Below are 72,089 nucleotides of genomic sequence, written 5' to 3' on the forward strand. Positions count from 1 at the left end.
TAGCGAATAATATGAGCTTGTGTTCACAGAGGAATCTAGTGTGTCCCTGGGACTATAATCCATCTTCTATATACATTGTCTCATTTAATCTTTCACTGAACTCTGTGAAGTTCTTACCATTTTGTAGGTATACAGACTGAGACCTGGAGAGTTTATTACTTAAATAAAAATTAATTTACATAGTAGTGGCATCAGGATTTGAAATCAGATTTATTCTTTCCTGTCTGACACACCACACTACTTCTCATTACAGTGGACACTTAATTATACTCTTAACTGATGGACTAGTCCTATGAGTTAATTATTACTTGAAGTAGAATTGAATTAGAGACTATTTTGACTTTGTTTTATCCCCTTTTATGGTGGGAATCTCTGGATTAGGAATCAGCTGGAGAGTTTCAGGGAAGGATTCTGATATAACTGCAGTCCGCCTTCCATTTATGTTCCAGTCAGTTTCTTGCACTGGGACAGCTTTCGGGCTGGCAATGCCATGAACTTTTTGAAGCTATCTGAAGGGTTGGTGGCTCTGACAAGGCCATTGTCTAATCCTCACCTTCACTTGTTTACTTCATTGACTTTATGTCTGGCTTTCTGTCCTCTCAAAATGAAGAAGACTGACGTGGTAGTTGTATATTTATTCTACAGACATACCAGTTGATATGGAGGTAGTTGTTTTATAATTCAACATGGCTTTTGTGACTCTCAGCCTGTTGTATGTCAACTTCATCCATAAGAGGAAGCATCTAGCCAGACTGCAATACGTTCTATGTTTGCTGGTGCTTATTAGTCCATTATTTTAAAGTAAAATATAGAAATGGATCACTTAACTAAAATTTTAGGAGAAAAAAATACCTGCTTTCTCTTGCTAACTTACTCTGTTTTTCTGGAGGTTCATAAATAATAAATTGGGTATATGAGGAGTGTCCTGGCTTCCTATTGCTCTTCTTCTAGCATCTCCCACTCCTGCAGGCCTCTTATTACACACCTTTTTCAATGAAGACAAACAGTAAGAATTTTGCATGCACAGTGGGAGTTTATCTATACAAAAATACTCAAACTTCGTTAGATCATTTCTGATAAATTTATAATCCCCAAACCAGAATATTTCTTAAGCTAGCTGTTGTTCTGGAAGAATACTATAGAATGAAGCTGCTCTCAGGGTGGCAGTCAAGGATAGTGACTTCTGGGCATGGGTTCTGGAGAAGATAGACTGGGCCCACAGTTTACTATCTGAATGGACCTGGAGAGTTTACTTATGTATCGCAAACCTTTTTTTCCATCATCCTCAAAATGGTGATGACAGTAGTTCTTATGAGGACAAAATTAGATAGCTCAGATAAAGCATTTAGCAAAAACTCAGTAAATTTTAATTTTTTTTATTTCACTTTTCTCTTGACTCACTTCCAGAAGTGAAATTCTGGAAGGCTGTAGGTATTAAAGTGCTAATTGATTGGTTAATCGTTAAGAGTTTGGTAAAAGAGATTATTTGGGAAAAAAATGCTTAATAGTTTAGAGCTAGTGTCTGATCTGTGAATACATCCGTATTTCATTTTTCAATTTTGATGTCTGTTTTTAATATGAGTCATTGTGTTTTGGCTGTATTTTCCCTCATGAACAGTTATTTAATTATGGCCATAGAACTAACTTCATTGCATTCTGACTTTTAGAATATTTTAGGACTTGATGTTCTCACTAGGGAGAGGATTTTGAATTATTTAACTGCTTTCTTTTTGAGCTTCTAATCCACAGAAGTACAGTTAAAAAAAAAAAACTAGGAATACACTGGCATGAAGGGGCTAGAATAATGACATTATGTATAAGAAACTAGCAGTAATACTTGGTAGTGTTTTATACTTTTCTTCTGAATAGATTTGGAGTGTCTTATGATACACTATATTTGCTTGGAAGCTTAATAAATAACCACCTCAAGAAATTTATATCTTTTCGGCATATATATTTTTTCTTGGACCCAAGATTACATATATGGCACTTAAGTTAAACTCTGTCTCTTTATGTGCATACTTAGACATTGAAGCATAGACCATTTATTCTTATGGGTCAAGACCCTGTAAAAATTAATGAGATGTGTCAGAATAGTGCCTCTGGGGATGACAAAACTGGTGATGCTATTCCAGATGGAAGACAAGGCACATTCTGCTAGTGGGGGGGGGCATTACCTCCCTGGTTCAGTAAGAAAAGCTGAGTCCTGGAGAACTCTTGTTACGGTCTGTCCATAAGAGCAAACTCAGTACATTTTAAACTATAAGCTGGAATCGATAAAGGTACAAGATTATGTTAAAATATTTTTACACCTTTTCTACGTTGTTCTAAGTCTCTTTCCTAGGTGAGTTCTGCTTTTGGGAGGGACCTATAAGAGAGTAAAGTGGGCTGGATGGAGATCTAGAGAGTTCAAGCCACTGACTGGAACTAGTTTTTAAATTCATCCACGTAAATCTGTAGCTGATGTAGTAAAAATGACAATGGGCTCAGAGTCTGCAACTCTGAGTTTTAGTCTGGGCTCTTCGCTTATTGATTCTGTAACCTTGGACGTCAGTATCTTCATCAGCAAAACAGGGGCTTGAAATAATGATCTCTAGAGTGAGTTCCAGCTTGAGTGGTAGAAGCTTATGGATACCAGTCACTGTAGCCTTTCATCCCATAAAGTTCTAAGTCATAGAGAAGAGTCACAGGGAGCCAGATGGGAACAAAATATCAGTTTTATTCAGAACTCTCCTATAATGGCTACATTGGAGAGCACTGAAGGGCTTTCCTCCTCTCTCTCCTAATAAAGGTTCTAAGAACCATTCCCTTAGACTTAGTCCCCAACCCCCCTTTTTCTCCCCCCCCCCAAAAAAAACCAGGCTAAAGTTGATAAAGTAAGGAAGCCCTGCATGGAGACTGTAGGTACAAATTCTATAAAACTCGAATAGAGGCAGGTAGAAGAAAAAGCCAAAAAATGAAATTATGCTATGCTTGAAGAATGATCTTTTATTTGTAACCTTACCCAGAAGTGGAATATCAGCCACTTAATACATGTTGGGTTCACATTAGTCTCTTAAATTAGACATAATATTTTCCAATATTAATTGAAACATTTGAACCCTACTCCCCACCATTCACACACATACTAGTCAGGATTCTTGGTTGTGTAAAATAGAATCTGGGCCACCTAGTTTAAGCACAAATAATTTAAGTGTGAAGATAGCTTAAAAAATTGTGGGGAAGAGTGAATCAGTGCCCAAGAATGATTTCAAAAGCCCCAGGCTGCTCAGGAAGCTGCCTACATGGTTAGGAAGCTCCCACCAGCCTGGCTGCCTGCTCCAAAACTTTACCACGTCTGGTCATTTAGCATCAACAAAAATCAGAGAGCCACTTCAACAACTGTCAGCTCCAGAACACACTTTCTTTGCTGTGATTCTGCTCAGCCTTGCACTCAACCTCTCTCCCCATGTAGCTCAGTGTGAAACAGAGTTGTGAGCTAGTGCCTTCATTGGGCAGAACCTCGATCTCACCCAGAATCCTAGCTACAGGGGAGTCTGGGAAATGCAGATTTTAGTTTTGAACACCTAATTTGTTAGAAGGCAGTGGGAATGAGGCTTGCCTGAGTCATCCATCTTCCAGTAAATCATATTGCCCTGCAGCCTTCTGCCTCAGAAGGATACAGGAAACTTAACACCACAGACAGGGCAGGAGGGAAGCTGGTACTTGATGTGTTTAGCAAACAGTAGGCTCAAAGCCAGCTTTAGAAGTTCTCGAAAATTTTAGTGTATTAAGAACCAAGACAAGAAGACAGATGATACAGTTTCTCTCAAGTCTGGAGAAGATTAAAGCCTATTAAAACTTGGCCAAAATGCTTGCTGCCCAGCATAGGAGGCAGTTACAATGGAAAGGCAGGGATGAGACACAGAGAGGCAGAGGAAGGCAGATGTCAGAATTCTTTTCTTTTCCCTCCACCAATAGAACCATCCAGATAAATAGGAGGAAGCCTGAGGACAGAAGTGGTCTTTTGCCCCCCTCTTGATTAGGAATCTGATGTCAGTTCCCTGCCAGGTTCCTCTATCACCCAGTGAACTCTGGGGCGGCGTGGATAAACAGAGGGACTGTTGGCATTGAACGTTTCTAAGACACTGAGTTTCTGTGATCCAGAGTGGAGAGGATGTGGAAGGCAGGTGAGCTCAGTATCAGCAGACATGCCATGGTGACCAGGGTTTTAGGGATGAGTGACCCTTCAGCAGAGCTGAGGACTGATAACCCACGTCATGGTGGAAACTGTGATGATATTCAGAGGGGTCCAGGTCAGATAGGCCCTCCTGTACTAATTCTTCTCCAACCACCTCCTCCCCCATCATCACCTGGCACTTCAAGGACAACTAATTCTCCCGCTGTCAAGTTTCCATAGCGCATTGTGCATACTTCTGTAATGCTACTTCATTTGATATTGTGATTGTTTGTTTGCATTTTTCACTAGATTGGGAACTCTCTAAGAGGTGAGGCTTTTAATATATGTATCACTAAGTCTCTGCGTATTTCCTTTCAGCAGGCGCTCAATTAACATTTTAATGCATTAAGACATATTCTTTATCCTAGGTATAGTTATACTTGGCCTAATTATACCACACTCTGAATGGGGAGGATATGAAATGTGATTATGAACCTTGTAACATGGGCATGAAATCTTGTAATGTAGGTTCAGAACCAGGAAATAAGAGTATAGAAGGGGAAGGAATAGAAATTTGGAGGGGTAAGAAAAAAATAAAAACAAGAAATAAATATCTCAAGGAGGTGTGATCTTTTTCTTCTCTTCCAATTACCTGCAAACATTTTTACAAGTGAGAAATGAAATTATTTCTTGTTTTTATTTTAAATTATGGTAAAAGGCACTTGGTTGAAGATTTTGGGATGGGGAGATAATCTTGGATTATCTAGATGGGCCCAAGGTGATGACAAGGATCCTTATGGGAGGGAGGTAGGAGAATCAAAGTCAGTAATAGATCTGATGATGGAAGCAAGAGGCTGGATTGATTCAAGGATGAGGCCACAAGCCAAGGAATGCAGGTGGCCTCTAGAAGCTGAAAAAGGTAAGGAAACAGATTCTCCTTAGAGACCGCAGAAAGAACCAGCCCTTCCAACACCTTGACTTTAGTCCAGTGAGACTGATTTTGGACTTCTGACCTCTTGGACTGCAAGATAGTAAATTCATGTATTTTTTAAAGCCATTAAGTTTGTGGTGATTTGTTACAGTGGCAATAGGAAATCAATCCAGCCTCTTAATCTCACTCTCTCTACCAAAGGTAACCAGTGTTATCAGTATGTGTATCCATCCAGATCTTCTTTTATTTATGTATCAACGTACATATCACTGTGCACGTGTAAACAGTGTGGTTTTGAGTGTTATTAACATTTCACTGCATATATTATTCTATAGTTTGCTTTTTAAAAAACTTTGCTGTGTCTTAGAACCCTTTTTTTTTTTATCAGTTTATGTTAATACACTTCCCTTCTTTCAACTACTCTCTGATTTTTCCATTCTGTGGTCTTTCATAATTTACATTATCATTCTACTAAATTACTTTATACACTAAAGTGTTGAAGTTTACCTTTCTGGATATAGAGGGGAAGCATAGCTAGTTGAAAATCACAGTCAAGTTCTTGCTTTAGGATATTAAAAAACCCTCAAATGTAACTATATATGATCATCATTGGAAATACTTTATTTCTCCCAAGTGAGTGATTATAGCTGAATGTGTCTTGGAGAAAGTGGTGTTAATAAATCCTGTCTTATCCAAGATTCTTTGTGATTTTTTTCTTTTTAAGTCTTAGAGTTTTGTGAATAACTTTGTGTTTCATTCTCAGATAGATTATAGGTTTAACAGATTAAAAGTGATAGTGAAAAATAATCCCACCTTGCAAAGCAGTCTTTTTTTGATGCAGACTTGTCAGAGCAGGTTACAACACATAATGAGATGTCACAGCCTGGTGAGACATGCAAAGCAAGTTAAAAAAACTGCCAATACTGCTTAGTGACTTTAATACTAAGGTTGGTAAATACGTGGAAGAAGAAATCCATTTGCTGCCATTCTGTTGAAATGTCTGGAAATATGTAGTTATCAGAACACCAATAAATGTCTCCTGTAGGTCAAGTTATTTAAAAAAAAAAAGCACTATGGTTTTATAGAATCTCTTTGGAAACTGAATGCACTTTGCTACCCAAGACCTGCTTAAAGCACTTGCTGTCAATCAGTAGAAAAGATTTGGCTACCACCTTGGTGTAAAATATAAAGGTACTCTAAAGGTTTAATGGATTGAAACTGTGCTATTTAATTTGAAATGGAATTTCCTACCCTCCTAGCTTAGATACTTAGGATTCTGTGAGTTTGCTGTTCATTCCAGCCTGGTTTATAGATCTAATAAAGAAAAGGCAGCAATGGGTTCAGAATGCAAGTGTGTAGAATTGAGGAGACAGGGCTCCTTTCTGTGGAAGGAGAGGGGAAAAAACACCCTATTAACTCCAACTTGTTAACATTTACTACGTCTCTAGTTCATTAGCCTCCCCACCCCACCCCCCGCCATCAAAAGAGTAGATAAAAGGTAAGCAGCAGCAACAGAAGACATTATATGCAGAGGTGAGCACACTACGACAAGGTCTTCTTTTAATAACAAACAGTGTAAGTTTTCCAGGAGGCAGACAGTATGAAGTACACCAAAAACTGTAATTATGCTCTCAGCAGGAAACCTGTATTTAGAGTGACAGTAAGAGTGTCTCTAAAAACCTGTTAGGTTAAGTCTGCTAGTCATAATTATATGTATTAAGAGTTTGTGTCTTCACTTTTTTCCTTTTAAAATTCAAAGGAGAAACCTAATTATAACTTGGACCCCAGTAAATTGGGCCATATTCAAACAATGAACATTTGGCAATCTCATCATGTGCCATGATATGTCCTACTGGTGCAGCTGCTATGGAAGCCAAGCTGACTCCCCCAAATAATTTGTTTTTGCTGCCTCCATTGACAGAGGAAAAACAAACAATAACTAAACAAGGGACATAATGAAATTGTGCTTTTTTTCAGTCAATGACACCCATGCCTTCTAGAGGAGATCATTCCTTGGGTAGATTCTTACATGTAGAATTACAGATTGTTTGTATGTTCTTAACATGTTTTTTAGCTAGACCATGGTTGGAAGAATCTTGGTTTCATTTTTGCCTCTCATTTGTCCATAGAGGCCCTAGAAGGTTACAACTGCCTTTAGTTCACTTCTGTTAAATTGTATGAGGCTCAAAAGTTTAGGTTCTGCCTGGTGTGCAGCAGAAGGTGTTGTAGCTGAACAATACACTTCTGAGTTATAGGGACTGGTCCTGCTGTATTCATCATAAAGGTGGCCCCCAAACATGTATATGACTACATTTGACTTTTCCATGTATGATTTACACTTCACTTAGTATATTCCACACCAATTTTCCAGTTTCTTGTTTTAATGCATAATATTTGCTGAACTTCAAGAAAGAAGAGCTTAATTATTTTGTTAGGATTAGATTATAATCATACAAATACATGTATAAATGTGAGGATTGTAACCTACTATTTAAATTATTGGGATCACTTATCATTAAGATGACATTTTATAATTTGGCTAGCATTCCAAAGTTATATGGTGAACTGAACGAGATTGATTTGTTGTGTTTAATGGCAAAAGTCATGCTGATACGACTGAGGCAATGAATCAAGCTGTATAAAAGTGAACTTAAAATATTTGGTACTCTTCCTCTCTATGGTTCTAATTCCTTGAAAGTGCTCATGGGTTCTATGGCCCAAGCAATTTTAAGATGGTCTGCACAAAATAATGATGACTGAATGAATTGATCCTGATCATTTGTTTTTCTCTATGGTCCTAGGCAGAAATGGAACTCAGAGCTAAGACATTTCATTCTCTTTGGAATTTATATCTAATTCAATTTAAATTTCTATCATCTGCCTTCAAATAGCCACCAAAGTAAAATCAGAGTGGTTCTAAGAAGATTTAAATAAATGCTGAAAATTTTGGAAACCATTTGCTTATGTATTGGTACCCCCATTGAAATTTGTATCTTGGGCAACCCAACTTTTAATTTTATTGAAATACTAATTTGGTCTTCATTATTGTTAGCTTTAGACCCTTTCAGTGGGCCTAAAGTTAATAATAGTTTTATGTAGGGTCTCATGGATTTTTATAGTGATAGGGATCTGTAGTCTGAGTAATGGCATTTCTCTAATTAAGCAGCAATTGAATAAACATAATACAAATCAAGGGTGAACTATTCATTAATTTTGACATTTAGCACAACTTAGATTATACTTTGTAGAGTTTTTGTTACTTATGTGTTGAGTAATTTGTGAAAGTAGTGAGTAACATGAATCATTGGACAGTTTTCTGTATTTTATTAAAATAAATTATTTGTGGAAAAATAGATCAAGCTTTACAGAGGAGGCATGAATAGTAGTGAATGTTACTAAGAACAAACATTAGGTAGTGAGCAGTGATCATTCCTATGCTCCATCCTGAAAGTGTGATCAGTTCAAGCAAAAACCAGTTCAAGTGAGCATCATTAGATGACCAGTTACCATGGTAGTAGAAATGGTAGCAAAAATACAAAAGAACAAGGTCCCAATGAATTAAATATGACTTTTAGAAATGTCGCTAAAAGGAGTTAGAATCTTTGAGCATATGGTAACCACACAAAGTAGTAAATTATCTTAAGTATTCCAAAATTGGGCCATGAAATGGTGAAAGTCAATCCTCAGATCTGGGTACCAGGTTTCCCCCTTTTTGTATAAATGAAATGGTAGAAAAGATAGTATCTGGAAAACCTAAATAAACAATTTGTATAGTAATATCAAGGAGACTTTAGAAGTGAAATTCAATGCATTTGAATTTTCCACTTCCTATATATATCCATTCTTGAAGGAGCTGAATGACCAGTCATTCTGTGCAATCTCAAAGAATATGTTACGGTATATTTTCAGAGTTAAAAGGAAACCTGAATGACTGTCTCATCAGTTTCCCATCCTTCAAGCAGAGTCACATGTAAGTTTGTTCATACTAGTGAGCTATTACCCAATTTTGACCTTTCTTTAGCAAAACCTTTCCTTCTCTCACCTGATTTCTTATGAATTTAGCAAACTGCACAGTCAGGAAAACCTTCCTAAATAACATCCTTTTCAACCAGGTCCACTTTTTTTGTTCTGTCCTCTATAGAAATGAATGATAACTGGTCCAAGTATGTCTGAGATTCTTGACTTTCTTTTGACCATTTTAACATCTATATTCATTTTAGAGATTTTGTTTTATCCTCCTTTTTTCTTCCTTTTTATCAAAAGCATTGTGTCATCTGGTTTTTAACTTTTCTTTCAGTTAAATTCATTAATCTTGGTTGGAGAATGTTAGGATAGTATTTGAGATAAGTAGAGACCCACTGGGGTGTGTTATATTTGAGCTTGGGATCCATTGTTTTATGTGTATTAATATTTTCAGTTTTTGAAAGTTGCCAGTGATACTTATTTATATCTTACTCTTTTTTTAGATAACTTGATCTTCCCTAATATTTCTCATAACTACAAATATGTATATAGTTATGATAGTTTTATCAATATCGGTAGAACATGTATTATCAATGAGTGAAAATAGACTGTTTATCCCTAAAGAACTGTTTAAACTAAATATATTCATAGATTCAAGTGCTTAAAGGCAGGAGTATTAATCTTTGATATGTAAATAGGTTATATTTTATAACAGTAAGTAATCAGCAAATATTATTTTATGTAATTTTACTCAGTTTTAGAATATAAATGATGCCAAGGAATTCAATCTTAAAATGGTGCAATTCATCTAGTTGAGGAAAAAACATTTTTATGCTATATAAGAAAATCAAACTTCTTAAAAAAATTGTTGTTATACTGTGTCCCATATCTAGTAGTATTTTATTTTATTTTATCATTTTTTTTTATAAGAGAACAACATTTTGCCATAAAATGGAGTTGTTTAGCCTGGTACTTTGGTTTAGAGTGATAGGCAGTACTGTGCCTTTCTCTCTTTACTGTGAGAAGTTTATCTGATGTTTTTTCTGTTTTATCTAGCAGTAAAAAGATCCAATCTATCCAATTTGTTAATTTTTTGAAGACTGTATTATGGCAGCCCATTTACTTGAGTCTTAACCTATAGCTTAAGCAATCAATTCAGTTTGCATGGAAAGGGCATAAGGACAGAGAAAGGTTGTGAAAATTCTCACTGAAGGAAGAATAGTGAAGCTGGAATCTTTGGTCCTGATTTATCTCAGTCTTCTTTAATATGGGGATATTACTGCTCTTTTTTTTTTTCTGTTCACTCCAAAATAATGTTTTAAGCATAAATCCAAATCTAGATTTAGGATTTTTTTTAAAGTTTTAAAGAGCAGATCTGTTTTTGTTTTTTAGATTCCACATATGAGCGATCTCATATGGTATTTTTCTTTCTCTTTCTGGCTTACTTCACTTAGAATGACATTCTCCAGGAGCATCCATGTTGCTGCAAATGGCATTATGTTGTCGGTTTTTATGGCTGAGTAGTATTCCATTGTATAAATATACCACCTCTTCTTTATCCAGTCATCTGTTGATGGACATTTAGGCTGTCTCCATGTCTTGGCTAATGTAAATAGTGCTGCTATGAACATTGGGGTGCAGGTGTCATCCTGAAGTAGGGTTCCTTCTGGATACAAGCCCAGGAGTGGGATTCCTGGGTCATATGGTAAGTCTATTCCTAGTCTTTTGAGGAATCTCCACACTGTTTTCCATAGTGGCTGCACCAAACTGCATTCCCACCAGCAGTGTAGGAAGGTTCCCCTTTCTCCACAGCCTCTCCAGCATTTGTCATTTGTGGATTTTTGAATGACGGCCATTCTGACTGGTGTGAGGTGATACCTCATGGTAGTTTTGATTTGCATTTCTCTGATAATTAGTGATATTGAGCATTTTTTCATGTGCCTTTTGATCATTTGTATGTCTTCCTTGGAGAATTGCTTGTTTAGGTCTTCTGCCCATTTTTGATTGGGTTGTTTATTTTTTTCTTATTGAGTCGTATGAGCTGAGCTGCTTATATATTCTGGAGATCAAGCCTTTGTCGGTATCATTTGCAAAAATTTTCTCCCATTCCGTAGGTTTTCTTCTTGTTTTACTTCTGGTTTCCTTTGCTGTGCAGAAGCTTGTAAGTTTCATTAGGTCCCATTTGTTTATTCTTGCTTTTATTTCTTCTAGGAGAAAATTTTTGAAATGTATGTCAGATAATGTTTTGCCTATGTTTTCCTCTAGGAGGTTTATTGTATCTTGTCTTATGTTTAAGTCTTTGATCCATTTTGAGTTGATTTTTGTATATGGTGTAAGGGGGTGTTCTAGCTTCATTGTTTTACATGCTGCTGTGCAGTTTTCCCAACACCATTTGCTGAAGAGACTGTCTTTATTCCATTGTATATTCTTGCCTCCTTTGTCGAAGATGAGTTGACCAAAAGTTTGTGGGTTCATTTCTGGGCTCTCTATTCTGTTCCATTGGTCTATATGTCTGTTCTTGTACCAATACCATGCTGTCTTGATGACTGTAGCTCTATAGTATTGTCTGAAGTCTGGGAGAGTTACTCCTCCAGCCTCTTTCTTTCTCTTCAGTAATGCTTTGGCAAACAACAAACAAACAAACAAACAAAAACAAAGCTTAAATACAGGACAGAAATAGACTCATAGACAGAGAATACAGACTTGTGGTTGCCAGGGGGGCGGAGGGTGGGAAGGGATAGACTGGGATTTCAAAATTGTAGAATAGATAAACAAGATTATACTGGATAGCACAGGGAAATATACACAAAATGTTACGGTAGCTCACAGAGAAAAAAATGTGACAATGAGTGTGTATATGTCCATGTATGAGTGAAAAATTGTGCTGAACACTGGAATTTGACACAACATTGTAAAATGATTATAAATCAATAAAAAATGTTAAAAAAAATTAAAAGCCAAAAAAAAAAAAAAAGAGCAGATCTGCGTCTTCCATTAGAAATCTAGGCAGTGCCGCTTGAATAGAAGAATTTCTTAACTCCAAAAAATTTATGAAGTTTCTGTCTGTTAGGAGAAAAATATGGGATTTTCTTTCCTTAAGACATGTTTTTATTGGGACAGCCTGTTTGCCGTTGCTGCTTAAAACTGATCCCCAAAGAGTAAAACCTCAATGAATCACTGGATTGCTTGCCTTGGAGCAAGGCCAGAAGCAGTACGTTTTCAAGATAAACAGTGCTCAGGCTGAAAGAATGGCACAGATTTCTCAGGTGGAGTGTTCTCACTTCCCTTCCGGCATGTACCGTATTACACAATGTCTTACAGATAAGGCTTGAGGGAAAGCCAGTGTGAAATAACTTTATTTCATGATACTTTTTCCTGGCAGTTTAATTAAAATGTTTCTTGAGAAGTCCAAAGAACATGACTTTGAGTTCACTGGCGCTCACTGATTGAAGCCTGCTTTTATGTTCATCTCCACATTTTAAGCGGGGGCTCTGATACCTGTTTTGTTCCCTGCCGTACCCTGACTCCTAGCATAGAGCCTTGCTCAGACCAGGTGCTCAGTAAATATTGATTGAATACATGTTGAATAAATGAATTCAGGTTCACAACGATTGAAATTTGATTATAATCATAAGTCTGGGATGCTGTAAGTACAGCTAAATTACACTGGAATGGTCTTTATAATTGGACATGTTTATACCAAACATATTCTGCAGTCTACTCATTCTTGTTCATTTGCTCTTTCATTCGTCCAAAAGATATTTATTGACTACTTTGTCCATGATTGGCATTATGCAGTTAAGATACAGCGATGAGCTATATCAGGTCTCTGGGTTATATCAGGATGCATGAGGCACTTGCCCTGCCTTCTTTTGGTCTTGCCATTCTATACTTGGTTTTAGGCAAACACAAAAATATTTGCAAAATAAGGTCAATAATGTGGAGACTGAAATGGTCAGAGTAGGGGAGAAATTATACATTGCCAAGGGATACAAGAGGCTTTACAGAGGGAGCCAGGACTCAGGTACAGGTGGGATTTCAGAAGGTAAAACTGGTGACAGAGAGCTCCCCAGTGCTGCATGAATAGTGTGTATGTGTGTGTGAGTGTGTGTGTGTGTGTGTGTGTGTGTATATACATTTGAACACTTGACTAGAGAGAAGAGGAATGGGGTAAAAAAAAAGAGGGATATGTGGTCCAAGAGAAATTTGCACTACCCCTCTATTCCTATGTCTGCTGAGATTGGAGACCCCTGAGGTAAGTAATTTGGTCTTTGCAATCTACATTGTCCTTTGTCAGTCTGTGCTTGTGGTCAGGTGTCCAGAACTTACAGTGGCAGACTTGTTTTTGTTGAGACTGCAGATAACTGGTATAATAATGTATTGTTTGGGAGACCAAGGTTAAAGGCATTTAGTTGTTTCTGCTTTCTCGTAACACCAGTCAACTATTAATCAGAACCTAGTTCAGTTTTCCTAAATGAGAATGTTATACCTGGGGATTATTTGTGGACATTTTCTTAGAGCACGGAAGTATCTTTTAAAGCACTGAGCAGAAATTAACAGAATATTTGTGACTTTAGAGTTAATATAGTAACAAGCAAACGTCATATGTTCCCTGAACTTTCATTTGAATAAAATTAAAAAAATTTTTTTTAATTTTTTTATTGAAATATAATCAGTTACAATGTGTCAGTTTCTGATGTACAGCATAATGTCCCAGGCATGCATATATGTACATATATTCATATAAACATAAAGTTTATTTGTTCATTTTATTTTTTCAAATCAATTTTACTAATATGTATTCATGGATCACTTGTTTTAGGAATCTTGTTGACATTTTCTTTGTTATTCAAAACTATAGCTCGTTTTCATGCTCAAGTGCTCTCCCAATATTTGGGAACCGATGTGTGCAGTGAGTTGATCTAGAGCAGGCATTTAAAAAGAGATGATGGGTAGATTTGGTGCAGTCCCTCTAGCCTGTGGAATTATACAAAACCTTACATACACACAGTCCTCATTATTCATGGATTCTGTATATTTGCCTACTCAGTAAAATTTTTGTAACCCTCAAATCAATACTCACAGTGCTCTTGCAGTCATTAGCAGACATGCACAGAGCAGTAAAAATTTGAAGTCATTCAACACATACTCCGAGCTGAGGTCCATCAAGGCAACACTCCACCTTCTTGTTTCTTTTTTATTTTTACCTTTTGTGAGGGGAGGCAATTAGGTTTATTTTTTAAAATTTATTTATTTATTAATGGAGGTACTGGGGATTGAACCCAGGACCTTGTGAGTGCTAAGCATGCTCTCTACCACTGAACTATATCTTCCCCTGTGGCCTTCTTGTTTTAGTGCTCATACTGTAAGCGTGTCGTTCTCGCAGTCTACTTGATGGCATGTTTTTCACATTTTTGTGCTTTCTATTGGTGATTTTCCTGTTTGAAATAGCCCCCAAGCATACTGTTAAAGTTTTGTCAGTGTTCCTAAGAGCAAGGAGGCTGTGCTGTGCCTTACGGAGAAAATATATGTACCAGGTCAGCTTTACTCTTGCATGAGTTATACTGCTGTGGCTGTGAGTTCAATGTTAATGAATCAACAGCATATATTAAATAAGGTGTCTTTAAAACAGAAATACACATAAAACAAGGTTATGTGTTGATTGGTTGATGAAAATATTGTGTCCAGAGACTCATGGGAACCTAGCCCTGTATTTCCCATAGTAATGCTTTAGTTGTCACTGATTCAGTGTTCCTGGTGACTTTATAGAATGTAGCTCCAGCAAATAACAAGAATTGAGGTACATATGTCTTCCTGGGGCAAAAGACTGTAATACTCCATCAGATTATCAGTGGGGACCATGACCCCCTCAAAGGCTAAGAACCCTTGTTTCTCTTCAGGAGTTCTTCCCATTCTAGTATTCTTGGACTCCAAGGCTGGCTCTGTAGAAACTTGAGCCAGTGTGCTGGTACTGAAGTGTTAAAGAGAGCAACACAGAGACCCGAAAACCAGAGACTGACGGCGCCACCTTGCCACTTACTGAGTAATCTCACCACTACTGGCTTTTGCAGTCAGACAGAGCTGGTTTGAATGCTAATTTTTCAGTTTACTAGCCATGTGATGATCCTGGGCAAAAGTGTTAACCTATCTGAGTTTCACATTTCCTCTATGTCACGCGGATACAGTAATACCTAACTTGGAGGGTTATTTTAAATATTAAATTCAATGATGGGTTTAGTTTAAAGAAACATGCCAAATGTCTGGGAACAGTCAAAACTGTTATTATAAATGTCATTATGGTATACACTCAATAGATCACTGGTAATTTCTGCCTTTTCCTCCTTCCCATTTGGGAACAGTATTGAGATCCATATTCTAATAGGTGGATGAACTAGTAAATTTACTATGGAAAGGCCTCTTTCCTGCAGTAACTAGTGTAGAAGGTAGGACATGCTGTCTAGGCCCTGGTTTTCTTCCTGCTGATTTCTGTGGTCTGAGCTCCACTGCGGTGTTGATGGATGGCTGGAGCTCCAGGTGGCACTGGTGGGGAGCAGTCAGCTGTGTTTTGGTTACAAGGGGAGTAACTGTCTCCAACTGCTGACCAAGAATGGAGGGCTCATGCTTCAGCGCCCACGCAGCTGCCTGTCTCCCGAAGGGAAGGTCAGGTTGGCTACAGCCGTTCAGAGGCTTGTGAATGACACCCAAGGGCCCTGTTCATATCCACGTGAAGGGGACTCCGAGGATTTCCCTTCCCTGATTTGAGAACCTGAAACCCCATTTGTCCTCAAGAATTTCTTAGGCTAATCGTTTCCCTTAGCATTTCAGAATTCCCCCGACTTATCTTAAATATGTAAAACAATGTAAGTCTGATGACACATCATTGAAGAATGAGGTGTTCTGCACTAATGGATTTTCCAGTTGAAACTGGCCCCTGGCTGTGTTTTGGTTTAATAACTTCATAGAAATGGTCATAAGTTGTATTAGACACTTTTTTGACTTCTTGTGTTTAAATAAAGTGGATAAGTAAACTTTTCTTGATTACCCATGAGTCAACTGCTGTACTATGTTATAGAACATAGCATCTCCCTCAGAGCCTGCTAATGCTGGTAGACGGATTGTCCACATATATTAGTAACCCTGTTTGCTTTCTTTGTTTTTTTTTAATGTTGTTGGATTTGTGTGACTAGGTGACATAAGTAGGTGAGGCCTGTCATTGCAGCTCACATTCTATAATGTTATGTTATAAAAGATAAGCCAAGTTCTCATTATTTGTGTACCAACAAATTCCAGCCATTTACATCATGTTTGTTTACTAAATATATGGACATTATGATACTATTTATGAACATGCACAGCAGCATTAGAAGAGTACATTTGATATTTATATTTAATGTATTAATATAACACATTTGAATGGATTAAATGCACAAGACTTCCATATATATATATATCTATATCTATATCTATATCTATCTCCCTCTTTCCTATGAATTGTTGCTCTGGATGAAAATGAAGTAGACCTAGGATATTTTGTGGCTTGGGATAAAGCTGGTTACTGAGGAGTTTGAAACTCCAAGATAGCCCCACATTTTACTATTAATTGGATGCTTTGGTCACAGTTATGTTTGCTCAGAATGCAGGGTTTATGTACCAATTCCTGTTTGGTTCTAGGCCTCTGAAGTTGACCCTCAGGTACCACCATCTCCTGTCTAGAGGTGATACTATACCCAAAGGCTCATAGAATGACCTCACTTCTTTTTGCACTGGCCTAATTAACTTTCTGTCTGCAACATAATCTCACTCAATTAAAAAAAAATAGCCAGAATGTAAATAAAAATGACAGCAGGCTTTATACTCCAGTGTGTCTGTCTTGCCCTGGATGGAAATGACCCACCTCAAAGCCCCTGTGCTGATTTACTTACTTTGGTGCTGGTTGAGGGGGTGGGTGAAGCTGGGCCTGGCAGGCAACCTCTCAGTTTCTCTCTGTTCAAAACAGCCAAAATGGTCATCTCTGCAGAATTTGAAAACTGCACGTTCAGTAAAATAGAGACAAAGAAATGCAGTTGCTGTGAAATAAAATGACTGTCAAAAAGGGAGAGATCAAATGTGAGAGAAGGTGCATTTAATGTAGAAAACACAACTGGGTATCATTCCATTTCAAGGCAACCTAAGTGGAGAGTGCAAATATAATGCACGATAATGAGGTGCCCAATTTTGGAAAGTGGCTTTTAAAATGCTGCAGCAGAATGCTATCTAGAGTCTCTTAGGAAAAAGCAAAATCTCATCAGGGACCTTTTCAAGCATCATTTTCTCCTGTTTTAAATGATCTCACGTGAACTGGCTGTTAGTCGGCTTGGCATAACATTCTATCACTCATTATTTTTGACCGCTTGCACAAGGAACAAAAGGCCCATTATTAGTGATTTGCCAATTGTTGTGAGACTTAATCCAGGTACTTACAGAGCTCTTTGCCTCTTGCTTATTTTGTTGTATGAAGTTGTATGATCTAAGGGAATTCACAGCCCCCTCAAGCTCAACTCAGACACTCTCTTCTCTAGTGATTAGTTTGGAAGATGCGATTACTCCAAACACCAGGCCTCTGAGCATAAAGAAGAAGCCTTTTCTCCTCATGCAGGAGATTCTGGATTTGGGGTAAAAAAGGCTTTTCCCTTTATTTGTGTATAGATTCCTTTCTTCCATTGGGTGAAAACACAACCTTCTAAGGGTACAATGAAGAAGACTGCGTTTTTAACAATGTCATTTGTGACCCCCTGAGCACTTCACTGCCGGATGTGCTGTGGCCTATATGGTCCATGCTATGGTATTGCCTTTCAAAAGTCTCAAAATTTTCCTCTAAAGGATTGTAGACCTATTGGGCAAGTAGAATACAAGTGACGTAAGAGAGAAATTTCTACATGGGTGCAGAGGAAGAAGAAATCTGGGTCACAGGACAGGCTCCATGAAAGAAATGCCATGTGCAAAGAGGATGTCTATTATTTTGACATGTGGAAATAGTAAGGGAATTGTAGGATGGGGTTTATAGATGGCATAAAGGGCGTGAGTAAAGTAGCAGAGGTATTCTAGTATAGCCTAGAAAGCAACCTATTCAGAGTGTCCTAAAAGGGTTTTAGTTGATCTTCTTTATAATAATGCACACTGCTGTGGTTCATGTGATGGCGGGTTTGTGGGCTAGGAGGAACTGTTGGATGGCATCATGTTGACCTGATGAATTCTTGTAACTTATGCAGTGGCTTTGAGCCTAATGTAACACTCATATTTCATGGTTCATGCTAGTTGTGATTGTGCTTGATCATTTGTCTGATGTATAACAACCCTTTTGAAGCATGACTTATGATTATGCATATACATATATACATGCTGTTTATAATAAAAAGAAAAAATTGATGGATTATATACAGAATACTTTGGGTCTGAATCAAGTCTTTTACTTTAAATCATGTTATTTTGGAGTTAAGATTTCTATATACTAGAAATATCATTTCCAAACAGATTTTAGGTAAAAAGTATTCCAGTGTAATATAATACAGGTTGAGCTGAAAGAGAAAACAACACAAGAAAAACCAGAAAGTTACCCTTTTGGACTGTATTAGAGAACATTTATATGGAAATATAGTAGATGTTTGGGGATCAGGATTGGATTAAATTTACAATGAAAAATAAAACACATAAAAATAAACATCAGAAAGGGACGTTTATACAAGATAAACAACATATATTGTCTTTCAGCTGTCTTTCCTCTGGGCTTAAATGTTTTGAAGACTGGCGTGTAGAACAAAATGAGTTTTATGGAGAATTCAAACAACTCAGCATTTTTCAGGATACGGTTTGAGTTTAAGTGATCTGCTTTTCTCTTTTTGGAGAGAGGAAATGGGGGAGTAGGGAGGGAGGGAAGGAGAGACCGAGGGCATGGTTTGTCACTGTCTAATATGGAGCCTCTATTTTGGGTAGTTTCATGCCAATCCCCATTGGTCTCTTTCCAGTTCTCTGGCTTTGTGCAAGTTTCTTAAATTCCCTACAGCTCTTATTTCCTCATCTGCAAAATGGAGATAAAATGCCTGTGTGATAGGTTTGTTTTGACAGTCAAATGTAATATTGTACATAAAGTGCATAGCTCTGTGTCCAGGATATATTACCCGCTCACTGTAGGAATTTTATCACATACCCTTTTTGAGCAAGGCACTTTGACTTAACGCCTCTTATTTCATCCTCATAAAAGTCTGTGAATATTATTACAACTCTCAATTTACAGATAAAAATCTTGAAACTTAAGGGACTAAAGTGGTTTTTACAAGTTTAAACACATCCAAGGGTAGTAGTTAGGCGTTCAACTTAGACCTGACTGTTTCAAACCTACAAAGCGTTGTTGCATAAAATTCAGTCATTTCCTTCCTCTCCTCTTCTCTCCATTCACCATTCCTTCTCTCTGTAGTTCTACCTTCTCCAAGGTAGAGTCCTTGTTTTAAAAAGTTCCTAATGATAACTGGATGGGCTGAAACAATATTTTCATTCCAGTAAATTGAAGGAAATATAACATCATTGTATCTCCAAACGCCATTAATTCCCTTCAAAAATATAGCCCATTCTCTATTTTTTATACTCTTGTAATGCATATTAGTTGTAGAGACATTAGGAAATGTCAATAAACATAATTTGCCTGAATACTCAATATTCAAAGACAATCAATCATAGGTACCTTTTAGTGTATATCTTCAATTCATACCTATCCATGTATTATTTTTCCCCCTTGAGCAGTATCATACTACAATTCAGTTTATAATAGGCTATTTTTAGTTAATTATCATTCAAAAATACCTTTTCAAATTGGTAAATGTACATCTACATAATCATTTCTACTAACTACATAGCATCCCATTGTATAAAAGTACCTAAATAAAATAACCCTTATTATTGGATACTTACATTTTTTCCACTTGTTTTACTTTTATAAATTATAGACTCTGGCATATACATCTTTGTGTCCTTGGCCAATGATATCCTTAGGATAATTCCCTAGAAGTGGAGCCTGTGGGTTGGTGTTTAACATATATGGCCAAATTCCCTCCCTTAAAGAAAGGACCAATTTATTTTCCCTCCAGCAATGTATGAGAATGCCCATTTCTACACGCCCACACTAATGGTTATCATGCCTTTTAATCTTTGAGAACACCATTAGACCAAAAAAAGTGACTTTATTGCTTTTCTTTGCATTCCTGTGTCTATCCATTCTATATAATAATCACATTTCTAGGACTACTATCTAAACAAAATGTAAACTTCACTAGGTCAAAGACAAAGTCTCCACATACTTAAATGTTTATATCCTCCATCCTTCTGAAATAGAATAAATCCCCAAAGAGGCAGTCGAGACATTGCTTGGCAGACAACCATGGATTAACAGTATATAACCTTATTAAGAACATCCTTGAATTTATTTTAAACCTCAAGCTCATTGTTCTCAGAACTCATTTACTAAGATAACCTTGTCCTGAGGATGACAAACACTCTGCTAGGCAGGCTCTCAAAGGAGAGGAAAGGAGAAGGTTATGGGAGCTAAGCCTTGGCATCACCTCACATTAGTATCTAGGTGGTACTTCAGTCTCTTTCAGTCTTTGTCCCTCTGTGGTCAGTGTCTGAGTGGCCAGGGTATAATGCCAGTGTCTCCTCAGGCATCAGTGCAGTGGGAAAAAGGAAAAACTATGCAAAATATACTTGATAGGTTTGTTTTGGGGAATATTGAACAGAATTGATAGTCTGACCCTTCATGAATGTGTGTACCCATTCAAAAACATGAAAAAAACTCCCTAAACAATAAACAGCTACTGCTTTGCTTTGAACAAAATTCTTACCATATTTTCCCACAAATAAAAGCACTGGAATAGTATTGTCTTTCCATATACTCTAGATTAGTTTGCCAAATAATTATGCTCTGCAGTCTGGCTTACACCATTTACACACACACACACACACACACACACACACACACACTCACTCACACATCTCACTAGGTGCCAAAAAATAATGGTGACCAGGTACCGCTAAAATGATAATGTCTTTGTAAATCCTTAACCAATTATCCTCAATTTGGAAACTGAGCAAGTCCAAGCTATCTTTCTGCACATGATTTTCCACTTAATTTTACCCTTCCTCTGTATTATTTACAATCATATAATTTCAAATTTCATACCAAAAATTAATTTATACTTGAATCAGCAGTACTTTATATATTAGGAGACACATAATACTGTCTAAAGAGACTTCCTTAAAATAGGAAGTTTCATTTAGCTAAATGTAAGGAAACTGAGATAGTCAACTCAAATCTGTAATTAAAGCCTGGGATCTCACATTATCTAAGAGTAGTGTTCCTTGACTAACCCAGACACATTTTAATGACTGGACAAACCAGATTCAAGAGGAAGGTGCTGCTCTGTTATTAAAAGAAAACTTAGTGATTGCGTTGCCATTGGGAACATCACAGAATCCATAATAAAGTTTACTTTGTGCAAGTATCACGGGGTACTTGTGGTATCTTAGCGTTCCGTGGTGCTTCTCATAGTTTAAAGGAGGAAAGCGAAGTGAAATTCAGCCAGCAACCTTTGGCACCACATCCTGGGAATGAGATAGCTTAAGTCTTTGTGAATTACCCAAAAAGAATCAGAATGAGTGTGATGATAGATGTTGGTGATTTGTTTTTGTTTTTAATGTATATAAAGTTACCTCTTCCAGATGCCCCCTATGTGAATGTTCAAAATGAACTGGAAGAACTCTACAATATGTTCACCATAAAGGAGTCAAGAATTATAGAACACTTAGGATTTATGAAGGAACAAAATATCATAAAGCTGCGGAGTGATGCCCCAGATTCACTGAAGAATCTGAGAAAGGAATGGAGGGAATAGTAAGAGCTCACACTTACACAGTGTTTATTATGTGCCAGATACTGTCTTTAGTGCTTTATATATATTAATTCTTTCAACCCTGCAAACAGCTCCATGAGGTAGTTATTTTATCTATCCAAGAGACCATTAAGACACAGAGAGGTTAAGTATCTTGCCAAAGGTCACACAGCTGGTAAATGGCAGAAGTGTAACATGAATTTTCTTTTGATTTAAGATGGTGCATCTTGATGGCCAGGTGAAAATGGAGCACTGCTAAGCAAGCCCCAAGGAAACGTACAACCCTCCACAGGAAGTTTTATTATCCGCTTCTGAGGAAATGGTGAGTTTGCAGATATCAGCACATTTAAATGCATTCTTAACAACTAATATGTCAGCTTGACCTTTGGGGTAGAAACTTCACTGGTTTCTAAGGTCTCAGTCTAAATGTCTGTGGAACCTGGGTTAAAACATGTCATGCTCTGGAGCTCAGTTTTTTTCTATCTAAACAAAAGGGTTGGATGACGTGCAAAAAAGAGCCTCTACAATTGTTTTGAGTCAAGCACATAGGCACATTGTTGTGGTCTGGTGGGGAAATTGTGCTGTCTATAAAGACCACACAGAAGACACAGGATAGTGTTCTCTGCCATGAAGTGGATTCAGTGAAAGAGCTTCAGCGTATTCTGAGATGGTTCAGCGTCTTTGCCTTCTCTAAATTCTTCACCTATGAAACAAGCTAGAGCAGAAAGGAAAGTGGCAACTGTAGGTTCAGGACAGAGTGGAGCAAACCCATCTTGTTTCTCTTGGGGATAAGCTTCAGTGGTGAGGGGAGGGTATTGATACTGACAACAGACACATACTCTTATCTGAAATTCAGATCAAATGATTCCACCCTTCAGACCATTCTTCAACAATGGTCTTTCCAGCAGCATGAATCTGTGAACAGAACCCAGCAGTTAATTTCAATCAGCCGGCTTTGCTGGTATTGCTGCTCCCATCGTAGATTTACAAAGCCATTCTTGATGCAGACAGTAAAAGCCTCCTTTCCCTCTTGTGTTGTGTTCCGCTCTGACACTTTATCAAAGCACACAGACAGAGGGTTGTTCTTAACCATATGTATGAAATGGAGCAAGCTCACAAATCACGCTTTGATATTGCACTGTGGAAACACCAAGGTTAAAAGGTAAATCTGTGTTGTAACCGTATTGATTAATTGATGGAAGAAGGGTCAGGCTAATCTTTATCTTGCTTGAAAGACTCTAGTTCTGCATGACACATTTATTGAAATGGTTCCTGTGTAAAAAGATTTAAAGAAAAAAAAGGGGAGCCTTAATGCAAAAAAAGCGAGGGAAATCTCATCAAACGACCACTCAGAAAAGGTTAGTGAAAGGAGCCCTAATGCAAAGACAGTGGGGAAATCTCATCAAACGACCACTCAGAAAGTGAAAAGCACTAAAGCGGGGACTGGAAGGTGGAAGCTATTGGACTTCCATGTATTTTGAATAGGCTTCCTTGGAAATACCTTCACCAGTGAAGCAATTGGGGGAGGAGCAAAGGCAGTAGCTTTAGATACCAGCTTTAGCCATGCCCCAATATGACCAGAAAAGAGAATCCTCTCTTTTCAACAAGACTGTTGAAGCAAAAGACTTAACCTCTTGGACCTTCAGGGCCTGTACAGGTTAAAAACTGCCACACAGTGTTTCTCACAAGATGGTTTCCATATCCCCAGGGTGTGGTGGGAAGAGGAGGAGGGAATTACCTCCCCACACTTGGAGATGCACAGACAGCTAAGAACAGCTTGCCCAAACCCACTTCTGGCCCAAGAGAGATAATGAAGTATAAGAGCTAAGATTCAGAATTCTGAGAAAACAGGAAAATCAGAATGAGGAAGGACTAGTGGCTAAATCTGTGTAAGTGTGAATGGAGCTAAAAAAAATCTGAGGAGCACAAGGACAGGATGCTGATCCTGAATTACAGCACTGTTGAATGAAAGAAGGGCCTCGGCCAGGGGTGGGGGTGGGTGGGGAGAGGGTGGAAAGGGGAGTGAGTGTGGGAAGTTTTTTCTCATTATGCTCAAACCTGAAAAGACCTTCAGTTAGTGTCTGGACCTGAAGAGGCCAACCTATGATGTAGTCTCCAGCAAACCCAGACACCTCAGAGGCTCACTATAACATGTTTATCTCTGGCTCATGCGAAGTCCATGCCCCTGGGTAATACTCTTGCATCTTAAAGCTACGGCATTTGGAACATGCAGATCTACCGTAGCAATGAGGAGATGCCTGGAGGATCACATAAATTTTTTTCCAATTGTATTGAAAAATAATTGACATACCTCACTAGATAAGCTTAAGGCATAGAGCATGATGGTTTGATTTACATGTATTGTGAGATGATGACCACAGTTAGGTTCAGCTAATATCCATCTTCACATGAGATGTTTTAAAAGGATGTATCTGAAAGTAGATTTCATCATCTTTCTTATATCCTTCTGTCTGGGTATAGTCACAAAACCCTCAACCAACTGCAAGGAGGCTGGGAAATATGCCATAAAAGGTTTCTTGTCTTAGGTTTACCTTAGAACACTAGGGATTTAGATTTTCATAAAGAAAAATTTCCAAAGACTGCATCGTTACATATTGGAAGGAGCAATCATGGGATGTTTAGAGAACTTTATTGCTGTTCTCTCTGATACTCAGAGTAGGAGATTAGACTCATTTTTCTGCAGGTTCTGCTCTTTATATAATTGTATGCCTCTGTAATTATGTAGGCTTTTTATTTGCAAGGGAAAACATGAAACATGAGCTAGATATTTGGAATTATTTTCCTATCAAACTGATTTAATTATCCTTTTACTCACTGACCATAGCCACTTCCTACAAGTAGGTAGGGAAACTTTTATATTAAGAAAGCAGACACACACAAAAAAGAATGGAATCAGAAATTAAATGTATTTTATTCACAAATGTATCCATTTTGTGGCCTAAGGCCAACATTATGAATAATAAACACTTAAAGACATAAATCATAATTTGGTACAAATCCATATGTGAAATAAAAGATCTAACCTTAGTATTATGGTCTCCGGAATTCCGGTAGGTTGTATGTGACACATTTTACATTTTTGTGTTATTTGCTTCAATATATGTTAATAGATGGTAATTATATGCTTTTCATTTGGACAGCCCTTATCCAGAAACGATTTAATATTCGCACATCTAATAGGTCGCACACAGCTATTGATCATTCAGATCAGAGTTCAATTTGAACTGCTGCTGGTTAGATTAGAAATTGTAATCATGGTAAAAGATAAATTACAAGGCCTCTGAAGATCAGTTCTGTTTTCAGATTAGATGTACTTTTAGACATGAAACATCAAATAGGGGAGGTTAGAGAAGATCTGTGGTCATGTCATTATGTGGGTTTTCTAAGAAATACATCCAGAGAGCCATGGTACACTTTTCATCATTGTATCAGGAATGTTAAATTTAGAGGGAATGACATTTTATTACAAAAAAGATGGCGAAAAAAATCCATAAATTATTTGTGAATTAGAAAAGACTGCATATTTTGCAAATATAAATTTTGATATAATAAATGCTCTACTATTAAAGTTATACAGTTTTTAATATAGGGAGATTTGGTTTGGATTAGAAGACATCTAAATGAAGATTAATTTAGATGAAGCAGACCTCTGGTGACTTCAGTATTAAAAGGATTTTATCTTTGCTTTAAAACATTATTTTTTTTGGTCTAATTATAAAAGAAATACATTCTCATTATAGAAAATTTGGAAATTCAGTAAACTCTATTCTAGAAAACTAAGAACATTCACTGTTCTATAATCCAGATGTGTTACTATTAACATTTTGAGATATCTTGTTTCAGTCTTTCTTTGAATTTTTTCATGAAATATTTCAAGTATACAGAAGTACAGAAAATGATATAAAAAACTGCACATACATCTACCATTTAGATTTAAATGTTAACTTTTTAAATATTTACTTCAGATCTCTCCTACTGACAAATATATATGTTATAAATATAGATATTCCACTTCTTTCTCCTCCCTTCTTTTTCCAGAATTAACTATTATTGTGATATTTCCATTTTGTAATTTTACTGTTTCATCTGTAAACAATATGTAAAATTTTTTTATGTTTAAAAAGTATTTAACTGTTATCATCATCATTATAATGGTGAACAGTTATTAAGCACTTCCTATCTTTCAGGCACTGTCCTAAAACATATTACACACATTTAATCTAGAAGGTAGGTGCTATTATTATCCTCATTTTGTAAACAAGGAAACTGAGTTACAGAGAGGTTATTTAACTTGTTCAGGGTCATACTCCTGCTCTTTTTTAGCTTGCTTTTTTCATGCAACGCTTTGTTTTTAGATTTATCCATGTTGACACATATGGCCCTAGTTCATTCATTTTAACAGCTGTATAGTATTCCATTACATGAATGTCATAGTTTATTCCTCTACTGATAGAACTTTGTAAATCCTTTATGTATCCCTTGTGCATACCTGTGAGAGTTTCTTTAGGGGAGTCATATAGAAGTTGAATTACTAGGTTATAAATATATGCATTTTAGATTCTGTATGATTATTAAAAATTCATATGTTGGTCTTATAGCCATCTCATTGCTTTGCTGTACTTTGTTACCTCATGATCTGTGTTTTTCCTATACTGACAGTTCTATGTTGTAAATAGTGACGGTTTTTTCCTTCTGCTGTAATCTTACGCATTTTCTTCTTCTTCTCTTGCTGTACCGGCCAGGGCACTTAGCTCAGTGGAGGGGGGCTGCCACAGAGGCTGTACTTGTCTGTTTTCTGATGGTAAAGAGAATGCCTTTAAGGGCAAGTTTGTTGCTGGTTTGCAGTAAGTACCCCTTATCAGATTTAGGAAGCTTCCTCTCTTTTTAGTTTGCTAAGAGATTGGTTGATTTTATTGAATGCTTTTCTGTACTTTTTGAGAGGGTTATATGGTTTTTCTCTTTTAATCCATTAATGTGGAAAATTACACTGCTATAGTTTCTTTTTTTTTTTTTTTAAACCAGAAGCATTTATTGCAGAAATCTGGCCAAGGTTCCAACTAGGTGACCTCAGTTGAGGCTGGGCTAAGGCCCCCTGCCCAGGGGTGGGCAGATGAAATAGGGAAGGTCGAAGGAGCACTTCTGGGCCTGTAGCCTCAGAGCTGTGAGATGATTTGGGGGGCCAGCCTGCAGGTGAGGCCTGTGCCATCAGGCTCCACATTCAAGGACTTCACTATGCCATCCTCTATCACCAAGGAGAACCTCTTGAGCCGTTGATTCCCAGAGGGACACCAATGAATCATCTAGTAACAAACCTGTCTCCTTCCCAAAGGCCCCAGTGGGGTCAGCCAGGAGCTGAACCTTGCCTTCCGTGTTGTGGGCTCGTCCCCATTCTTTAGTCACGAAAACATCATTAACACTCAAACATGTAACCACCTGGATTCCCTTGGCCTTCAGAGCTCCGGCCTGCTCCACAAACCCTGGCAGGTGGGTCTTGGAACTGCTGGGGGTAAAGGCTTCAGGGACTCCAAACAGCACCCCCTTCTTGCCCTTGAACAGCTCTGCTAGGTTCACCTTGTTCCCAGGCTCCCCTTCAAACACCACCACCGATGGGATGGCATCTCCCACCTTGATCGGGGCCATGGCTGCAGCAGTGCTCCTGAAACCACAGACCTCACCAAACGCCCACTTTAGGCTCCCTTCCAGGCACCTTCTGGCTCCCGCTGCTGCCGCACACTCAACAGCAGTCGCAGGGGAGACCACTGGGCGCATTCCTACACTAGTACAGTTTCTAAATGTTAATGTATTAATGTCTATGTATTCCTGGAGCAATATTTAGTCTGATATATTACTTTTCATGACATTGTTGGTATTATTTTCTAATATTCCATTTAGGATTTTTATATCTGTATTCAAAAATGAGATTTGTCTATAATTTTCTTTTCTTGAGTTGTCTTATACATTGTTGATATCAAGGCTTTTAGCTTTATAAAATGAATTGGGAACTTTTTTTTTAGTTTGCATAATGAAAAAATTATATGTTCCTTGAAGTTGTAGTGGAACTTGCCTATAAAACTGTTAGGGTAAGGTTTTAGGGAGATAATAGTGGAAATTTTAAATTACTATTTGTTAAATAATTATAAAGCTATTAAGTTCTTCTATTTATTATTGAGTTTACAATCATAAGTTACAGTTTTCTGGTTAATTTTCTGCTTTTTCTGAGTTTTCAAATTTATTGGCAGAAAATTTTTCATAGCATTCCCTTTTTGATTTGAAAAAGCTTTACTCCAGCTATCATTTCCCTCCCTTTTTTTTCCAAACATTGATGTATGCTTTCTCTTTCATTCTTAATTAATCTTGCCCAAGGATTGTCTGTTTTATTATTCTTAGATATGGCAATCCTCTAAGAATTTATTTGTGGGATTAAAAACCTCTTTAGATGTGGTGAGCTGAGGCTTGACTTTAGCCTCCAAAAGTGTCATAGCCTCTTTGCCTATCCACATTCCTGAGGAAATTCACAAACCCAGAGCCCCTAGACTGAAGGAGAGGCTTGATACTATAAACATCACAGTGTGGCAGATCTCCCACTTCACATGCCCTCTGCAGTATGACCTCCTCCATCAGGGGGAAACTCCTCTATCAAGGAATGGAGTTTATTCTTGGCTGCCTTGAATATGGGTGGGCTCTGTGAATGCTTTAACGAATAGAATATGGTAGAAGTACCCTTCTGCCAGATCTAGGTGTACCTTTTAACTGGCTTAGCAGCTTGTTTCTGGCTTCTTGGAAGCAAGTGAAGGAGTAAGAAATGTGACTACCTGAGACTATCATACTGTGAAAACTAAGAAATACAAAGAGAGAGGAAGACCAAAGGGCACCAAGGTGCCAGGCTTGTGAATGAAAAGCCATCATTGAATGTCCAACCCAGTCACTTTTAAATGAATCCAGCCCTAGCCCTATCTGACTACAAAGCATGAGAGACTCTAAGCAAGAGTTACCCACTGGAGCCCATTTAATTACAGAAGTGTGAGGGATAATCATTATGTATTCTTTTAAGCTTCTTAATTTGGGGGTGTTTGTTACACAGCCATAGATACCTACAGTGAGTAGTTACTGTGAGAATCTTCTTTTTCAGCCTTCTTCCAAAAAAAAAAAAAAACCATCTTTAACAGGATAAATATGCATATAATAAAGAAAAATACACAAATGCACAAATCATTGAGATTATCGTATATCAGCTCTGAATAATACTATTCCCAGAAGGATCAAGAATGCCACTGGGGTATGCCACTCAAAATGGAACCACTTAAAGTGGGACCATACGAACATTGGGTGATAAGTGGAGTATTGATCTAAGTCCACCTCATATTGGGCCCAGTGATTATCTCCTACATATTTTCTGAGTTTTTTTTGCATCAGAAGTCAATGTGTATTGTTTAAATCTGGTAAATCAAGCAATAGATGTAAATATATTATATAGTGCTATAAAAGTGTATTATTTAAAGATGTAATGAATGTAATAATTAAGATCAAAGGGAAAGAGGGCAGTTGCAAAGAAATAGAATGATAGGAATCTCTTCATCATTTAAAGCAGGAAGTAAATAATAATTAAAGAAATAGAAGATTAAGCTAGCTATATATTAGATTAAAAATAAAAGCTAGTACTCACATAGTGCTTACCTGGCTCTGTTATAAGTGCTTTGTAAAAAATTAACTCAGTTAATCTTCACAACAACTCTTTGATGTAGGTATTATTACTTACTCTCATTTTACAGATGAGGAAACTGAGTCAGAGCAGCAAAATATAATTAGCCCAAAGTCACACAGAAAGGATACAAATAGTTATAATGGTAGCCGTTACAAGAAGCCAAAACAGACAACAAATCTCAAACCAGTTTCCTGATTTCTGGGTAATTCTATGCTGTAACGCTGGCAGTCAAACAACTCCCTCTGTAGAGTCCTGAGGCTGCATAGTCTCCAGTCTTACTCTTCCTTTCCTAATAATTTAAAGCCAACATCTTAGACATACTGCATGGATTACTGTTCATTTCTTACGGGAGGACTTGTTTCTCTCTGTGTATTTTTGGACTGCTCCATGTGGCAGGATGGTGAATTCATCAGGGCTGAAGAGCTCGAGTCCCAGTGTCCATTCTAGAAGAGACTGGACAAGTAACTCCTTTGGTGTGTGAGTCAGCAAAACAAAGCAATGGTGATATTAGACTGTTGAATTTCTGGCCACACCTTCATCTCTGCCCTGTGGGGAGTTTTTCTCTTTCCTCTAAGAGTTTGAAAAAACTTTATAGTTATAGTGAAGTAAATTCTTTCATTAAAACAGTAAAAAATAATATGCTAAGGTTCTGTCCTTGGGTTGATCTTTTAAATGTCTCTGTAACTGAAATAAGAAAGGTGTTAACCCTGGGAAAAATGTCATGGGCAACAAAACATTCTTGGGTTTGCAGCTCACAGGATGAGTTGGTACCAGTTATAGCTCCCTCCCGCCCCAATATTGTTTAATGTAATGGAATCCAAAGGAACTTACCAACTCAGTGTGCTTTTTCAACACATTAACTCAGCCAGTAGAATTAATTTCAAGTTCACTTCTGCATGGATCATTTACAGTGCTAATTTGTGAGTTCGCACGGTGACTGCTGTTTTTTTCTTTCTTGCATCACAGTTCTTGGTCACAAAGTGAGCTAATTAATTTTGCCAATTAATTGTTACTATACCTCTCTTTCTTTTCCTAAAGCAATGGCTGTTTTTTTGTCATCACTTGTTGGCCTAGATCAGGTCCTTCTCTATGATTTTTTTTAAAGACCTCTGTGCGCACAGCTGCTTTGGCAAGTCAGAAATCAAGCTGACAGCCCATTGGAAAGGCATATCCTGTCACAAGTCTAAAGAGACACAGAGTGACAGTTCTCAGGCTCAAGTGCAAGGCCTGCCTCTCAATCCTCGTCAGCTGGCTAGGATCTTGGCTGATGCAGGCCACCAGTGCCAGACAGCAGAGGGCCTGAAGTAACAAAAATAAGGCCCAGCGAGGTAATTGGGACTGACAGAATGTTTGCCTATCCCACAGGCTTCTCTGCAACAGGCAGCCAAATTGAATATATCTTTTGAAAGTCTGAGCACACACATATTTTTTGCTCTCTCTCTGCTATTTTCATTATTTTTAATTTTTGTTGTAGGTTTCTTAACCCACTCTTTCTCTAGATTTGTAATCTGAAGAATGGCATGGAAATCATTTTTCCCCCTTCTGTTATAACTCATCATGTACCTTCCAGGCAGGAAACAAACGCAGAAATCCAAATTCAGTTAGATCTGAAGAGGTGAAAGTACCGCTGGGTGTCTCTGAGGTTCATTCACAGTCCACGTTGTCAGCTGCCATGATTGGTGTACCTGCAGCTGAATGAGAAGGGCGGATTTCAGACTTTGGTTCAGGTTCTTCAAACTTTGGAGTTAACTGGGGACATATAATCTACTCAAAGATAAAGATCTTAAAAATAAAGGGTAAGAATTATCTTTCAGAGGGAATGGTCTGGGTGAAGACCAATGCTATTTCTAGCAGTAGCAGGTGGCAGACCACACAGGATTGACCCTGCTCTGTGGAGGAAGTTTAGAATCTACTGAATTTGCAGAAAGACAGATATATTAGTCCATTCTAGCTTCTGTAACAAAATATCACAGGCTGGCTAACTTACAAACAGCAAAAATTTATTTCTCGTGGTTCTGGAGGCTGGTCCAAGATCAAGGCTCTGATGGATTCAGTGTCTGCTGAGAGCCTGCTTCTTTAGATGGTTGTCTTTTTGATGTAACCTCCCATGGGGGAAGGGTGAAAGATCTCTCTAGGGTTTCTTTTATAAGGGCACTAATTCCATTCATGAGGGCTCTGCCTAACACCTAATACCATTACCTTGGGGGCTGGGATTTCAACATATGAATTTTGGGGTGATGTAAACATTCAGTCCATTACAACAGATTTTCTGGATCACCCAGGTTTTGTTTTGTTTTTGCAAGTGGAGGCTTATTTTTACCCATCAAAATATATGTTGAGTCAGAATCTGCGACCAGATCTTAAATGGTCAGGAATATGAAGCCCAGGGAGCATTGGAATCTAATTTTTTAAAAAGGAGAGGCATCTATAGTATTGGAAATCACAGTTTCCTAATTCTGTTGAGGACAAAATTTATGTTAACATTATTATTTTAAAAAGAAGGTATGTACCACAAACATGGCTGCTGAACTATAGGATGGTAAGGGAAGTTTTGGGGAATCCACTTGGCAATTAGATGTCTATGCTGAAGGTGGCCATATAGACTTTTTTTTGCCTTAATCTGGAACTCTTGTAGCAATTTAGTCAATGGCCATTTTCTTTACTTCTTCCTTGCCATAGTAAATTTATTTGTTTTAACAGCCAGTTGCCCATGACCACCAGGAGAGACTGTCCAATCCATAGAGCATGAATCTTGCTAAGTCTAATTCTGTCATGATAAGTCTGTTCACCTTGACTTAGGAATGCATGATATAATTCTGACCAATGAGGATACTTCAGTTGATTGGACTTGGGAGAAAGATTTTTTGATCTTTAGAATAGATGCAGGAGAAAGTTCAGCTACTCATTATCTCTAATTGAAGCTGGGTGAGGAGGTGACGCTGGATCTTCTGAATCTATCCTGTAATTGTGAGAGGAGGTAGCCAGAGGACCAGGCAGCATGTTGAAGATGGCAGAGGGCACAAACAGAAAGCTGATACCTTGGGGATGTCACTGAAGAGCCAAATAACCATCTCCTTAACCACTTTGCCTCCCCACTTCTTGTGACATCAGATAATAAATTTTCTGATTTTTTTAAGCTGACTTTTACTTGGAATTTCTTTATCTTTAATTCAAAATGGATATAGTATCATTGTAGATAAATTATATGTTCCATTATTAGAATCAAATCAGAAACCCATATATGTAATCACTGGTCTGTTTTCTTGCTAATTAATCCACTGAACATTGGTCTAGAGATATTCACTCATTTATGGATTCATTTAGTAAACAGTTGTTGAGCCTTTACTCTGGGCCAAGCACTGGAGATGAAGCCGTGAACCAAATCAGTATTGTTCCTACTTTTATGAAATTTGTAATTGAGCAGGAAGTAGAGATGCTGAACATGTGTAGTTAGGGCAGAATATCTTGTGGATTCAATGATGCCTTTACCTGAAGCATCAGCATCTACCTTTTCAAGATGGGTGCCAGGCACAGTGCTTAGTCCCATCTGGAGGCCATGACATACTGTCTTCCTGTGTTTGGGCTGCAGTGGTTACTGGGCTTCACAGATGGAGCTATGGGGTTATAAGAGACTGACCAGCAGGCACTCAGGGCTATGCATTGTCTCCTAGCCATTTCAGTAAGTCACAGTACTTCACATCATGTTACATTTTTACCCTTTGGATGTCCCTTGGCAGTAAAGAAATGAATATTAATATAAGTAAATAAATGCAGTTCCCAGTAAACAGTATGTAAGTACAGAAATATTTACCTCTAATGATTCCTGATGAGTATTTGGGAAAGATGTGAGCCAGACTTTAGGAGGTGGTGTCCTTCATGAGTCAAATGTTTCTTTCTGAAATTTTCCCACTCATGGCCTCTTTTCTTCCACTCTTCAAATATTTCTTCTTTACTGTGCCCTGGGGATGCAGTGAATAAAGCAATGAATAAACATTGGTTTCATTTCATCCTTGAAGAGCTTTGTTGTAAGTTAGGAATACAGGCATGGGAGACAAACAGCAGGTCTTTTTTTTTTTTTTTAACATTTTTTATTGATTTATAATCATTTTACAATGTTGTGTCAAATTCCAGTGTTCAGCACAATTTTTCAGTTATTCATGGACATATACACACTCATTGTCACATTTTTTTCTCTGTGAGTTATCATAACATTTTGTGTATATTTCTCTGTGCTATACAGTGTAGTCTATTCTACAATTTTGAAATCCCAGTCTGTCCCTTCCCACCCTCCGCCCCCCTGGTAACCACAAGTCTGTATTCTCTGTCTGTGAGTCTATTTCTGTCCTTTATTTACACTTTGTTTTTGTTTGTTTGTTTTTGTTTTTGTTTTTTAGATTCCACATATGAGCGATCTCATATGGTATTTTTCTTTCTCTTTCTGGCTTACTTCACTTAGAATGACATTCTCCAGGAGCATCCATGTTGCTGCAAATGGCATTATGTTGTCGGTTTTTATGGCTGAGTAGTATTCCATTGTATAAATATACCACCTCTTCTTTATCCAGTCACCTGTTGATGGACATTTAGGCTGTTTCCATGTTTTGGCTATTGTAAATAGTGCTGCTATGAACATTGGGGTGCAGGTGTCATCCTGAAGTAGGGTTCCTTCTGGATACAAGCCCAGGAGTGGGATTCCTGGGTCATATGGTAAGTCTATTCCTAGTCTTTTGAGGAATCTCCACACTGTTTTCCATAGTGGCTGCACCAAACTGCATTCCCACCAGCAGTGTAGGAGGGTTCCCCTTTCTCCACAGCCTCTCCAGCATTTGTCATTTGTGGATTTTTGAATGACGGCCATTCTGACTGGTGTGAGGTGATACCTCATGGTAGTTTTGATTTGCATTTCTCTGATAATTAGTGATATTGAGCATTTTTTCATGTGCTTTTTGATCATTTGTATGTCTTCCTTGGAGAATTGCTTGTTTAGGTCTTCTGCCCATTTTTGGATTGGGTTGTTTATTTTTTTCTTATTGAGTCGTATGAGCTGAGCTGCTTATATATTCTGGAGATCAAGGCTTTGTCGGTTTCACTTGCGAAAATTTTCTCCAATTCCGTAGGTTTTCTTCTTGTTTTATTTCTGGTTTACTTTGCTGTGCAGAAGCTTGTAAGTTTCATTAGGTCCCATTTGTTTATTCTTGCTTTTATTTCTTCTAGGAGAAAATTTTTGAGATGTATGTCAGATAATGTTTTGCCTATGTTTTCCTCTAGGAGGTTTATTGTATCTTGTCTTATGTTTAAGTCTTTAATCCATTTTGAGTTGATTTTTGTATATGGTGTAAGGGAGTGTTCTAGCTTCATTGTTTTACGTGCTGCTGTCCAGTTTTCCCAACACCATTTGCTGAAGAGACTGTCTTTATTCCAATGTATATTCTTGCCTCCTTTGTCGAAGATGAGTTGACCAAAAGTTTGTGGGTTCATTTCTGGGCTCTCTATTCTGTTCCATTGGTCTATATGTCTGTTTTGTTACCAATACCATGCTGTCTTGATGACTGTAGCTCTATAGTATTGTCTGAAGTCTGGGAGAGTTATTCCTCCAGCCTCTTTCTTTCTCTTCAGTAATGCTTTGGCAATTCTAGGTCTTTGATGGTTCCATATGAATTTTATTATGATTTTTTCTAGTTCTGTGAAATATGTCCTGGGTAATTGGATAGGGATTGCATTAAATCTGTAGATTGCCTTGGGCAGTGTGACCATTTTAAGAATATTGATTCTTCCAATCCAAGAGCATGGAATATCTTTCCATTTTTTAATTTCTTTAATTTCTTCTTTAATTTCCTTCATCAATGGTTTATAGTTTTCTGTGTATAATTCTTTCACCTCCTTGGTTAGATTTATTCCCAGATATTTTATTACTTTGGGTGCTATTTTAAAGGGGATTGTTTCTTTACTTTCTTCTTCTGTTGATTTATCGTTAGTGTAAAGAAATGCAACTGATTTTTGAACGTTAATTTTGTAACCTGCTACCTTGCTGAATTCTTCAATCAGCTCTAGTAGCTTTTGTGTGGACCTTTTAGGGTTTTCTATATATAGTAACATGTCATCAGCATATAATGACACTTTTACCTCTTCTTTTCCAATTTGGATCCCTTTTATTTCTTTCTCTTGCCTGACTGCTGTGGCTAGGACTTCCAGGACTATGTTGAATAGGAGTGGTGATAGTGGGCATCCTTGTCTTGTCCCAGATTTTAGTGGGAAGCTTTTGAGTTTTTCACCAGTTGAGTACTATGCTGGCTGTAGGTTTGTCATATATAGCTTTTATTATGTTGAGATATGTTCCCTCTATACCCACTTTGGCGAGAGTTTTTATCATAAATGGGTGTTGAATTTTATCAAATGCTTTTTCTGCATCGATTGAGATGATCATGTGGTTTTTGTCCTTTCTCTTGTTGATGTGATGTATTACACTGATTGATTTGCGTATGTTGAACCAGCCTTGTGTCCCTGGGATGAACCCCACTTGGTCATGATGTATAATCTTTTTTATGTGTTGTTGGATTCTATTTGCTAAAATTTTGGTGAGGATTTTGGCGTCTATGTTCATCAGTGATATTGGCCTATAATTCTCTTTTTTTGTAGTGTCTTTGCCTGGTTTTGGTATCAGGGTGATGGTGGCTTCATAGAACGAGTTTGGGAGTATTCCCTCCTTTTCAATCATCTGGAAGAGTTTGGGAAGGACTGGTATGAGTTCTTCTTTGTATGTTTGGTAGAATTCCCCGGTGAAGCCGTCTGGTCCTGGACTTTTATTTGTAGGGAGGTTTTTAATTGCTATTTCTATTTCCTTTCTAGTGATCGGATTGTTCAAGTGTTCAGATTCTTCTTGATTCAGTTTTGGTGGACAGTATGTTTCCAGAAACTTGTCCATCTCCTCTAGGTTATCCAGTTTGGTTCCATATAGTTTTTCATAATATTCTCGTATGATATTCTGTATTTCTATTTTGTTTGTTGTAATTTCTCCATTTTCCTTTCTTATTTTGCTAATTTGTGCTCTTTTTTCTTCTTTGTGAGTTTGGCAAGAGGTTTGTCGATTTTATTTACTTTTTCAAAAAACCAGCTTTTGGTTTGGTTGATTTTTTTCTATGGTCTTGTTAATCTCTATGGTATTTAATTCCTCTCTGATCTTTATTATTTCCTTCCTTCTGCTGCTTTTTGGGGCTTTTTGTTCTTCTTTTTCTAATTCATTCAGGTGGTGGGTTAAATTGTTTATTTGAGATTGTTCTTCTTTTTTGAGGAAGGCCTGTATCGCTATAAACTTCCCTCTTAGCACTGCCTTTGCTGTGTCCCATAGGTTTTGAGTGGTTGTGCTTTCATTATCATTTGTCTCAAGGTATTTTTTAATTTCAGCTTTGATTTCCTCATTGATCCATTGTTTTTTCAATAACATATTGTTTAATCTCCATGCTTTCCTTTTTTTCTCCTTTGTTTCTCTGTTGTTGATTTCCAGTTTCATGGCATTGTGGTCAGTAAAGATGCTTGAGATAATTTCTATCTTCTTAAAATTGTTGAGGTTTCTTTTGTGCCCAAGTACATGATCGATCCTGGAAAATGTTCCATGTGCACCTGAAAAGAATGTATATCCTATTTTTGGTGGGTGTAATGCTCTGAAAATATCCACCAAATCTAGTTTTTCTATTGTAGTATTTAATTTCTCTGTTGCCTTGTTTATTTTCTGTCTGGAAGATCTGTCTAGTGATGTTAATGCAGTGTTAAAATCTCCAACTATGATTGTATTCCCATCAATATCCCCCTTTATCTCTGTTAGTAATTCTTGTATGTACTTAGGTGCTCCTATATTGGGTGCATATATATTAACGAGTGTAATATCCTCATCTTGTATCACTCCTTTAATCATTATAAAATGTCCTTCTTTATCTTTCTTTATGGCCTTTGTTTTAAAGTCTATTTTGTCTGAAATCAGTACTGCAACACCTGCTTTTTTGGCTTTTCCGTTTGCATGGAATGTCCTTTTCCATCCTTTCACTCTCAATCTGTATATGTCCTTCTCCCTAAAGTGGGTCTCTTGTATGCAGCATATTGAAGGTTCTTGCTTTATTATCCAGTCTGCCACTCTGTGTCTTTTGACTGGAGCATTTAGTCCATTAACATTTACAGTAATTAATGATAGATGTGTGTTTATTGCCATTTTGAACTTATCTTTGCAGTTGAATTGGTATATCCTCTTTGTTCCTTTCTTCTTCCTTTTGTGGTTTGGTAATTTTCCTTTGTATTATCATGGATTTTATTTAATTTTTGTGACTCCTTTGTAAATTTTTAGCTTGTGGTTACCCTTTTTTGTAAATCTGTCAACCCATTACTATAACTGTTTTTATTAAACTGATAGTAACATGATCTCAAACCCATCCTACTGTTAAAAAAATTTAAAAAAGGAGGAAAAAAATATTCTATATTTCCCTGCCTCCCTCTCCCACTCTCAGTGATTTGTATGTCTTCTTTTATAATTTCATGTTTACTTTATTTGTAATTCATGAGTTATCACCTTTCCAGTTGTGTGTTTCTCATTTCTGTAGCATCCTGCTGCTTTTCTATTTAGACTAGCCCTTTCAATATTTCTTTTAGCATGGGTTTAGTGTTGCTAAACTCCTGCAGCTTTTTTTTGTCTGTGAAATTCTTTTATTTCTCCTTCTATCCTCAAGGATAGCCTTGCTGGATAAAGGATCCTAGGCTGCATCTTTTTTTTATTCAGGGCTTTGAATATATCTTGCCACTCCCTTCTGGCCTGTAGTGTTTGTGTAGAGAAATCAGCTGAGAGCCTTATGGGGGTTCCCTTGTAACTTACTCTTTGCTTTTCTCTTGCTCCCTTTAGAATCATTTCTTTATCCTTGACTCTGGCCATCTTGATTATGATACGTCTTGGTGTGGGTCTATTTGGGTTCTTCCTGTTTGGGACCCTCTGAGCTTCCTGTACTTGGATATCTGATTCCTTCTTTAAATTTGGGAAGTTTTCAGTCATGATTTCTTCAAAAACCTTTTCAATCCCCTTTGATCTTTCTTCTCCTTCTGGGACCCCTATTATGCGAAGATTGGGACGCTTTATATTATCCCATAGGTCCCTTATGCTATTTTCATTATTTTTTATTTGCTTCTCTTGTAGTTCTTCTGAATGGGTGCTTTCTATTGCCCTTCTAGATCACTGATTCGTTCCTCTGCATTATCTAGTCGGCTTTGCACAGCTATTAGATCATTCCTCATCTCTGTCAATGAGTTTACCCATTCTACTGGGCTCTTCTTTATAGCTTCAATTTCATTTTTGACATATTTTATATCTCTAAACACTATCTCTTTTAATTCCTTCAGCAATTCGATCACTCCTTTTTTGAAATCTTGATCTAGTAGGCTATCGATGTCTATTTCGTTGATCTTTCTTTCAGGGGATTTCTCTTGTTCTTTTAATTGGGAAAGGTTTTTCTGCTTCTTCATCTTGCTCATACCTCTTTGGCACTGTGGTTTATGGAGTATCATTTGTTTATTTTGGTCCTTAAGGATTTTATCTATCTGATGCCTATTTAGGAATAGAACTTAGGAAAAAAAGAAAAAAAAAATAAGAAAGAGAGAGAAAGAATTTTAAAAGAAGGGAGAAAGAGGGTTTGAAAACAGTGTATAATGAATAATAGAAGAGTGAGTTGAAGCAGAGTATTAATCGGGTTGAGACGTCCTTTTGAAACCTTTACAAAAAAAGGGGGGGGTGGGAGATGAATAGATGTATTTGAAACCTGTGTCTAATCAATAGCAGGACATCAAAACCCAAGAGAAATAGAAATGAATTAAGAAGTAAAGATTAAGAGAGTAATAGAAAATAGAACAGGTAAAAACAGATTTTAAAAAAAAGGGGGGGGGGTTGTCGGTGTTCTCCTGGAGTCTGTGTGCTTTTAATGTGAAGTCTTTCTGTCTTCGTCCTGTTTTGGAAGCTCAGCTTGCTGTTTTCAGAGGCCCTCCGTTGGCGCCCTCTTCTGTGCTGCTCCCAGCACCTGTCGGCAAGCCGATCGCGCCTCCTCTTAACACTGGGTCTGGTGCAGCTCTCTGCTGTGGGCGGGCGGGTCGCTGCCCCTCCGGATGCCGCAGTCAGATGTTGCAGACTGGCCGGGTAGGAGGGCGGGTCGTGCCCCCTCCCAGCACCTCGGTCAGGGGCTGTGTTCCTGCCCGAAAGGCGGGGGGCCGCTCTCGCTCTACCTGCGCCCCCGCCGGTAGCTCCGCTGCTCTGTGCGGCTGCGCGCTCCGCGGGCAGCGCTCCGCCTTGGTCGGCGCTCCGCGGGTGGGCTCGGGGAATACCGAGGGACAGCCCTGTCCCTGCTCCGAGCCAAAAGCCAGCTCCTTGTTTGTCTTTGTGGAGCAAGTTCTCTGAGGGACCAGGATGGAAGGATCCTATCTGCCCCGGGCTGCAGGCCAGTCTCAGTCTGGCCTTTGAGGCTGCTAAGCCCTTCGGTGCGGATGCAGGTTTCGCCCCCGCCCCCGCCTGAGTGCTCAGTGCGGAGGATATGGCGGCTGTGCCTGAGCCCCGCCTGTCTTCCCCCCAAAACTTTCCGCGGGTTTTCAGAGATGGGGGTGTGCACCCTTCCCCCGAGAGCACATCAACCTTGCTGTTTTATGGAGGGCCCAGGTTGTTCTGCCCTATGCACCCACAGCCACGGCGCGCAGCCCCTTGCGTTCCCCCGGGGCTGCCTCTGTGCAGCCACTTCTGTCCTCCGCCCGGCTTGTGCAGCCTGGCCCTGCCCGCGGCTGCCGGCCCGCGTCTCAGGCTGGGTGTCGGGGGGACGCTCTGTGCCCTTTTAACTTAGTTCTGTTAGTCAAGGGCTGCTCTGTACAGATCCGAGTCTCGGAGGCTCCCCCTCCGTCCCGCTGGCCTCTCAGTTGGAGAGGGGAGACCCAACGAAAGAGCGCCAGTCCTCCTTTGCCGCTCCCTCCCCGCGGGACCTGTCCCGCGCTGCTTTGCCTTTTGTTCTTTCTTTTTTCCTTTTCTCCTACCAGATTTTTGGCGTTTTTATCTTTTGAAGAGGGCGATGTTCTGTCGGAGTTCCACAGGTGCTCTGGTTGGCTGAGTGGGTCTATAGATGTGGGTCTTGGTGTATTTGTGGGAGAGGGTGACCTGCGAGCGTCCTTCTACTCCATCTTCTCCCTGTTTCTCCAGCAGGTCTTGAATATTGGCTCCACCACTTATTAACTGTAAGGCCTTGAGTAAGTTGCAGTATCTATTTGACTTCAGACTCTTCACGTTCAAAATTGTCAATAATTACACTACCCATTAAATAGACATTTATGGGAATTAAATGAGATAATGCAGGTCAATCAACTAGCTGAGTGTCTGGCAGAGTATTGTTCAGAGATTAGGTCTGCGCATGAGCAGCTCTAGCAGATGCCAGCAGGCAGTAAGGCCAAAAGTGCTGGAGGGAAAATGCTGCATAAACTCAGAGGAAGGCATCTCTGGGAAGAGGATAGGAAGCCACTTCAAGGAGGAGGTGCTGTTTGACCTGGGTTATCTCAGCCCTACCCTAAAATCTGGCTTAAAATTTCCCTTTCTGTTTTAATTAACCTTCAGTTTGAGTGCATGCTAGCTTTTCAGGAAGCTAACTCCATCTTGATGAGGACTGGATAATTTTCCTTTGTTCCCTGATAGCACGACTGACTCTAAGCAGTCACTCCCTGAAAGCAGGAGCAGAGATGGGATTCGGACAGGGCAGGCTACACTCCTGTCTACATTCCCACTCCTAGAAAAGCACCTTGTTTGTCTCAGAGATTGCTCTCTGAGAGTGCCAGATCAAAATCCTGTGATTCCAAAGAGCCGTATGACATTAAACAGACATTCTTGTTTCCCTGACCTTAATCCACTGGTATTTAAAAAGAGACAGTTGGACAACACAATCTACAGAGGAGATCCTATAGTGAAGGCTGAATGGGATACAGTTCATAACGTACTCAGCACAGTGCTTTGAACAGAGACAACACTCAAAAGGCATCATTTAAATATTTATAATCATAGATCCTATAATTCTCACTATATTAGTTTGCTTATTAGCTGCCATAACAAGTTATTATAAACTTAGTGGCCTTAAACAACTTAAATTTATTATCCTGTATTTCTGAAGATCAGAAGGCCAATATGGGTCTCACCAGGCTAAACTCATGGTGTTGACAGGCTGTTGTGTTCCTTCCTGGAGATTCTAGAGGAGGATCTGTTTTCCACTCATTCAAGTTATTGAAAGAATTCAGCCCCATGTAGTTGTGGGAGTGAGATCCCCTTTTCCCGTTGGCTGCCAGTTGAGAGCTGTTCTCAGATAGATTCCAGAGGCCACTCATATTCCTTTTCTCTTGGCTCCCTTCCTCCATGTTCACAGCCAGCAGTGGTGGGTGAGTCCTTCCCCTTCCTTCTTCTGTCTCATCTCTAACTCAGCCAAGAAAAGTTCTCTGTTTGTGGGTACTGATGAGATTAGATTGGAACCACTTAGCTAATCCAGAATATTCGATTTCAAGATCTGTACCCTTAATGACATTCACAAGATCCCTTTGCCACAAAGGTAACATTCACATTTGGGTGACTGGGGAGTGGATATCTGTGAGTGGGGTGCATTATTCTATCTCCCACACTTTTCTTCACATTAAGGAAAACACATTAGGATCAGGCCTCTTAATTTTTTATCTCAGAATTCTCATTCTGTCTCACTTCCTATCTCCAATGCATCCAAAACTTCAACAGATCTCATAGCCATTCCTCTTTCCATGCCCAGATAGTTTTTTTCCTTTATTTCAGTTTTTTCTCTCCTCTCCCTTCAAACCAATGATTCTCATACTTACCCATCTATTGTTATAATCATCGTTCTCATATCTGTTACATTTAGCTTTGTCTCTACTTTTCTACTCGTTGATTTTGTTGCTGTCCAGATTTTCTCTGTTTTCATCAGTGTATGGCTTCTGCATCTTGGATTCTTAGAAAGAATCATTATTTTAAGGCTTCATAGAAATGGGTTAAGAGAAAGGAGAAATGCAATACTTTGAGAAACTTTCTGCTTTTCAGCAATACATCTTAATATTTATTTTGTTTTCATTTTCATTTTTATTGGATTATTAATTACAAAATTAGTATCTATTCATTCTAACAACTGATGCAATATTAAATGTATAATAAAATAAGTAATAACTACTCCTTAACCCCAGCTAATCCTGCACCAGATTAATGAAAGTTAACAGTTTTTGTAGCCTGTGTATCTTTCCATCCTTTTCCTATGCTCACATAACCGTATACAAATAAATAGAACCTTTTTCATTTGCTGTAATGGGCTGAATTGTATCCCTTCAAAATTCCTATGTTGAAGTCCTAACCCGCAGTACCTCAGATGTGACCTTATTTGGAAATAGAGTTATTGCAGATGTAATTAGTTTAGATGAGTCATTAGAGTGGGCCCTAATCCAGTTGACTGGTGTCCTTATAAAAGGGGGAATTTGAACACAGAAGCATGAATACAGAAAGAATGTGTGAAGGTGAAGGCAGAGAGCAGGGTAATGCTTCTACAAGCCAGGGAACACCAAACATCACCAGGAAAGAACCAGAAGCTAGGGAAGAGGCCTGGAACAGATTCCCTCTCACACAGATCTCAGAAGGAACCAACTCTGCCATCACCTTGGTCTTGGACTTCCAGCCTCGAGAGCAGTGAGGCAATACATTTCTGTAGTTTAAGCCACTCCGTTTGTGTACTTTGTTAGGGCAGCCCTAGCAAACTAATACATCTGCTTTACAAATATGGGCTCATATTATACAAGTTATTTTATGATGTGCTTTGTTCACTCAACAGCATGTCATGAACATCTCTTTAGGTGGCATATTTTAAAATAAGGGTATTTTCATGCTCTGGACAGGAATGTGGAATGTGGGCCTGGAGCTGCTCAAAGCTCCTTTCCTCAGGCCAGGGTTGGGTCTGGGAAGCAGCAGAAGTCATGGGATAGTTTCAGTTGTGGGAAATGGACCAACAGGAGTGTTGGCATAGCAGGCAGGGACTTGGAGGAGCCCCTTACAGTCTTAGTTATGCAGTCCCCGTGTGCACTAGCACAGAATTTGACTCAAAAAGGAAAAACACCTCCCTCACACTTGGTGTGCATATGTGGCACCACAACATATGCACTGGCTGAACAGGTGTGTCCTTGTTAAGTTTCTGGGGAAAACAACATCAAACAAATAACCAAACACATGTGAAGACTTCAGTAGCTTTGATATCCTAGGAATTCCTCTGACTTTTTGCTACTTCAGGTAAAACCAGCCTACAGTGGTGAGAATGCAGTATTTCAGTGATGAAGATGCTATAGTCTCTTTAGCTAAGGGATTCTTGACCTGGGAAACTAAACCCTCATGTAAGTAAGTGGCCAAGAAATTTATACTCATCAATGTTTTTAAGGTGGGTGTGGGCGTGCAGGGAGTGGAGTGGGGATGGTTTGTATCCCCAGGGGAAATGGTAACATCTATAGACAGTTTCTGCTAATCATAATTTCCATGGTGTCTGAATAATGATCAAATTTTGAGTGAATTTTAGGCCACAGCAAATAGAACACTACTCTCAGGGCATTTTATTTGCCTTCTAGGTCGAGCCTTCCAAAAGCTTTAAAAGTGTGTAGGGCAAGTTGTATGCCAGGAATTCTCTACATATTCATGCCATTCTTGGAGTGATTTATCCATGAAATGAAGCAGCAATGGAAAACTTGGCAGATATTGCTTCCTTTTAAGGTTACTGGTCCATAGCAAAGCACACTGTGTATGGAGATTGAAATAGGAAGGTTTATTTAAGGAGAAAACATTATGGTTATTTTTCTAGTCTATCAGGTGATATTTTGTTTTGCCCAAAAATGGTAGGAATTTGGTCCTATTGAGTTATAGCAAAATATGAGGATATCTAGGAATATTGTCACCTTGAGTTACATTTCTTAAGTTGATGTTTAGTTATTTTGATATTTATGCCCACTCTGTTTACTTTTCAACTTTAAATTAATTTTATTTTTCAGACTTTTCTAAATCCCAGGTATAGCTTTAGACCATAATAATCACTTCATTAACAAAATGGGCCCATTACTGGTCAATGTTTTGTTTAAGATATTTAAGGATATCGTCTAAATAGTGGCATAAAACTCCTGGGATAATATGTACTTGGCCACATGACCAGAATAAAATGAAATTAGATGATTACACTTAATTAAATCAAGCTACAGGCCCCAAACACACAAATAAAAAGATAACTTTATTTATTTTATTTCCTCAGGATCTTGTAAGTGGGAGATAATTTATTATATGGAGCTTTCAGACTAACGCTTGTGGCTTCTGAACTATAGATCTGGTTTCCTAAGGGAAAGGGAGAAGAGTTCCAAGGGGCCAAGAGAACACAGGTGTGTCTACACTTGAGCCAAACTAAATCTTTTTCAGCCTAAAGATTTTCAGAATCTGGGTTTATGTTGATTTTCTTTCTTACATCATCAACCTATAATAATGGGAAAACAAAAGATAGGTAATAATTTGTGCAATGGTAGAGTAATCTTTATTTTGTGTCCAAAATTATATAACTGAATAATTTTTATTTCTTAGCTCCTTAGCCCATGAAGATGTTATTTCATGAATAGCTTCAAGAAAAGTTAAGGAAAGTTTTGGCAGAAGCACAATTATAAGGAACCAGTTTAATTATTTTGCATGGTGCTTAGAATTTGAGAGTAGCATGTGAGGTACAAATACAACTTTGGACTGATTAAATATTTGTTAAACCCTGAAAGAAAAATTCTTTCCATAGGTGACTACAGATACGAAGGCACCTGCGTGAACGCAATGGTGTGAAAGAAACATTTAGGCAAAGGAATTCTGTTTTGCCTCAGAAGATAATGAGAGAACCTGGTGGTATAGATCTGTAGTCAGAATACTTGAGACTGCCACATTATTCATCCTTCCATTTCCCAGAGTATTTTACTCCCTTTACCAATTCTGTAGAAGTACAATGAGGGTGAAATAGGGGCTAGTGCCAAAGAGGAAAGACACTTGGATTTCATCTTTTCTGAGATTACTTACTAATAATATTCTCTGCTTTCTGCTGTGTACTAAATACATTAATTTTTTAAAAGAATATTTTTGACGAATGTAACATCCTAGTAAATAATAGTTTTCTCTTCCTAATCCATGGATGTTAGTTAATACAGGCTAATGGCCACACACACACACACAAATACACACACATATATATACACACACATATACATATATAATAGAAGTTTTTTTTTCTTTTGTTTCATAGTCTGATATGGTTCAGTGTAAGGGTGTGCTCCACATGGTCGAAACCAGGCCCATTTATCCACTGTCTTCAAGGACCTTCTTGTCCTCTGCATTTAGCTCCACATGTGGGGAAAGTGAGAGAATGTGGAGGAAGCATATCCACTCTCAACTGCATTCTCTGCCAGGTGATGTGTGTCACTTCTACTTACATTTGATTGGCTGAAACTCAGTCCAGTGATGCCATCTAACTGCAGGGTAGGCTAGGAAATGCTGTCTGGTGGTGGGGCCAGAAGAAGAGGGGAGCTCTCTGCCACAATATGCAATAATTTTCAAATAAATATAAAGAGATAAAATGGGTTTGATGCTAAGAGCATTATAAAATTTACAGTGCTTATTATTATAAACAGCAAGTTTCTTTGTACCATGGATTCATTCATTGATTTATTCAACAAATATTTATTGAGCACCCACCACATATCACTTTGCTAGACACTGGCAGTATGGTGGTGAGCCAGATAGCCATAGTCTCTGAATTTATCAAGTTATCAGTTTAATGGTAGAGACACATATGCTAATTAATGTGTTTTTTTCAAAATATCTAGATGCACCTTTGCAGTACTTCTAGGTAGTACAATGCCACATAAAGAGTGTTTACTCCGTTTCCCTTCAAGTATGTCTTTGTCATGTCTCAGAATAATTTCTTAGTTATTTAATTTTCTATGTCTTTATCCATCAGTTGTCATTCCCTAGAGATAGTTAGTGGAAATGGAGGGTTCTCTTTATTCAGAGTTGGGTTTGAGCCAATTTCATCATTTTATACTTCTTGATAAGTGTTTTTAAATGAAATCCATTTGTTCCATTCCTTTCATATCCTTACCATGAAGATACTTTAAAAAAATGTTCCTACTTTGCAACCTGGGCCTCTCCTCCAACAAAACTACCTCGAGAGGTGAATAACTTGGATTGCTGGGACAGCCTGATAGAGGTTTTGGCAGAAAGATGGTGAGAACGAAGTCTGTCTGGGAATGGGCCGTTTGTCCTTTCATCCCAGAGCAGGGTGTCAGAAACCTTAAGTGGCTGACTCTGCCCCAGACACAACTATCCACAACCTCCTTAGGCAAGATCTTCTCCAGCAATGTTCCAGCATGAGAAGGGATTCAGGGCGTTTTTCCACAGCCTGTGATTGTACTACATTTCACTGACTTCACTGTCAGAACAGGGAGGGCTATATTAGGCCAGTTAGAAACAAGTTTGGGAATGTCCTAATGGTTCAAGTATCTGGTGCCTTTTATTTTTGGAGGCACACAGATATGAGAAGGCATCCTTACGTAACTCTGTCATAAGAGGAAGATTGCCATTTCTCAGACTCTTCCTGCCTGTGTCATGGCTCCCCAGGGCTGAGGGATTGGGGATGGGAGCTATAACTTGAGTTTAAAATTAATTGAAGAGCTACAGGTCTCATTTGACTCTACTTGATCTCCCTGGAGGCCCCAGCAGCCTGAGGGCAAAACTGAAATCTATGGAGATTACTGGAGAATGTTCTCTCTAGGACCAAAGAGAATCTACATTTACCGTAATTCTTTCAGAAGAAAAATAATCCCAAGGGCCTTTGATCTCTCCCCGTAAACAGTTGTAAGCACAATGGAAAAAAAATCTTGAATATTTCTTGAATATTGAGAATTCAGTGACCCTAAACTTTGCTGATGTTCACAGCTGATGTTGAGTTCAAGCAAAATAACCCAACCTTAGAAAAAAGATGGCTTCTGCACAGATGACCTCAGCATGGTGCTGATCTCCCTTTTTCCAGAGAAGAAGCCAGAAATGATTGAAACTCTAGTCTATTAACATTTCATCATGAGCTTTCATCTCTGACATATGGAAAATATCATTTATGAATAGATGCCAGTCCATAAGGAATGAAACAGACTGTTTGTGGAATATTAAAGGGATTAAGACTATGTATGGTATTAATTGAAATATTTTTGAGATACATCTCATCTCCAGAGAAATAATTTCTTTTTGTAGCTTCTAGAGTTGTAACTCACTTTTATTATATTATGGGTACACACACACACACACACACACACACACACACACACACACACACACTACATTTAAGTGATGGAAATAGAAAGTTCAGTACCTGGGTTTTTGAGAGATGTTTCCAATGAAAAATTTAAATTTCTTAGCTATTTCTTGGGTATTTTGGGGACAATCAATCACATGATAGATTGCTTCATATTGGAATAATATAATGGTTGCCAACTTGCAACTACTTCTGTCAGAATTTAAACGATGAAAACTTTTCCACTGAAATTTTTCTGTTGCCAAAAGGGATTGCCCATTTTCTATTTGTGAAGAGCAGCTCTTTTTGAAATCTAAAGTGCAGAATAAGGCCATTCTGAGAGTGAAGAGGCTAAATGTTATCTGGAATGAATATAGTTTCTGTTCTTACTCAAATATAGAATATTAAAAAATATATATGTCCAATATTTCTGGACCCTTAAATTTGTGTTTTACTCAGACTGTAGATTATCATTATCATCATCATCATTAATTGCGACATAGTGGAGAAAAAAATAGAGGGTGGAGGAAACAGGTAGCTTGTTATTTTTTTGTGTTCTTAACGTTTTCTGTAGCAGAATTGACTACTCTTTGGCTTCTTGGGTAGTTTCTCTTTTTTGGAGGCACCCATTACATAATTTTAACCCTAATTTATAGATTTTATTACTTAGATGGTTTTTAGGAATTTGCCTGCTATAACTGTACTTCTTAGTAGATGAACCTTGTCCGTGGCTCTTTAGAAGATAATTCATAGAAAAACAATTGCAGTGTATTCTATGGTGTGTGATGTATATATATGAAGTGTGTGGGACTGTGTGCATTGCATGTGTGTGCAATTTCCCAGAAGTGGAACATTTAATTTTTATTTATTGCTGTTTAATATCTGCCAGGTGGATGGTCAGATCTTCTGAATTATGAACTTTTGTAAGTTAAAAACATTGATAAGGATTGTAGAGCTTTTTCTTAAATGCTCCAATATGTAGGCTTTCTGCTTAGCTGGTTAATCATCTGAAAATCTAGTCAGGAAGGTCACCTATCATAAACTATGCTGGTGGGCCTGAATGTGTAACTTGTCCCTCCAACTGGCACTCTGTTGCCCTCAGATTCAGGTAGGGGTATTCATTTCCAATCAGCTTCTTGAAGACAACAGTGTAGTAGGGCCTGGATTTAGAGCTGAAGAATTAATTTTGAGTATTGCATCAACATTTTAATTATTTGTATATTTTTAAAAGCTTATTATCTTTACTTTTTCTCACTAAATATCTTCTAATCTTTTCGTAAATCATGGATAATGATAACCTACTGTATGGTTTTATCAGGAGCAAATGAAGAAAGGGGGCAAAACTACTTTCTTATAAAGTTCTCAACAGATGCTAGGTATTATTTTTTGTTTTGAAATTTAAAATCACATGTTCCACTTGCCTGGTTATTCAGTTCCTATTTATTCAGTGAACAGAGGTATACTGAATCTCTACTCAGTGGCAGATCTTGGGCACTAGGATGTGATGTCACACCTGGAGGTCCTACCTGGAGCTAATAGCCCAATGAGAAATCTGACTTTAAAGAAATACGTTAATAAGTCTGGTATCATGCTTGGTGATAAAATTTGAAGTGGAAGGGTACTCATTCTAAAAGAAGGTACAATGGAGATTGAATTTTATTGGAGGGCAGTGTGGGTCTGTTTGAAGAATTGGCATCCACTTGAAGACGACAGTGTAGTAGGGCCTGGATTTAGAGCTGTTGGATTATAAGGAAAACCTATGTAGGTGAATAGGGGGTCAGTATGTCTTCTCAGCAGAGGGAATAACATGTGCTGTTATTCTAGGGTGGAAGACAAGTCTAGTTTGCTGAAGGGATTGAGTGATGTCCAGTGTGACTGAAAAGTAGCGAACTGAGGATGGTGGGGGTGAATGATGGAGGCAGGCATGGACTAGACATGTAAAGGTTTGTTTTATTGCAAATTTGGTTGGAGGCTGTTAAAGTGTCGGGAACAGATGAGTGGCATGAGTTGATTGATGTTTTGAAAAGTGTAAACCCAAAGTAATGAGCCATATCATCAGCCCACCTGTAATGTCTCTTTCAGTAGCTTGAGGACCGGTGAAAATATAGATACTAATCATAAACATTCAAACAGTTTACAAAAGTACACAAAGGCAGGCAAAATTCATTGTGAATTCCATCATTCAGAGAAAGTCACTCAACATTTAAGTGAATTTTCTTTCACAAGGTATGTACACATGCCTACAATTTTATATTCGGATGATCAAACTACATTGTTCTTTTCTCCACTGGCCTTAATAAACACTCAGCAACATACTGTGGTCATCTTTCCATGTCCACAGTGATATTCTTCAGTATGCTTGATGGATGCTTAGTTATCTATTGTAGTCAGTTACACTGATTGGCTTAATCAATTCCCTATTGATGATTTGTAGCTATTTTCTGATTTTTTTGCTAACATACTGATGTGGTGGGCATCCTTGTACATAGGTGTATTTCATACATGTGATTATCTCATTAAATCAAATATTGAAAAGGGAAAATGCTTGATTAAGGAATTTGTACATTTTACATTTTCATGCATATTGCCAGTTGTCTGGAATTTACTTTAGAGAATCATGTGAAGAATCCGAATTTTTTTTTCCCTAAATGACTAGCTAGTTGTCTTATTCACTGCAAAAATAGGATGGGATTTTAAAGCAACACAAACACTCATTTTACTCTTTGCAAACTTAAGGCTGGTTTCTCTCACTCTTTTGTTTTATCTGTGTATATGTCAGTTTCTCTTACTGGACTATAAGCTCCTGTTAGTGATAGAAATGTTTGCTGTGGGCCACACGAAGCTTCTGTTCCAGCTGGGCTGTTTACTAGCTCCAGGACCAAGGCAATGGGCTATTACAGTAGCTGTAATTTCACTTTAAAATACTCTAGCATGGATGATAATGTGTGTGAGTGAGCGTAAATTAGTTTTACTCCATGCCTAGTTAATATTTGAAGTAACTCAGTCCAGCGTATGTACCAGAAGGGTGCTTAGTTAGCATTTCAAAGACTAATCAGGACTTCACTTTCTGAAGGCCGTGGGTATAAACCTTCAACTACTGCTATCTCAGTCTACATTCGAAGATTTTCCATGAACATAAGAACTGCTGGAAATTTTATTCCATTGGTGAAATGTGTAGCGTGCCAGATGTGTGGGTTAGTTAGACATACTGTATAGGCACCTGGTACCTCCACTCTTGCTGTAAAATTAGAGGTACCCTGGGTCCGATTCTTTTTCTGTGTCTTCTACTGTTCAAATCTGGTACATCTGATCCAAACAGAAGCTTAGCTGAATCCTGCTTCTAGGGGATTGTGTCACTACTTACCCCAAGTGGCTCTTGCATGCAAGGTCCTCTTTGGTGCATCTAAAGGTCACAGAGCTGGGACAGGACCAGAGTTCCAAGGATAGGTTTACAATGGTTTCTGTAGCCACACAATAATAACTGTTAGGAAGTACTGATGAATTTGGTCTGAGATTTGCTTTCTTTGTACCATATAGTAACCTGGAACAAGATTATGGAGGGGAAGACCTGTAGTCTTCCAGATATCCACCAGAAAGCATCTGCTAGATGTGTGGGCCAGTTCACAATGCTAGGAATGCCTTGGAGGTCACTTTCTTTCCCTCTTTTTATAAAAATATTCAGCCAAGGGACTTTCAGTGATTCCTGACTGCTGGGTTCCCTTGAGCAGCCTCTGGGCTGAATTGAGGTTGGTCACAAACTTTCCCTGTGCCCTTACCTTTCTCAAAATCAAAAGCTTATACCAAAAATAATGGCAGGTAGTGCAAATTATTACTGGAGTTTTTCACAGGAAGACAAGGAGACTGTCAAATTACAGGCAAAGCTTAAGAGAACTTCCCTTTAGATTTTTTTTGTTCTCTCTCCTCAGCCTCATCTTCCTCCCTCATTCCCAGGCTTTCCATTTGCTGCTTCTTTTCTTTCCATTCCCTTACTTTAACAAAGCCTCTAAAATCCCACTTGTTTATAGTCCACACCCTTGCAGCAAAACAAAATCGTTGCTCACGTATGCCCCTGGCACTTAGAGCTCTCCTGGTTATAAAGGAGGAGAGCTGGATCCATTCTTTTTATAAGCCCTTTGGCAAGAAGTATCAGAAGGACAGTGCATTCCTGACTCAGGGCACGTTTTCCCCAGAATCCTGCTTCAGGGCTGCTTGGCCCTTCACGATACACTCACAAGTTGCCTCCACCCATCTTAAGGCAGCTGAAGTCTTTTAAACAGTGTTGAAATGGAATAAGGCCAATAAGTACTGCAGGGGTGTGTCCCAAGGAGAGGAAGTGTTTCCCGAGCACATTGGAGTCTGTGTTCCATTTCCTTCAGAGTGGTGTCAGCAAGTAATACCTAGTGTGAAGAAGACATTTTGGAGCATGTTTATAGGGCCCATGGATGCACTTACTGTTTTAGAGGTATGAGCTTAAGTGTTGTTAAAATCTTTTGATGAGCACATGGAGGCCAGGCTGCTTCAGGCCTGCCCTAGCATGGGTCTGTAAGGAACCAGCGCAGCTCTCAGTGTTCTCTCCTGGGGAGCTGTGTGGTGTGCTTTAAACACTTTAACCCGTCATGCCTCAGGCTCTCAGGATTCACAGTAAGTTCTTATGCTCATCATGAAGTGCATTATGGTTTGCACTTTGATTATAATTGCTACCTTTCTTAACCGCTTAGTTTATTTTTGATCTTCTTAACCCCTCAAGGTGGATAGTATGTGATGTGGAGAGGGAATATGGTCTGGTGGTTAAGGGCACAGGAGAATAATCCTTATCTTACCACTAGCCAGCTCTGTACCTTTTGGCAATTACAAACTCCTCTAGATCTTAGTTGCTTATTTATAAAATGGGTATAATAACAATACTTACCTTATAGCATGTTTGTGAAATACAAATGAGGTAATATACATAAAATGTCTGGTATGTAATTCAATAAATATTAGTTACCGTTCTCCTCATCAAGATTACAGAGTTTGAAAGTGGGGTGGCTGGGATTCAAATGGAGACTTAACCTTCCAAGCTTTTGAAGGATCATGTTTTATAACAAAGATAACAAGTAATCAGAGTTAACATTTTATATTGAGCTCCAAAAATACTTGCTGGGTGTTATTCTAAGCACTCATGCATTAATGTCTTCTATAGTCATGTCCACTCTATGAGATTGGTACAGTTATCCCATTATCTACATTTGAAGATGGAGAAACTGAGGCTCAGAGAAGTTAAGTAACTTGCTCAAGATTCCTGGTGACAGAAGTGAACCCGCCGTCTGACCCGAGAGTGCAGGCTCTTAGCCACTACGCAGTGCTCTCAGTCACTGTGTGCATAAGACCTGACGCTATTTTTCAGAAGTCTTTCCTCAGTATTTATGGCTTCAGTCAGAGTGTTGAGGGTTCCAGTGTGAGAACCTCAGCCAAGTAAGCATGCCTGCAAAGCTGGCTGGGAGGGTACTCCAGGGTTCTCTGAGCAAACAGAAGGTATTTATCCTCCTAATGAAAGAAGGAATGCTGGGAAATTCATGGAAAACAAGTTCAGTCCAAAGGTGGTGACTATTAGGGAAGGGCAATTTTGAGTAAAGTTACTGAGTCAAGTAACCAGATTGCTCCCTGACTCAAGCTTCATGACTGATGCCTGACTGGAGGCCATTAAAAAATTATATTAATAGTTTTTATTTATCACAGCTCCATATGAATTCTCTATCATGACAATCGTTTGAGGAAAGTACTATGTTTTTATTTTTATATAGTTTATTTAAAAAATTTTTTTCCTTTTTGACTTATTTTTTGAGGGAGGAGGTAATTAGATTTGTTTATTTATTTATTTATCTATCTATTTATTTATTTAAATTAAAGGAGGTACTGGGGATAGAACCCGGGACCTCCTGCATGCTAAGTATGTACTCTACCACTGAGCTATATTCTCCCCCACAGGTATTATGCTTATATCCATTTTTCAGATGAGATATCTGAGGTACAGAGAAGTTTAAAAGATGTGTCTATTGCCATCACTACGCTGGTAACAGTGGGGTGACAGTATAACTCTCAACACCCAGACTGCAGGGCCTGCCCCGCTTCTGTGGATGTGATTATGGCGCAGTGAAGCCACACAGACTGGCAGGAGGCATCAGAGCAGCCACGCCAAAAGGGATGCTGCTTTTCCTAGCAGGGGCCCAGGGACTTTTCTGAAAGAGCCAAGGTTTGACATGGAAGTAGTGAAGCTTTGCACATTCTGAGATCTTATCAATAAGAAGTGTAACAAGATCTGGCTGAATAAAGTGATCCTGTTGCTCTTCTTCTGTCCCAAGGTGGTGTGGCTTGGGAAAGAACTCCTTGGAGAAGAATGATTGAGGCAGAGGCACTCTGCGTGAAGATGACACTTTTGTTTTCCTTGAGAAGACCATGCCATCAGTAAATGAGGCACTTTACTGAGGGCATGGTTTGTAATTTGCTCTAGTTTGAGTTATTTTCTGAGAAGAAACATCCTAGTGGAGGCTGTGCTATCTTTTTTAAGTGGGACATGGTAATAATTGAGTGATGTGGCTGGATGATCATGTTTCTTTTCTCTGGGACTTCATTCCAACTTTAGGGAGGATAGTTTTTAATTATTAAGATAATGTCAGACCAACAAGTCGGTGAGCCCTAGCAGGGTCATTCTATCAGAAAAACTTGGAGTCATCTGCTCCTTGTAATTTCATGTCAAATAAACCCTTTACCCACCAGGTGTTTTAAATAATATAGCTTAGCTCCAAGACCTACATACAGTGTTTTCTTTATGCTAAATTAGTTTGCTTAAGAAGGGCCTCCAAGATAGGTAAACTGTAAAAGGAAAACATTGCTCCCAAGAATCAAACCAACACAACCATTTATAACCTAATAAAAGTATATTTGGCCAAGAGAATGAATAGGATCTCGTTATTCTAGTGAAAGTATAGTTTGTGTTTTATTTCACTTAGCTTCGCCTTTCTATGAGTCATAAATAAGAGATGCCAAGTAATAAATACACCGTACAAAATGCATTTTAATAATCCTAAAGGGTTTCATTACTCTGGCTATAATCTGGAAATGTAAATTATTTCTGATACTTTGGCCCTCATTTATCAACTTCAGAGGTTCTGTTTTTGCTGCTATAAATGCTATAGGATTATGCTTACTGTTTACAGAATAAATTAACTTGGTATGGCTAAATGAAATTTCCTTGTTTTTGAATATCTGAAAGACAATATTGAAATCTTCAGGGAATATATCATGATATCTAATGTTGTGTGGGTTTTGATTTTTTTTTTGAAAATGAAAACAATCCGTACTTCAAGGTAATAAATTGGAAAGTTACCCATGAGAAACCAAACAGCTGTTTTCAATAACGCAGGTAAATTCCAGTCATGGGAAAATCTACAACTGCCTGAACTGTTGGAAAAGTCTTGGGCATTCAGCAGGCCTTGGGAATAGCAGAAAAATCCCTTATACAATCCGTGCCCAACCCATTGTTCTTATTTTGTTTTCTGTTCTCCATATTTACCTTCCATTCCAGTGAGTCTGGAATTTTGGATATTTAGTGCTCCAGGAATAAACTATATAGCCCTGAGTATTTGTACCAGTGCCTTGCTGTGGATCTGGAATGCCCTTTCTAAAACTCCATGTAGCCGTAACCTCCTTCAAGTCCTAGACCAAAGGCCACCTTTTCCACGAGGTACTTTAGCTCAGTGGCTGGCCCCCATCTCTGAAAGTCCTTTCTAAGTGGTTTACTTATATTCACATGTAACAGACATCACATAAATCTTTTATTTTTGATTTATGAAATTTTACTTTTGATTGATGATTTTTCACTTACCACAGAATTCTGGTCTTTCAAACTAGACAATAATTTCTGTGAGAACAAGGATCTTGTCTTAAACTTGTATGCGTTTCCCAAATTGCTTAGCAAGTGCTTTATACGCATTTGGGATTCAATGAATATTTGAGTAATTGAACATTGAATATATAAATGAGTGGGCTTCTAATAAACTGGTCTAGCCCAGCGGATGATTTGTTCACACCAGAGTAGCTATAAATGCCCTAGGTTTATGCCAGCTATTAATGGAGTAAATTAACATGGGAAATGCATTGCTGTGTTTTGGAAAGACATCATATAGTGTTCTTGGAATTACTTAGTAATGTTTGTGCCTTATATTTTCAGTGTATATTTCACTCCTATCATAAAAGGTTTATGTATGTATGTATGTATGTGTGCATTTTTTTCCAGTGCAGATTAGTACCTTTGATTCTTCCTTATCCTCTTCCCACAGTACTGTGCTTTAACCCAAGAGGACTAGAGCCTACTTTTCTTCCTCAGTGGGAAAAACATAGGGATTACTATAAATACAGAGCTCCATCTGTGGATCACCGTGGTCAGTGCTTTTTCTAATAATACTGTTCTTCTCCTCTAGAATGCTGTTCATGATCCACATTGATCCACGTCCACTATTTTATCTATGAACTGCTCAAAAGTTACTTCTGCCTAAATGCCTTACCTGACCAGTTCCACTCCAGGCCTGTACATAGTGTTTCTTCATTATTTATTTATGTCATGTATACTTCATGACATTTCAACATTCATAAATTTACTTATTCATTCAACAGACATTTAATACATTCAAGCCCTGTACAAGGCAATGTGAAGTTACAAAGATGCCTCAGACACATCATGTCTTCAGGAAATGTGTAGCCTAGAAGGAGAGATCACACATATCTGGTAGTAGTAGTTAAGTACCACAGATAGTAGTAATGAGTTCCCCAAAAGAGGTACAGACAGTACCAATAATATCAATAATACAGGAGCTCAGAGGAAAGAGAACCTACTTTAAACTGAGGCTTTTTGGGTTAGGTTGTCATTTGAATGGGGCCTTATAGGCAGATAGAATTTGAACACATATTAGCTTATTGCTTTGTGATATTTCCATTGTAGACTAGACATAAGTCTACACGAATAGCATTTTCCTTGCTCAAGACTCCAGTGAGGAATCAGCAAGGCTTTGCTATGCCCTCCAAGGAAATATACTCCACAGAGCATGTCTGAGAAATGAAGATTATACAAAGTCATATAGGGAAGGAAAAGGTGGGTTTTACGTCACACATTCAGAGAGCATCTTTCAACCCCTCCATTCAACCTCTCCATTAATCTGTTCCCCTGTCTCTCTCCTCAGCCTGGAGACAGGAGGTCCCTTCTCTGGAAGTGCTCCCAAATGATATGAGGGCTTTGCTGGCTCCAGCCGCCCACCCCTGTGTCTGCTGGGTGCTTTTCCGTTGCTTTCCCCTGCCTCCCCTTCTCATGAAGCACCATTGATCACCCTTGAATGCTTCCACCCACTACTTGATGCTAAACAAAGGCCATTATTATGAGAATCAGGACTTTTTGTTCTCAGCAGTTAATAGCATCCACCGTCCTTCGAATTCAGTGAGAGAGTATAAATGACAAAATTTTGGGTCATACTGTAATTATTATGTGTGCTTGGTACATTCTGACTCTCTCAGGGGGTGGGTTCCATCTTCTGATTCTTTGGTTGCCTTGTCTTTCTACTTTACTGGCACCTGGCATGATGCTGTCTGCACAGAAGGCTGGGCGGATGGAGAAGCAAAGCAGCTTCCCTTACCGGGCAGGGCTCCGGGCTCAGGCACCACTCTGCCAGGTGAAGCAGACAGAAGCTGCACCTCATTGTTGTTTCTGCCACCGACATAATAGCCAAGGCCTCAGTCCCCAGGAGTAGGGTTTGCTGTTGTTCACTCAGGAGACCCTTAGAGGCAGAAGCTTCTTCTGGCATCTTGGAGTGTGGAACAAGGCTGGAGTGTGATGCCATCCCTGGGGAATTATCACAGAGGAATTTAAGACTAAGGAAGGTGAGATAAGGACATGTCCATCTCTGTCCCTAAGATGTCATCCAGTGTTAGCCACAGCTAATATTTATCATGGCATTTTGACCCTTCTAGTTCTAAAAAGAAAGCACTGTGACAAATCCTATTCATTAATTCCCATAGTACATGCTGACATGTGACATGCAAGTAGTTTCACCATGGCTGTCAGAATTTATTTCCATATGTTACATTTTATGGACATAATAAATGTACATATGGTTTGTTTCCCTCTTTATGATCTAATTGCTATAAATAGCCTAGAGCTCTTTTAACTGTATTGAACCATCATGTATTACAAGATTGTTTATTCCTGTCTTCTGAAGAAACACAGGGAATTAAAAAAATTCTGGAAATGGGAGTCCAGTATTTGATGAAATGAACACTATAAATATATCCTATGAATAATGTTAGGAGCATATAAAAAGCATATATCTTAGTCTCTAGCCACATATGGAAAAGAAAATGTTTACCAGTTGATGTTCGTTCCTGGATTAAAATGTATTTAAATGTTAAAGGCAAAATTAAAACCATTGAAACTGGGTCTACCATCCATAGTTAGAGGAAGCTACAGGCAATACCCTTTAAAAACTGTTTATTTTTACATTTTTTAAGAATGTAGATATGGGAGGGCCAAGGACAGCTCTAAGCCTTTAGCCCCCAGCGACAAACAAACGAAATGAACAAACAAACAAACATGAGCAAAGGGACAGTGGTTTGTGGGTAGAATTATTGAAGAATCTAGCTTTTCAAAAAACAAATAAAATCATGCCCCAGTTAGTTGAAGTCTCCGACCGAGCTGTGTGTCAGGCACTTCTTAGATGCACAGCAATGCAATACAGAGCCAAAGGGTTCTTCTTGGTGGTCATCAAGTGCAAGTGCCACCAAAACCCAGATATGACATGATTCATGAAGCTAATTCTTGGCAAAGCTGCATCTCATATTCATGCCTTCTAAGTATTAACCCAGTGCTCTTTTGGTCCTCACTCTCTAACATCCATTTAGCATTCCTGGTATTAGGAAGCCATTTTTGGAATGGTCATTTTTTGGAATAAAAGTTGAGACTTTTAGAAAGTTTTGCCTTATTGTTAGTAAATTTTACCTTGCCTGCAAGAACTCAAATATTCTTTCCGCCTTAAAGCATTATAGTCTGTTTCTCCCCTCTTTTACACAATTGCTATTCAGATATTTGTGTTGAAAGTAATGGAAAGATTGAGGTATCATTAGATGGACTTTGGCGAGGATTTTGAGTTGGTAAGGTCAGGCGAATATTTTCTTTTATTCTCCAAATTTTTAATTTGAAAAAATTACAAACGTATAAACAAAGTTGAAAGACTTGTCTAATGAATGTGCATTATACCAGCACCTGAATCTATATTCAACAACTGTTGCCACATTTAAATCTTGTTCTCTCTTCCTCAAAGACCTTTCCTGGATATGTTTTTAATGAACCATTTGAAATATGTTGCAGACATTCCAGCACTTCACACCTAAGTAGTTCAGAACATATCTCTCAAGAATAAGACGTTCTTTTACTTAATGACAATACATTAACATTAATGTTCATTTAATTATACATGTAGTATATATAATTCTTATACTGAATGCTTTCTTAACACGCACAATGATCTTTCTCCTTCTCAACTGGTGTGTTTCCTTGAACAAGGTGAACTCTTCTGTTGCCACTAAGGTAAAAACCTCATTCCTCTGAATTTATGGGGAAGTAATATCTATTTGGTTTTTGATGTTTTGGTCTACCCCTATTTAAAAAAACCCTAATATTGGTATCAATGCACTGCTAGATTTCCTCCTTGCATTAACATGTGCATTCCCTTTTTCATGCCTCATACTATCCATATAGATTTATGGGCACTGGATGTTGTGTGTATTATTCTGGATCCTTTCCCCAGTTGTTTCCTCCAGAGAATAACTAGCTTGCTTGTTCATGATTAGTTTTTCTTTTAATGACTTTTCTTCCATAGTGCTTGGTTTTAGCATTTTATCTGAAAAATTATCCCCCCTGTTCTTTTTAGATTTCACTGTAAAGCCTTCTTGAACAGGTCCATTAAAATATTTTGCCTATTTACAACCTTGCTTTTTCTTTGTTCAAATGTCAACATCTTAAGACAAGAAGTACAACTTTGATGAATGTTTCAGAGGATGCATGTGAAGAGAATACTCTAGGCTAATATCATTGTGTCAATACTAATTAGAGTGAGACTATTTGAGAAGGTCTAAATGGCCATGAAAGTGTTCTTATCAACATGCAAATGGAAGTGTGTCCATTTTAGAAGAGGAGACTTGACTCATTACTTGCCTGCACCTCCAGATGTATTGGATGAAGTGTTAAGTAATATCTTCCCCAGAACAGTTATAACTGTATGTCTGTTGGTACTTGAATGGCAGGCTCTTCAGTTAGATGATAGAAGAATACCAATGCTATCAGAAAGGGCATTGCTCCTTTGGGTTGTTATCTTGTTGACCACATATGGAGAGAGCTAAACGAAAAAGAATTAGAAGTTGACAGGTACCAGATAATGCTTATGAAAGCCCTGGCACTCTATCTAACACACGGTAAGCATTCCATAAATATTAGTTTCATCAGCTCCAAACAGAAGTCTTTTTATTGCTTTGACAATGCAACAATAATTAATATTCATAATGAAGACTGAGGAGCTACCTGATTCTTCTGAATCATTAAAAAAGATTTAGTTATATTTTATTATGTGTATTATGTTGTAATTTTTGAAAACTGGAAATACTTGTTTAGGAAGTTTTCTAATGTGTATTATCTTCAATATTTGATTCATAAAAATGTGCCTTTCCCCACCCTGTATAATCAAATTCATCATTATCATCATCATCATCATTGTTATCATTATCATCATAGCTTTTATGATGTGGTGTTTTATAGTTCTCAAAGACTTGTCTTGTATAAATATCCCATTTAATTTGCATACTGTCCTTTTGAGGTGAACAGGAGGAGTGTATTCTCTGAGACTTAGTTTTCTTTCTTGTAAAATGGAAATATGCATACTTACGTGAACGTTAAGATAAACTGCATGTGGCACCTGCTAGCCCTTTGATGGTCAGTCCTTATAATACTGGTTGTGTCAGTTTCTGTAACTATTGTAACAAATTACCATAGACTAGGTGACTTAAAATAAAAGAAATTTATTCTCTCATAGTTCTGGAAGCCAGAAGTCTGAAATCAAGGTGTTGGTCATACTGTGCTCCTTCCAGAGGCTCTAAGGCAGATTCTGGTCCTTGCCTCTTCCAGTGTCTGGAGGCTGTCGGCATTCCTTGGTTTATGGCTGCATCACTCCAATCTCTGCCTCTGTGGCCACATGTCTTCCTCCTCTTCTATCTGCCTCCTCTGTATGTCTCTTTTGAGAGCGTTTGCCATTAGGATTTGGCCCATCCACATAATCTAGGATGGTCTCCCCATCTGGAGATCCTTAACTTAATTATATCTGCAAAGACCTTTTTTTCCAAATAAGATTACATTCATACCTTTCATACCTTCCAGGAATTAGCACATGGACCTGTATATTGTGGGGTCATTTTCCATCCCATCACACAGACCTAGGAGGATTTGCGTTGAGATTATGTGCTGTAAGAGATCTCTGACTCGTAGTCTACAGTTAGCAAATTTTGGGTTCTTCTCTTTCACAGATATGCCCTAATTTTTCTGACTTTATGCTTAAATCAACTTCCTTGGTATATATAAGTGGTTTTTCCAAGGTCACAAGTCAATGAAATGAGAGCCTTATAAAATTTTTTCAGTCCAATGCTCTTTCTAATAACCATACTGTTAACACAATTTACTCTAAAAACAAAGTAGGAGTCAACAATAAGAAAACAAACAACCTAATCAAGAAATGGGCCAAAGACCTTAACAAACACATCACCAAGGAAGATATACAGATGGTAAATAAGTATGTGAAGAGATCTTCCACATCATATGTCATCAGGGAAATGCCAATTAAAACAAAAGTGAGATGTCACTACATATCAGTTAGAATAGCCAAAATCTGGAATACTGACAGCATCAAATGCTGATGAGGATATGGAAAACAGAAACTCTCACACATTGCTGGTGGGAATACAAAATGATACAGCCACTTTGGAAGACAGTTTGGTGATTTCTTATAAAATTAAACATATTTTTACCATAAAGTCCAGCAGTTATGCTCCTTGGTATTTACCAAAAGGAGGTGAAAACTTATGTCCACACAAAAATGTGCATGCAGATGTTTATAGCATTTTTACTCATAATTGACCAAACTCTGAAGCAACCCAGATGTCCTCCATTTGGTGAATGTATAAACAGACTGTGGTACATCCAGATAGTGGAAGATTATTCAGCATTAAAAAGAACTGAACTATCAAGTCATGAAAAGACATGGAAGAACCTTAAAGGCCTATCACTACATAAAAGAGGCCAATCTGAAAAGGCTACATACTGTATGAGTCCAGCCAGATAACATTCAGGAAAAGAAAAACTACAGAGATAAAAAAAGATCAGTGCTTGCCAGGGGTTGGAGGAGGAGGGAGATGAAGACGTAGAACGTAGAGGATTTTTAGGGTAGTGAAAATACTCTGTATATTATTTTACTGGTGGATATGTATCATTGTATGTTTGTCCAAATGCATGTACAACATCAAGAGTGAACCTTGATGTAAACCAGGGACTGTCGGTGATTATGTTGTATCAAAGTAGGTGCCATCTTGGTGAAAAAGATACCATTCTGGTGAGTGATGTTGGTAAATGGGGGAGGCTATGCATATGTGGATACAGGGGGTATATGTGAAATCTCTGTACCTTCCTCCCAATTTTGTTGTAAACCTAAAACTTCTCTAAAAAAATAAAGTCTTCTAGAAAGGGACATTGCATATACACTGAAAGCAATATTTCTCATTGGGATTGGGTATGTGGCTATTTGTGTTTGCCTACAGAAACAGTGAACAACTGGATGGGTGCAGGGTTATTGGCTAGAGAATAGTCACGATGCTTGAGTTCAAGTCTCAGTTATGTCGCTTATTAGAATGTGACTTTGGACAAGTGATTTTACCTGTCTCTCAGTTTCCTCATCCATAAAATGAAAATAATAATAATAATAATAGCAATAGACTTCTGATCATTAAATGAGTACTATGCAAAAGTGGTTAAAATAGTGTCTGATTTGGGGAAGCATAATTGCTGACTTCTATTATAATTATCATCATGATTACTACTATTATTGTTCTTGTTATATAACTATGTAATGGGAAATAAGCTGTCTTTGAAAGTAAGGTTTTCTGTGACTTGGTGAGGACCATGCAAGGTAGAATTTTAGGGGAGAATGATTCAGTTTAGGAAAAATTAAGAAACTCAAGAAACAAAGCCAGTGAGGGCTAAGAAAGGAATTCTGGGAATAAAAATGGTACTTAGTGTTTCTTTAAAGAGCTTAGTAACTGAGCTTGTTTTACTGCTAGATAATAAACTATCAAATTTAGCAACTGGCTGCCTGCCTTGATTAAGGATTCGGAAAAGTGGGGGAAGGACAGCTGATTGTTGAATAAAACTATTTACAAATGGTTTATTTTTCTCTTACGTCCACAAATATGTACTTATTACCCAATAGAAGCTCTGAGGTGATCCCCCTTCTTTTGATTCAGTGTAGAAATCCAACCAAAATGTTAGCATAATGGAGAGGGAAAGGATGTCTGTTACCCAATGGTACAAAAATGGAGGGAGTAATAAGGCTGTAGAATTCGAAGTATCTAAAGAATTCAGCCAACTTAGGAGGACCTAGTGGGAGGCTAATTCAGGATTTCCTTGCAAGGGGACCTTGTATAACAGGAGTTGTTTCATTGACAAGATTCATATTCATCTGAAATCTGTTCATAGGGCGGCCTCGAACCATGGGCAGCCAGGCTGTAAAGAAGCTTTCATGGTGTTGAAGAACTCATGTTGCTCTGTGTGGTCTTGGAAAGAGCTTGGAAACAGCTTGTTCACAGACCCACGGACACCAGGCCCATACTCAATTCTCTTCTGAAAGCCAAAAAACCTCTGAAAACAAGAAGTTTTTTCATAACTCATTTGGGAGTGGAATTTGACCTTTAATGACATGAAGTTATTTATCATCTTTACTTAGTAAGTGTGTTAGTTTGCTCAGGCTGCCATAATAAGGTACAATTTAACATCGGAAATTGTTTTTCCTCATAGCTCTGGAGGCTGGAAGTCCAAGATCAAGGTGTTGGAAGGGCTGGTTTCTTCTGAGGCCCCTGTTCTTGGCTTGTAGATGGCTGTCTTTTCTGTGTCTTCACAAGGTCTTCCCTCTGTGTCTGTCTGTGTCCTAATTTCCTCTTCTTATGAGGACATCAGTCCTGTTGGATGAAGACCCAGCCTAATGATCACATTTTAACTTAATTACCTCTCTAAAGACTCCTAGCTCCAAATACAGTCATATTCTGAGATATTGGGGGTTAGGACTTCAACATATGAATTTTGATGGGGCATAAACATTCAGCCCATGATAGTGTGGATGTTGATGTGTCTTTTGAAGAGATATTATTGTGCTGACCCCACTGGGAGTGTGATGTTTTATGTCGTATGTATCCTGTCACCTTCTAACATGCCCTGAATTCTGAAATTCAAAACATTTTGCCACTAGGGATTCAGAAAAGGGGTTGTGGACCTATAGCAGCTGTAGCTGAGATTCCAGCCAGAGCCAGGCTCCTGCTCTTCCCACAGTGCTGGACCATAGAATGAGGGGATGAAGTCACTGGTTCCCACCACCCTCCCAGCCTTTATAACTTCATTAAATTTACGACAATGAGAAGGGATGATTTTTAAAATAAATCTCTCCTAAAAAATACGAATGCATTTGAAGACTGATTATTCTAATTGTGCCTGTCTTATGGGGTGATTCTCAAGACAGGGCTGTATCATCTGGCCATAGAAACAGGCTTAGGCTATTTGGGTAGGGAATTCTGGAGTCCTGAGTGCCTGGGACATCGTCTAGAAGTGTGGGGTTGGTATGAGGAGGTCTGTCTTGCTTTGTGAGGAGGGGTATGACTGGATAAAGGCCAGAATATGGTCTCCTTGAGCATAGGCTAAATGTAGACATCTGGATAGGGCTTCATTTTAGGGGTTGAATGAGGAAGACAAAAACTAAGAAATCCACTGGACAAGAAATAGGCTCATTTGTAAAGCTTATGGGACGTGGAGGGCTGTTTTCCCCCATTTCATTCTTGTTGCTGGAGAGCTCTTTGCTCTTGAGAAGCAGTTCTCAGGAACTATGAGGGGCAAAAATTCCCTGCTTTTCCAAGTCAACAGCGAATTCAAAGTAATACATAAAAAGCTCTTAGGATTCATTTCAGCAAAGAGCTGATTGAAGAGCTGATTAATGCCTTATGAGGTCTGAAATTTTTGTATTTTTGAGGCAAAAAGCTTTGCATTTTAAAATAGTAATTGCTGATATTAGATTTTTAAAATATGTTTTGATACCAAATGTTTCATTAAAAATAAAATCCAAGAAGGAATACCTAAGAGAATGGTGTTTATGTGTGTTTGATGTATTATAGTAAACTGAGATAAAAGGAATGTTTCCCCCACTTTTTATTTATTTGTCTATTTTTAATTTTTGGAGAGAGGAGGTAATTAGGTCTATTTATTTATTTATTTTAATGGAGTACTGGGGATTGAACCCAGGACCTTGTGCATGATAGGCATGCACTCTACCACTTGAGCTATACACCCCCAGTTTTTAAAAGATTATTGTTTTATAGGAATTCTGGTGGTTTTGGTATATTAGGAATTTTAGGTGCTCTCCAAACACATGGTCATATAGCTTCCATGGGGGTCACATGTGAAGGACTTTGAGTCTTAGAATAAAATTTGGTGCTAAACAGATTAATATCTTACCTTCTCTGGGCTTGAGTTTCCCTGCTCATTGGGTAGCACCTAGCGATTGAAAACAAGACCTCCACATCTCCAGAATCAAGGCTGAACGCCATGGAAGTTGAGAAGAAGTAAACTTACCTGGTCTCGGGAGAGCGCACGTCCCCTTGACCTGGATGAAAACCATGAACACAGTTTTAACGATTGTTGTGGATGATGACCAGAACTTGATTAAGGTTAGTTTGCTTCTATTTACTGTGGAACCAGCCCACAGGCAATGAAGGGTGTTTGTGTGGATGAGGTCACAAGTTGAGTGGACAGTTCCCATAGCTACCCAGGAAGATACTCTCAGGAAATGGTCTCTGAAGAGGAATCTGCTGTGTGAGCAAAGCCCAGAAGCAAGAGTTGGCTGCAGTTTATACCACATCAGCTCTAAGACTCTACCCTGTTTTTAGTAAGGAAACTGTTGCTGGGCCACACTTACGCTTTCCTCTTCTCCGAGTCATTAGTACAGCAATAGGCCTGGTCACCACAGCTCTGTGGTCAAGCCAGCCCTCCATGCTTCTTTGTCATGGGAGCATCATGACAGTGAGGCTGAGACAAAGGAAACCTTTGGCAATTGTGAATCATGTTTGAGGATGACCTCAGGTCTCCTTAGGCCTCCATGTCTGACCTCGTGGACTCCTCCAGCAAATACCCGCCCTTCCAAGTTCTGCTGTGCTCAGAGCTGAGCTTGATGTGTTTCTCTATGGCAACCAAATTCAAACATTTACAGAAGAGCAGTGGCTCATGGGGCTCCTCTTCTGCTCTTCTGCTGTCCCTTTTTACACCACACTGTGTCTGAGGTTGGTTGGGTTGACTCACCTGTGTACCCACGAAGGCACTTATTGGACTGTGGGTATTTACTCAGATCTGCCCCTTAACCCAGGGGACTTTCAGCTCTCTACTCAGTGACTGCAGAGGTAGCATTCGGAATCTTTGCGGCTGGAGCAAATTCTGTGATGCTGAACAGCCACAATGCAATCAAGCAGTCAAGATATACATGTGAAAGCTAACATTATAGTGCCTTGTGGAATAAATGAGACACATGAGTGACAGACAATAGGTGATAGGAGGTTTCAGAGGGGAAGAGAGGGCTGAGAGCTGGAGTTGCCAAGGGAGGCACTTTGGAAGTGCTAAGGTCTGAGTTGGGCATTGAAAGCGAGTGGGAAGGAAGCCCAAACCAGGGAAGGAGCTCCTTTTTGATGGACAGAACAGCACAGGCCAAGGTGGGAAGTTGGACTGAATAGTGCTTCTTGGGGACCTGTGATTGATCACTCAGACTGTGAAAATCTTTATTGTTAGAACTCTGTGATGTAGTCAGTACCCCTCAGACACAGTGAGATACTATTGGTTTATCATTTGAAGTATTTTCAAGCAATTTTCCTTCTCCAAAATTCTTATAATCAGAAACATACTATCAGCAGGTCTGGGCTGTAACTACCTCCTTTAGCCTCTGGATCAGTCAAAATTCATGCCTGCAGAGCCGGAGAATGGACTCCACTGACTCTTGTGTTGTTTGCACAACTTCTGCTATAGCCTCTGATCCATGCCATGCTCTGAGGGCTGCCTTTGGAAAGCAGCCATCCTCACTTCTCCCACCCCCAGAGAGCCCTGCTAACAGCCAGCTCCACTTGGTAGAGAGGGAGGGTGGGAGGGAAGGAGAGAGAGAGGGGAGGGAAGGGGAGAAGGGAGTAAGGGAGAGGGAGACCTGATCTGATTTCATTCTTTCATACAGCATTCTTTACATGCAGAAACTTTTCTATGAAACAGATTACTTGCCCTGAAAAGCACATTTCTTTGGTTATCTAAGTGGGTAATTGGATTTATTTGAAGGCTTTGTAGTTCAGAGTGATAAATACAATAACACTTTATCCTATCCCCAGTGTCTAATTGTGTGTGGGCAGCGATATCTGCTTGTGAAGATAACTTTGTAGTTTCCCTTGGGAAGGAATGCATCCCCAAATGGGTAATTCAACTCAGCTATATTATCTTTACTAATGTTAAAGTAAACGACTTGACTTCTGTGTCCTAAAAAGCTTCTTTCAAGTGCGCCATACATCTAAATAGCCGCCTGTTTATTCAGCTGAAAATCAAAATGTTATTGGCAACTGAATGAACTCAAAACTAGTGAAACAAGATATTTCTTTATTGGTGGAAGATTTATCTAATTGGAGTAGGTACTATGGCCCTCATACTTAAAGGGATATTATAGACAATGCTACAGATCAAATGAACAGAGAGAACATGGGAAGTTTCCTGTATGGTCAGAAATTCTGTGCACATTGTGCATCTATACACTTTAAAAAGAATTTCACTACTGTTTTCTGCTGTCTTCCATGTCCTCTGGAGCTTTGCCTCTGAAGTAACTACACATTTAATGTTTGTGCCTGAGCTGTCTTGGTGAAGCTAAGGTCAGTGTTTAGTGTGGACGCTTCTGCTGGGACAGTTCAGCAGCCATCTAGGTATACAGGTCCTGAGCTGTATTAGAGGGTGAGGCAATACTCCCTTGGATTAATTTGGATACCAAGAGCTGGTCCACCTCAGAAGGAATGAGGAATTTTCCCATGCCTGTAACCCATGTTTCTAAGGAGAATGTTGTACAAAGACTTGACCTTATGTGCACATGCGTCTGCCCATACCTTGTGTTCAGAAACAGCATCTGGTCACCAGCTTTTGTGCTTTGGGCCTCAGTGACCTCCCCATCCAGAGTGGATGTCAGTGCTAAGAATTTCAGCACTTGCTTGCTGTCAGTCTTAATCTCCCTGACCCACAGACCTTCTGCCATTCCCACCAGCTGTTCCCACAAAGGACACTTGGAAACAGCAGCACACACAGTGACTTGTTCTACCTTGTCACTTTTGGTTTTTTCTCTTCTTGTTCACAGGCTATTGGTAATCCACAGAGTAAGTCACAAAACCAATCCCAGAGCTTTAAATGAATGTATGTAGATCCTCTGCAGTGGAACTTTCCATAGTGGCTGACAGTACCTTGCCCTCTCCTTTTAGTCCCCTCTCACATGCTTCTGAGTCCTGATTCTAAACTGTCTCAACTTTCTGATCGTTCTCTGAGCCTGGTCTTCATCCTCTGACTCTAGAGGTATCTCAAGCATACTTTACCATTGTGAGTGAGGGAACCTTCTCTTGAGTATTTTTCAGCATCCTCACCCATTTTCCACTCTTCTAATATCAGGCAAAGAGGCAACCTTCTGCTTTGTCCCTTCTGCTTGATCTCACGGCCTCCTGCTTCTCCTGGGATCTTACTCTGCTGGTTATTCCCTCTATATTTTACTTGAGTGTGTTCTCCAGAGACATCTCTGGACATCTCCCTCCATTTGATAAACATGCTCAAATTGCCATTAACTAAAAACAAACAAACACACAAACTGTAAAAACAAGTAGTTAAAAATAACAAACAAGACCCCAGGACCCCTTGACTGATTCTACTTCTTCATTTTTCTCTACTGACAAACATCTTAGTCTGCACCTGCCATCTCCACCTCTTTGGAACTCACACACTTCTTGGAATCTGGCTTCCAACCTCAATATTATGCTCAAACAGTTCTTTTCTTGGTCACCAACATCTCATAGTATGTAACTCAAAAGATCTAATCTTAGTTCTTAACCTCTTGACTCTGCGGTATGAGACATCTTGGCCATCCACACTTCAGTGGACAGAATGTTTGTTTGTGTCCTTCCAAAATTTAAATGTTGAAGCCCTAATCACCAGTGTAATGATATTTGAACATGGAGACTTTGGGAGGTAATTAGGTCATGAGGGTGGAACCCTCATGAATGGCATTAGTGTCCTCATAAGAAGAAACGTGAGAAAGATGATTTCTCCTCCCACCATGTGATAATAGAGCAAGAAGGCAGCCATCTGCAAACTAGGAAGAGAGCCCTCACCAAGAACCTAACCATCCTGGCACCTTGATCTTAGACTTCTAGCCTCTAGAACTGTGAGAAAGAAATGCTGGTTGTTTAAGCCACCTAGTTTATAGCATTGTGTTATAGCAGCCTAAACAGACTGAGACACACACCTTAAAACTTTATTTGAACATTGTGATGCTCTGTGCTTCTATGCTCCTCTGATTCTTTATTACTACTATTAAGACTTGTCCTTTGGGCCTCTTCCTTTCTTTCTAGATGAAAATGTTCCTTCTTACTTCTTCTCATTTCTCTCCTTAGCTATAGCCTTTGAATAAGTGATTATATCTACTCACACAAATTAAAATAGCACTTCTTGGAAAATATCTCCAAACCCTGTATCACAGCAGTGACCTATCTTCAACCTGTATTTTCAGTTGTTTTCTGCATATTTTCACCTGAAAGATTACCCATGGGTTTAAACTCAAACTCCAAGTAATCAAAACTGAACTCATTTTTTCCCTCCTTATTACTACTTTAGTTTATTCTTCTATCACTGGTTATGAAGAATACAATACCTTCCTAACTAATTGCTCTTATTTTCAGATCTTCTGTTCAAAATTCACACATGTGTGGGTAAATTTAGTAATGACAGATTTTTTTTTTAAACTTTGGCCGTGTTTAAAAACTTTCAGTAGCAGCTATTGCCTACTTACTTAAACCTAACCAGAACCTTGCCTTTAAGACGCTCTACAGTGTGGATATGCCGTATCTTTTCAAACTTACTCTTCTAAAACACTCTACAAACTCCCTGTGCTACAGATAAAAGTGACAGCTCATGGTTCCATGAATATGCTTTGTGCATTTTTGTCTCCATTTCAATAAACTGACATGCAAAAATGGTAATAGATTATTTTGAAAATGGATACTAGTGGATTCACCCTAATGAGTTGAATACATGAACCCAGAGAAGACATCTATCCCTAAACTGTCTCTTAATATAGGTAAGAAAAAATTTGAGTGGGGAGGTATAGATCTGTTATTATAAGTTGCTTATCTTTGATCATTGCCAGATTTTTTTCTACGTGTATCTTCTCTCCCGAAGTCTGTAAGTTCCTTGTAGACACACATGACTTGTTCTTTATATCTTCTAAAATATGAAGAACACATAATATTCCATATGTATTTGTTGAAAGGACATATAGATGGTTAAAAAATGGACATGATGCATACTATCCTTTAAGATAACATATCTATTATTTATCATGCAAGCCTGGTTTCCCATTGCCAAGTGAAAGCTTTATGGTAAACATCTGAGATCCTAGACAAATGGAAATTAAGCTGCTCCCAAATATATCTGGAGATTACATGGCACTTTGTGATGTTTTTCCCATTTTATCTTCCAGCTTAATTTTCATCTGGAAAGCAATACTCCACGAATGGCTCTAGCAAGTTGCAGATGCAGCTGGGGGAATTTTGCCATTTATAACATGAACCATTAATTTTTAGCAAAATTTCCAGTTATTTTTTTTAAGGCTAGTGATAATTGCAAGGATAATGCATATTCTCTAAGCCAAAAGATGTGAATTAATGAGGTAAAGGAAATGTTTATCTCTTGCAAATGACCAGAGAAGTTTTGCCAAATCTCTTCAAGTTATCTCTTCTCATGGCATTTTCTTGGAAAGAATACATCCTAGTAATGAAAATTGCATGCTATTAAAGAGACCTTTATGAACTGATGCTACCTTACATGGCCACAATTAGAGATTTGGGAGATACTGGAAGTTGACATAGTCTTTAAGACACATTTAGCATATATAGTAAAATGTGATCAATGAAAAAAAATGCAGCCTCTAAACTAGGTCTTCACATCTAATCCAGAGTCATATGGTGTGCTTTTTAGTGTGTGTGTGTGTGTGTGTGTGTGTGTGTGTGTGTGTGTGTGTGTATGTGGTTGTTTACATGTGAAATAGTAATTAAAATGTTGAAAATAAGGACAGATTCTAGAGAAAAGCCTATTGTAGTGAAAACTGACAAAGGCTGATATCTTTAAAGTAAAATTCCTGGATAACTGAGGATGTGGATATATCACTCTGGGTGCTTCCTTTTATTCTCAGAGTGAGAAAGAAGAGAGTTTCAGAGGTTTGTACTCTCTACTCTGGATGGTTTGTATCCACTTAACTAGATAGTTAGACTGTACCTGGGGTCCACATAAAGACTTTGGCTTATGCCTTCAACTCAGCACATTTATGGCACAGTGCAAATAATTTTTGCTCTTTTTTCCTAGGCCTTCTGGCCTAAGGGCAAGTAAAACTTTTTATGT

General features: G+C 38.5%; 1 protein-coding gene across 1 annotated transcript; it reads right to left on the reverse strand.

The window, feature by feature from the left end:
• Window positions 1–26,988: 26,988 nt before the first annotated feature.
• Window positions 26,989–57,885, reverse strand: LOC102520532 (peroxiredoxin-5, mitochondrial-like). The gene is given in 4 exon segments (XM_032480814.1): window positions 26,989–27,268; window positions 27,270–27,759; window positions 31,376–31,454; window positions 57,718–57,885. Coding segments are annotated over 4 exon segments (864 nt in total). The 3' UTR covers window positions 26,989–27,141.
• Between the last annotated feature and the right edge of the window lie 14,204 nt (window positions 57,886–72,089).

Source organism: Camelus ferus, chromosome 5, assembly GCF_009834535.1.
Source record: "Camelus ferus isolate YT-003-E chromosome 5, BCGSAC_Cfer_1.0, whole genome shotgun sequence".
Taxonomy (NCBI): domain Eukaryota; kingdom Metazoa; phylum Chordata; class Mammalia; order Artiodactyla; family Camelidae; genus Camelus; species Camelus ferus.